The sequence below is a fragment of the Lolium perenne genome, chromosome 3 (assembly GCF_019359855.2).
Source record: "Lolium perenne isolate Kyuss_39 chromosome 3, Kyuss_2.0, whole genome shotgun sequence".
NCBI classification, from domain to species: domain Eukaryota; kingdom Viridiplantae; phylum Streptophyta; class Magnoliopsida; order Poales; family Poaceae; genus Lolium; species Lolium perenne.
In genome coordinates this window covers 335,572,776-335,643,663 of record NC_067246.2, presented here as the reverse complement: position 1 = coordinate 335,643,663, position 70,888 = coordinate 335,572,776, and the positions used below count along the sequence as shown (strand labels likewise).

The 70,888-nt window shown below is 44.1% G+C and overlaps 3 protein-coding genes, 1 long non-coding RNA gene and 2 other non-coding genes across 20 annotated transcripts; 4 read left to right on the top strand and 2 right to left on the bottom strand.

The window, feature by feature from the left end:
• Positions 1-23,555: 23,555 nt before the first annotated feature.
• Positions 23,556-29,848, top strand: LOC127345907 (uncharacterized). Of its 2 annotated transcripts, none has more exons than XM_051372426.2 (6): positions 23,556-23,853; positions 23,949-24,051; positions 24,860-24,933; positions 25,041-25,658; positions 29,280-29,407; positions 29,443-29,848. In XM_051372426.2, exons 1-6 carry the CDS (start codon positions 23,641-23,643, stop codon positions 29,453-29,455), a joined length of 1,149 nt encoding a protein of 382 aa, XP_051228386.1. In that variant the 5' UTR covers positions 23,556-23,640; the 3' UTR covers positions 29,456-29,848. The 2 variants fall into 2 exon arrangements, with proteins under 2 accessions (XP_051228386.1, XP_051228388.1); XM_051372428.2 differs by having other exon boundaries at positions 23,557-23,853; positions 29,280-29,372.
• On the top strand, positions 26,577-26,683 carry LOC127346313 (small nucleolar RNA snoR103). The gene has a single exon (XR_007879479.1). It is a non-coding gene; the product is annotated as a small nucleolar RNA snoR103 (small nucleolar RNA).
• On the top strand, positions 26,755-26,861 carry LOC127346312 (small nucleolar RNA snoR103). The gene has a single exon (XR_007879478.1). It is a non-coding gene; the product is annotated as a small nucleolar RNA snoR103 (small nucleolar RNA).
• Positions 29,849-31,823: 1,975 nt separating the features above from the next.
• On the bottom strand, positions 31,824-32,627 carry LOC127345906 (uncharacterized). Its single transcript, XM_051372425.1, has 2 exons — positions 32,181-32,627; positions 31,824-32,090 (listed from the first exon to the last, which is right to left on the bottom strand). The coding sequence occupies exons 1-2, from the start codon at positions 32,611-32,613 to the stop codon at positions 31,837-31,839; spliced, it is 687 nt and encodes a 228-aa protein (XP_051228385.1). The 5' UTR covers positions 32,614-32,627; the 3' UTR covers positions 31,824-31,836.
• Positions 32,628-43,174: 10,547 nt separating this feature from the next.
• Positions 43,175-56,873, bottom strand: LOC127340464 (uncharacterized). The gene is made up of 30 exons (XM_051366207.2): positions 56,282-56,873; positions 55,673-56,195; positions 54,869-55,114; positions 54,645-54,733; positions 53,696-53,906; positions 53,431-53,612; positions 53,086-53,325; positions 51,849-52,036; positions 50,921-51,014; positions 50,775-50,831; positions 50,563-50,697; positions 49,429-49,494; positions 49,106-49,219; positions 48,360-48,521; positions 48,146-48,274; positions 47,947-48,048; positions 47,373-47,449; positions 46,972-47,292; positions 46,193-46,447; positions 46,032-46,113; positions 45,868-45,958; positions 45,720-45,749; positions 45,484-45,596; positions 45,317-45,389; positions 45,102-45,222; positions 44,861-44,978; positions 44,275-44,414; positions 44,138-44,195; positions 43,922-43,992; positions 43,175-43,816 (listed from the first exon to the last, which is right to left on the bottom strand). Exons 1-30 carry the CDS (start codon positions 56,819-56,821, stop codon positions 43,303-43,305), a joined length of 5,142 nt encoding a protein of 1,713 aa, XP_051222167.1. The 5' UTR covers positions 56,822-56,873; the 3' UTR covers positions 43,175-43,302.
• Positions 56,874-59,076: 2,203 nt separating this feature from the next.
• Positions 59,077-65,087, top strand: LOC127345904 (uncharacterized). Of its 14 annotated transcripts, none has more exons than XR_007879117.2 (8): positions 59,081-59,414; positions 59,616-59,892; positions 61,282-61,516; positions 61,649-61,746; positions 61,926-62,006; positions 62,743-63,821; positions 64,646-64,707; positions 64,831-65,087. It is a non-coding gene; the product is annotated as an uncharacterized lncRNA (long non-coding RNA). The 14 variants fall into 14 exon arrangements; XR_007879114.2 differs by having other exon boundaries at positions 61,649-61,758; XR_007879115.2 differs by having other exon boundaries at positions 61,649-61,758; positions 61,904-62,006.
• The last annotated feature ends 5,801 nt before the right edge of the window (positions 65,088-70,888 follow it).

The following is a 70,888-nucleotide window of genomic DNA, read 5'->3' as shown; positions in this document are numbered from 1 at the left end:
CCATCAACTTTCTTTTCTTGGATTTTTTTTTCACCCCCTAATTACTAGCTACTTTCTTTTTCTTTTGATCTCAAGCCGCATTACAAACATTGAGACCGCCGTCGCAAAATGGGACCCAGATGTCATCCTCTATGTACAATAAATCTTGGATTATTTTTGGCTCCTGATATTTGGTCACTTGCCTTTTTCTTTCGATCTCATGCCACCTTTGAAACGTTGAGTAAGCTGCTGGCTCATGGGTCCCGCATGTCATCCTCTACGAACAATAAAAGTTTCCTTTCTTGGAGTTATTTTTGACCCCTAATTTCTGGCTATTTGCCTTTTTCTATTGATCCCTGCCCCCTTTGAAACGATGAGGACGTCATGTTGGCAGGTCGGTCCCACATGTCATCCTCTATGAACAATAAAAGTTTCCTTTGGTGGATTTATTTTTGACCCCTAATAAATTTACGGCTATTTCCTTTTTTTCTTTTGATCCCTAGCCTTGGAATTGTTGAGAATGCTGCTGCCTCATTTTTCTTTTGGTCCTGTTCCGCCTTGGAAACGTTGAGACCGTCGCTACAAAATGGGACCCGCATGTCATCCTCTATGTACAATAAAGTTTCTTTTCTTGGATTTTTGGCTCCTGATATTATGTCACTTGGCTTTTTCTTTCGATCTCATGCCGACTTTGAAACGTTGAGGATGCTGCTGCCTCATGGGTCCCGCATGTCATCCTCTCAGAACGATAAATGTTTTCTTTTCTTATATTTTTTTACCAACTGATTTTTGGCTTTTTTTATTTTCGGTCCCCTGCCGCCTTTGAAACGTTGACGACGCCGCTGGCTCATGGGTCCCCGATGTCGCCTCCCGTACAAGAAACATGTGATATTTTATTTTGCAGACAATAAACGTTGTATTTCGCTCTGAGCTATTGCAAACGGATAAATTAATTCTTTATATCTACATAAACAAACTTATATGTTGAATCTCCTTGTTTTTTGTTTTTGCGAAGCATAGGACTTTCCTGTTTTTTTGAGAAAAATCCGACCTTTCTGTTTTGGAGTGGGCTGAAATTGTACGAGTCAAAAGGCCCAGCAGATAGTTCGAAGGCCCGAGATGTCGAGATACAGCCCAATTGAAATCTTTCTTTTCTTGGATTTTTTCACACCCTGATTTACGGCTACTTCATTTTTCTTGCGGTCCTGTGCCGCCTTGGAAGCGTTGAGACCGCTGCTACAAAATGGGACCCGCATGTCATCCTCTATGTACAATAAAGTTTCTTTTCTTGGATTATTTTTGGCTCCTGATATTATGTCACTTGCTTTTTTCTTTCAATCTCATGCCGACTTTGAAACGTTGAGGAAGTCGTGGCTCATGGGTCCCGCATGTCATCCTCTATGAACAATAAAAGTTTCCTTCGTTGGATTTATTTTTCCCCCTAATTTCTGGCTATTTGCCTTTTTCTTTTGATCCCTGCCCCCTTTGAAACGATGACGACGCAGCTGGCAAGTCGGTCCCACATGTCATCCTCTATGAACAATAAAAGTTTCCTTTGATGGATTTATTTTTGACCCTAATTAATTTCTGGCTATTTCCTTTTTTCTTTTGATCCCCTGTCGCCTTGAAATAGTTGAGGATGCTGCTGCCTCATGGGTCCCGCATGTCATCCTCTCAGAAAGGTAAATGTTTCTTTTCTTGAATTTGTTTACCAACTGATTTTTGGCTTATTTTTTCTTTCGATCTCCTGCCACCTTTAAAACGTTGACGACGTCTTTGGCTCATGGGTCCCCAATGTCAGCCTCCCCATACCGCAAATCCTCTTTCTGCCAAAGGTTGTATTTCTAGATAGATAAGGTGGATTCGAATCTGCCATGGTTCGAGCAGCTCGGGTAAGCCTTCTTGCACTCGATTAATGGAAGTAGTGTATAGCAAGGTCAAGACATGTGGCTCGGTGTAATGAATCTATTTGAATCATGTTGTGGGTTCAATCGATAGTTCTCTAACAGGTCAGCCAAAATAGAAATTAAGTTTTTTTCTAAAACGGAAATGCAAATTAAGATGAACACAAACATTAGTTATCATAATAGCTGATCATACATACATACTTGCTAAGAGCAAAAGCTTGCCGAGTTTTACCACCCATACAATTAATTAGCGATTCAGATAAGATAACCTTATATAAGTATAACTACAAATGCATTTGCTAAGGGCTCATGGGGCAACAGAACTAGACAACCGCGAACTTTATGACCAGCATGTCACGGTGGCATCGAAAGATCTTGACCTTCAACTTTGATCCAATGTGAAGTTTGGCACCGTCAATGAACTTTTTCCACACAGAAGTAACGATAGCGGCCATCTGTGGGACGACGGAGTACCGTCCCTCCACGGTGAGACCTTCACTCTCCATGACGAGGGATATCTTGCCCCTTCGGCCAGCATTGAGATCCTTGGAGATACTTTTAGGCAATTTCGATTCAAAGCAAGAGATACCACCAAAAATTAGTCAATGGCACCAATGCACCGAACCATGTGAGACTTTGAGCAGAGAAGACATCAAGATAAGAGCAGTTATGCCGTCATATACTCACGAACATAGCCTTCGGATGCGTCTGGTCACCACACGGGTGGCCACAGCAATGAGCCGAGACCTCGGTGATCCGGCTGGGCGGTGCAGGAGCACAGGCTGGTACACGAGCTGGTGCGATGCAGGAGACTGTCGGGCAGGTGCGATGAAATGCCTCTAGAGGAACCGGTGCGATGCAGGAGGCTGTTGGGCGGGTGCGATGTGCGGTGCAGCTAGAGGAACCGGTCGATGCGGGAGCTCTTTGGGCAGGTGTAGTATATGGGGCCTCTACGGGAACCAATGCGATGTAGGGGACTTGGGTAGATGCGATAAACGGAGCTGAGTACGGGAACCGGTGCTTGATGCGGGGAGAGTGGGAAGCCGGTGCCGGTGCTGGTGTGGTTGCCCTTTGTGACATCCGCTCATGTTCCATCGGGGATCTGCAGCTTTGATCATGTTAAACCCAGCAAGCTAGAACAGAGGGAATGGTTTAGAACAACTGCTCGAAACGATTATCAAAAGATATGAGTAGAAAAAAGTTACATATTATATATTTGGAAGTGTCTCCAACTACGTAGCGATTTACGTATATCTGCCGTTTGAGTTTACGATCCTCAGCTCGTCGCCCTTCTTCGCACCGTAGTCAAAAGCAAACTTTCTCCAATCATGTCCATACAAATATGTGATGGCCTGCGTCTTGTAGACATACACCTCATAGACCGTGTAGGTGTTCATCAATTTGCCATTGCCATGCATAGTGAAAGACCCTTCATGCGGACACATCTGGTTAATCATTGGACGAAGTTCACAAGGTACAGTCTGCATGTGAAAATTGATACAAATGTAAGAAGCGGGAAGACTAAAAACAAGACTTTACTATATGCCAATTCATGCTAAACCACTGAGAATACATACCTGTAACTCGTGAAGGAGCTACTAGAAAGGTAGATAGAGCCATAGGAGGTGTTATATGCGGGGTATGTACATGGGCCCACCATATTCCCGCAAGCTCGGCATCGGGATGGTGAAGGAAACATGGGAGGTACTACCTGTGCGTAGCGCTGAATGTAAGTGGAAGAATTAGGTTGTGTAAAGTGCATAGTTCAGAGCAATGCAAATGTTGACAAGCGAGTGCATAACACTATGTTACAACCTGAACAGTGAAAAATTAGTGTATGATGAATAAAAGCATGCTAATTTGGTGTTTCCGAATTCCAAAAAGCATTAGACAGAGCCGGTGATAATATCAGACATAAATCATGGCATGTATATGTGGCTTAAGAAAATATACCCGAACCCTTGGATGGTTACGGCCGGCTGGTCCTTGGACTTGAGCTTATATAAGCATCCGAAGGTGGGGGGCATGATAACTTGGTGGCAGCCTCTGCAGATGCCTCATCGGCAGCGGTTGCAATCCTTTTGACCAATGAAGGGTTAGCAGTTTCGATCTGCATATGAAAATTGAAGAGCAACGAGACATCAGCAATGATATATAAAATGAATCTATGAGACAACGATGCATATAGTGCTGGATGTAAGTGTAAGAATAGGTGTGTGTGTTTCTGAACTATTGGTAAGCATTAGACAAAGCCGGCAATAAACAGACAAAAATCAAATCATGTATGAGGATTAAGAAAATATACACCTTCTTTGAAAAGGGTACCACCCAGTGGCCCGTGGCCTTGTGCTTGAGGAGGTTTTCGAGAAGATGGTGGCGGCACCATCGTCTTCACGGCAGCCTCATCGGGATCATTTTTTATCCATTTGAGTAGAGGCACGAAGTTTCATCCTGCATATGAATAGCAACAGTAACTCATCATTGATATTTAATAAATCTATGAGATAGACTGATGCAAATAGTGCGGGTGTAAGTGGAAGAATAGGGTTGTGCATAGAGAACGATCGACAACAATGCAAATGATTACAAAACAAGCCAATGGAAATCAACGGTTTATATCTTTGGATGAGACAGATGAAAAGTGAAAAATTAGTGTATGATGATTGTAAGCAAACGCAGTGTTTCGAACTTTTGGTAAGCATTAGACAAAGCCAACGGTAATTAAACGAGATAATAATGAAATCATGTATGTGGATTAAGAAAATATACCAGATTCATTAAAAGGTCACCACCCAGCTGGCCCATGGCCTCGTGCTTGTAGAGGGTTTCGGAAGATGGGGCCGGCAGCAACTTACTCACAGCCGCCTCATAAGCCTAATTTAGCATCCTCTTGAGTAAAGGCGCTGAAGTTTCAGACTGCATAAGAATGGGAACAGATCTCGGCGGTGATATTGAATGACTACGAGACAGTGATGCATATAGTGCCGGATGTAAGTGGAAGGGTATGGCCGTGTATGGACAACAGTTCACAACAATGCAAGGGTGTGTTCGGTTACGAAACAGCGTGGAATGGAATGGAATGGTTCCATTTCGGAGGAATGGAATGGTTAAATTTTTGTTCGGTTGGCATAAATGGAGAGCAGAAGAGATCGAGGTTAAACTAACCATTTGTCTCAAAATTGTAATTAACAATTGCAAATGACATTTTAATCTCAAAGTCGTAATTAACAGCGCCTAATGGTGCTCTTTTAATCTAAAAATCGTAATTAACACAATTTTTTGTTGGGTTAGGGGAACTGGAGTAGATGAACATTAATGTATGATGATTGTAAGCAAACGAATTTGGTGTTTCTAAACTTTTGGCTTCGAGATCTTATGGGTTTCAACTCTAGCCTACCTCAACTTGTTTGGGACTGAAAGGCTTGGTTGTTGTTGTTGTTGTTGTAAACTTTTGGCAAGCATAGAAAAAACCGACAATAAACAGAGAAAAATCAAGGCATGTTTTGTGGATTAAGAAAATATACCATATTCATTAAAAGATCACCACCCAGCTGGCGCGTGGCCTTGTGCTTGTAGAGGCATTTAGAAGATGGGGGCGGCATCAACATACTGGCAGCCTGATCAGCCGCAGTTTTGATCTTCCTTTTGAGTAAAGGCCCTAAAGTTTCGATGCATATGAATAGCAAAACAAAAGGCAGATCTCAAAGTGATATTGAATTACTGTATGAGATAGACTGATGCATATAGTGGATGCTCTTAGCCTTTTGCAGCGTGAACACTAGCTATGGACAGACAAAAAACTAGTTAACTCAGCTTTGTCTAGATATGAATGTACTACCACCATCCAAAAGCTTAAGCCTTATTTATTTTTGAGAAATCAAAACAAGCAAAGTTTGACCAAAATTTTAGAACATTCTATCAACAAATATAATACTGTGTAGATACCATAGGAAAATATATTTTATTATCTATTTAATGATATTAATTTTGTATTTTGCATGTTAATGATTTTTGGTAAAAGCTTAGTCAAACATGGTATAGTTTGACTTTCTAAAAATAATATAAGCCCAAAGCTTTGGGATGGAGGCAGTAGTATCTAGAGCTAAAACACATCTAGATACATCCGTATCTACAGATAGTTGAGTCAATTAATTTGGATCTGAGGGAGTATCAGATTCAGATTACATCATGGTAAGTTGGTTAAAAAAATTACCTGGGCGGTCCCCGCCCGGCTCGGCGATGGCATTTCGCTTCTTGTGCTGCAGATCGGGCCATGCTCCTGCAGCGAGGTGGGGCGCTATTCTCATTCCCCATAGCCTCGGCCACGGAACCCGGAGGTACCAACCTGATACAGAATATAGAGCATGGTGTCACGAGGCTTTACGCACAAACACACGAAGACATGTGCTACTTTAAGCATATTCCAACGAGGAACAGATTGAGGATGCAGAGAGACACTTAAAAGGTAAAGAGTGGATAAGCAAACGGAGTACCGCCGCGGGGCTGGGGACGCAGCTCGGGCTCAGCCAACTGCCCACATGCGTGGTGGCCTTACGCTCCATTGCCCCCACCGCCGAGGTCTTACCTTTCTGTACAAGCTGACAAAAGATACGGTGAGGATCAGCGAAACTACAAAGGTTGCAAATGTCGTCAAATAAAGGACGAACTCCCCAATCCAAGCAAAGGTAGCCCCGCCCCCCACCCCCATCAATCACTCCCAGCTCGAGGGTGACCGTAAAGACACCCCTTCGCCCGTAATAGGAAAGAGATGCGCAAGATATCGAGGAGAGGAAAAAGAACCGATCTCGAGAAAGGAAAGAACATTACTAGTCCTACCTAATCCGCTTGGTCTAGATGCAGCTTGCCCCTCCAAGCTGGATGCCCGGACGGTGGAGGCGAAAGGAGGATCGAGCTAGCGGCTTGCATCCGTCGGCAATCGGCACTCGATCGAGAGAGAAGGGTGCTACATAAAGGGGAGGGGGCACATAGTTTCTTACACCGGGCACTGACGGATGTGACGAGAGTCATTCCATGTCTCACTGAAACTAGGGCCCATAGCGTGGCACCCCAAATTCACTTGAAGCTGCCCGGCGGGACGCATTGGCGCGTCAAGAAACCCCCGAATTGTAGCGGGGAAATGAAACATTTCACAAAAATTCAAAATTCAAGCACACCGCCACGCGCCAAGCACGCGGTTGTTCCTTCCTCTTCCTCGGTTCCTCCTCCCCTATCCGAAAAAACCCCAAATCCCAAGCTCAAACCAAAAAAAAAAACCCTGGTCGCCATGCATGTCCTCGTTAACCCGCTGGAGATCGTTCCCGGACGATGCGGACCCCCCGCCCGAGATCCGGAATTCCGTCCACCTCGAGGCACCGCGTGCTGTCTCGCAGCAGCCGGCTTGAGGGCGCTGAAGAGGAAGTTCCGCCGGAAAGTGCTCATGGCAACCGTGCAAGCTCACCGGCGTGCTGCATCCCGAGAGGAACTGGTCAAAGCTTTGCTATTCGCCACACACAAAAAATTGCGGGCCAAGATCTGGTCAAAGCTTCGTCGATGGCTTGCCGCGAGAGGCTTGGAGTCCAGAGTCAATAAACTAGCTGCTCGAGGACTGGGCGGTTTACACGGATTCATATTAACTGACTCAAGTTTGTTAGTCTAGTTAACAAATGCATCTAGATACATCCATATCTAGACAGAATTGAGTCAATTAATATGAATCAGAGGGGAGTACCTGAAAGTGTTTCATGCTACCAACTAATGCGGCCGGGCAGGAATCGCCGTAGAAGTAATTGTGCTACTACTCATACGATGAACTCGATTGTGTGGGTGTCGAATTTTGCAACGCGATCATCCACTGAATGCTTAATCTAGCGCCAAAGGCGTACAAATCATAACATACTACAGCACCGTAACATAAGAGTACGAATCATAAAGTAGCTCAACATTTTGCATCAGGGCTGGGTGGTCCTGAGACTACCGGGACGCCCCTGATGATCTCCGAGTGTGCATCCTCTTCAACGCAAAGTTGTGTACTCGGTCCACGGCCTCCTTCTGTAGGCTGGATAATCTCAGGTGCAGGACCTTCGTCTATGAGAGGCTCGTCATCAGTACCATCCACACGTGCATCAGGGCTGGGTGGTCTTGAGACTACCCGGAAGCCCCTGATGATCTCCGGGCGTGCATCCACTTCAACGCAAAGCTGTGTACTCGGTCCACGGCCTCCTTCTGTAGGCTGGATAATCTTAGGTGCAGGACCTTCGTCCATGAAAGGCTCGTCATTAGTACCATCCACAGGTGCATCAAACTGAGATTCATCTTCAAATCTCCCATCAAACTGAGAGACCTCTTCAACTCTATGCTTCTGCAATTAGTACATCAACCGATTAGACAAACATCTAAGGGATGCAACCTGAACAAATGCCGTTTTACATATTTACCTTCTCATCCGGCACAGCACATGTCCCAGCTGAAACCCGTTTCTGAAGCAAGCGCTTTTTCTCTCCTTCCCGTCCATCCATCTGCAACAAGTTAAATTTGAGTACGTAACCTTGCACAAAGAATGCAAACTATTGATTGAAACAATGGCAGCATCAATATAAATAATTAACTACATATGCCAAGACACATACGGTGTGAGCAAGATCTCGCTTCTCCTGATAAAGGATCATTATATGGTTCACCATGCTAAACCCGCCTAACATATGTGCGGTCCATCCCAAAAATGTGTAAATGATCTGCCACTACAGGGTGAGGCCTCTTCTCACCATTCATACATGTGCAGCGCGGGCAATACACGTCCAGGTTGTGACCTTCATGAGCTCTAATAAACCCCATAAAGGGTTGAACACCATTTATATATGAAGGGGGACATAAGTGTCCATGCAGTATCCAAGTTCTGTCCATCTGTTTAATTATGAGATACAGTGGTTGGTGATTAATTTAAGGCGAAGTAGGAAATGTATATCCATCGAGTACAAAACTATACTACATGATTATGCATTTCAGCAATCATGTCGAGTACAAAACAAAAAATGCCCATCGACATTTTAGCAAACAGATCGTGTACAAAACTACGCCATGGCATTTCAGCAAATTAACGGATCGAGTGCGTAATCGACTCTATATGCCCACGCAAATGAACAAATTGATCGATGACAAATCGAGCGGAAAACTATAAAGTGCCAATTAGTTCGAGCATACGACGAATTTTTTAGCAGCATCAAGAAAATATAAATCGTTAGGCCGTCTTGCCCGATACATGATTGAGCTAGAGATAGCAGCCCTACCGTGGATCAACTTGACCGTCGGTGCGTCTCGAGAAGAACGACGGGGAGGGGAAGCTTCTTCTTCGCACGGACGGGACGGGGAGGGGAAGCTCTTCGCACGGACGGGGATAAGTTGTGTAGGGGTGGGTGGGGGGTCATGCGGCCGGGCCGCCGGGGTGATAATTAAGGTCGGTAGGTGGCGTTGTTTAATGGAGTTGCGTGTGTAATTTGCCGTGCACAAGGTTGAGGAATAGGCGGTTCCCTTTGCCGCGCGCACAATTCAAACTATCCCGCCCATGTAGTTTAAATTCGCCATATTTTCGTTAAATCGACATAAAGTCATGTGAGTGGGGGAAAATTAGCAAAGTTGCTTGAAAAATAGTAAAACTCTGGAATTATCCTTTAAATATGCTCTACTTCGTGTGGAAATCGGAGTGTGGAAGCATGTTGAGCTGTTTTATTTGTACTTTCTTCATTAAAACTCCCATTTTATGCACTTTGGATGGAAAGAAATCATTTGTACATAAATTTTGACAACGCCATTTGCAAACACTAATTGTTTTACATGCCAAGATGCACCCATCCACCAAATATATATGGGGCAAAAGTTTATCACAATCTAGCAGATATGCACAATTAGTGAGGGACCCCTTTTGATTTTGTGCAATTTCCACTAATTAGGTAGAGAGAAGGGGTTAATTAATTAGGCCATGTTAGGGGTTATGTGTTTTAGATTAGGTTGTGTGGATTCAAATACAACTTCTTTATTTGTGTGCTATGATTAATCAAAACTAGATTGATCGACTGCGCACACATTATTAGAGGCGCATGCCTTTGCGCACAAAGTGCATGTGTGTGTTGTTGGCCACCAATTAACGAGAGAGAGAGAGAGAGAGAGAGATAGAGAGAGAGAGGTAGAGAGAGATCTACATACGAGAGAGCGATTGAAATCCCCAAATTAAACACATATATATATGCATGGCACATTTAATTTAATTAGAGGACCGCGAGCTAAGGCACCCCTGGCCTGCTTGATGCACAATTAAGTGTCATTGGCCTATATATAAGGTTTAATTAGGGTTTAGGGTTTAGGGTTAGGAGGTTAGGGTTTAGGGTCTAGGGTCTAGGGTTTAATGTTTATGGTGTTTAGGGGTTTAGGGATTAGGGATTAGGGTTTATTGAATTAGGGTTTAAGGTTTATGGATCATCGATCGAGTGCGCACACACACATTATTAGAGGCACACGCGCCTTTGCGCATAAAGTGCATGTGTATATGTGTGTGTTTTTTTGGCCAACAACGATATATAGATGATCGAGAGAGAGAGAGATTGAAATCCCCAAGAATATGTTCGATCAAATATATATTAAAATATATGCACGAATGCATGCATGGTAGGCCATGCATGCACACTAATTATATATATATATTATGAGGAAACTTAATCAAATGTGTTTTCATTCGAGAGAACTTGTCAAAATTCAAGTTAATTAATTTATCATCGATAATTATATAATTAATTAATGAATCTCAGGGAGATGTTATACAACATATGATCGATATAGGCCATGTCGTATATATTAATTGGTGTTAATCTACCGTTTAATTTGCTAGCTAGCTGCTATATATAGATCGAGCATGTTTTTATTAGATCGGGTTATAGCTAGCTAGTATAGTTTAGGGTTATGTGTTTTAATGAACTAGGGTTTGATTAACTAGGGGTTAGTTATATATATGGTTTAGGGTTAATGCATGGCACATTTAATTTAACTAGAGGACCGCGAGCTAGGCACCCCTGGCCTGCTTGATGCACAATTAAGTGTCGTTGGCCTATATATAGGGTTTAATTAGGGTTTAGGGTTAGCTAGGGTTTAGGGTTTAGGGTTTAGTGTTTAGGGTGTTTAGCTAGGGTCTAGGGTTTAGTTTAGGGTGTTTAGGGTCTAGGGTTTAGGGTTTAATTAGTGTTTAGGGTGTTTAGGGTTTAGGGTTTAGGGTTTAGTGTTTACGGTGTTTAGGGTCTAGGGTTTAGGGTTTAGTGTTTAGGGTGTTTAGGGTCTAGGGTTTAGTGTTTAGGGTGTTTAGGGTTTAGGGGAGTTTTAGGGTTGTTTAAGGTTTAGGGATCATCGATCGAGTGCGCACACTAATTATATATATATATTATGAGGAAACTTAACCAAATGTGTTATCATTCGAGAGAACACTTGTCAAAATTCAAGTTAATTAATTTATCATCGATAATTATATAATTAATTAATGAATCTCAGGGAGATGTTATACAACATATGATCGATATAGGCCATGTCGTATATATTAATTGGTGTTAATCTACCGTTTAATTTGCTAGCTAGCTGCTAAATATAGATCGAGCATGTTTTTATTAGATCGGGTTATATATAGCAAGCTAGTACTGTTTTGGGTTATGTGTTTTAATTAAGTAGGGTTGATTAGCTAGGGTTAGTTATTACATATATATGGTTTAGTGTTAATGCATGGCACATTTAGTTTAATTAGAGGACCGTGAGGCACCCCCGGCTCGCTCGATGCACAATTAAGTGTCGTTGGCCTATACATAGGGTTTAATTAGGGTTTAGGGTTAGCTAGGGTTTAGGGTTAGGGTTAGGGTTAGGGTTAGGTTAGGGTTTAGGGTCTAGGGTGGTTTAGGGTCTAGGGTTTAGGGTTTAGGGTTAGCTAGGGTTTAGGGTTAGGGTTAGGGTTAGGGTTAGGGTTAGGGTTTAGGGTCTAGGGTTTAGGGTTTAGTGTTTAGGGTGTTTAGGGTTTAGGGATTAGGGATTATTAGGGATTAGGGATTTAAGGTTTTAGGGGTTGTTAAGTTTAAGGTTTAGGGATCATCGATCGAGTGCGCACACACATTATTAGAGGCACCCGCGCCTTTACGCATAAAGTGCATGCGTATATATGTGTGTTTTTTGGGCCACCAACGATATATATATAGATGATCGAGAGAGAGAGAGATCGAGACTGAAATCCCCAAGAATATATATGTTCAAATATACATTAAAATATATGCACGAATGCATTGTAGGCCATGCATGCACACTAATTATATATATATTATGAGGCAACTTAATCAAATGTGTTTTCATTCGAGAGAACTTGTCAAAATTCAAGTTAATTAATTTATCACGATAATTATATAATTAATTAATGAATCTCAGGGATATGTTATACAACATGATCGATATAGGCCATGTATATTTTAATTGGTGTTAACCTACGGTTTGCTAGCTAGCTGCTACATATAGAGCATGTTTTTATTAGATCGGGTTATAGCTAGCTAGTATAGTTTAGGGTTATGTGTTTTAATTAAGTAGGGTTGATTAGCTAGCTAGGGTTAGTTACATATATATGGTTTAGGGTTAATGCATGGCACATTTAATTTAATTAGAGGACCGCGAGGCACCCCCTGGCCTGCTCGATGCACGTACAATTAAGTGTCGTTGGCCTATACACATAGGGTTTAATTAGGGTTTTAGGGGTAAGCTAGGGTTTAGGGTTAATTAGCTAGGGTTAGGGTTTAGGGTCTAGGGTTTAGGGTCTAGGGTTTAGGGTTTAGGGTTAGCTAGCTAGGGTTTAGGTTTAGGGTTAGGGTTAGGGTTAGGGTTTAGGGTTTAGGGTTTAGTGTTTAGGGTGTTTAGGGTTTAGGGATTAGCTAGGGATTATTAGGGATTAGGGATTTAAGGTTTTAGGGGTTGTTTAAGGTTTAGGGATCATCGATCGAGTGCGCACACACATTATTAGAGGCACCCGCGCGCGCCTTTACGCATAAAGTGCATGCGTATATATGTGTGTTTTTTGGGCCACCAACGATATATAGATGATCGAGAGAGAGAGATCGAGATTGAAATCCCCAAGAATATATATGTTCAAATATACATTAAAATATATGCACGAATGCATTGTAGGCCATGCATGCACACTGATTATATATATATATATATTATGAGGCAACTTAATCAAATGTGTTTTCATTCGAGAGAACTTGTCAAAATTCAAGTTAATTAATTTATCACGATAATTATATAATTAATTAATGAATCTCAGGGATATGTTATACAACATGATCGATATAGGCCATGTATATTTTAATTGGCGTCAATCTACGGTTTGCTAGCTATTTGCTATATATAGAGCTAGCATGTTTTTATTAGATCGGGTTATATCTAGTATAGTTTAGGGTTATGTGTTTTAATTAAGTAGGGTTGATTAGCTAGGGTTATTTACATATATATGGTTTAGGGTTAATGCATGGCGCATTTAATTAATTTAATTAGAGGACCGCGAGGCACCCCGTGGCAGCACCGTGCACAATTAAGTGTCGTTGGCCTATACATAGGGTTTAATTAGGGTTTAGGGTTAGCTAGGGCAGATGGTTAGGGTTAGGGTTAGGGTTTAGGGTCTAGGGTCTAGGGTTTAGTGTTTAGGGTGTTTAGGGTTTAGGGATTAGGGATTAGGGATTTAGGGTTTTAGGGTTGTTTAAGGTTTAGGGATCATCTATCGAGTGCGCACACACATTATTAGATCGAGGCACCCGCGCCTTTACGCATAAAGTGCATGCGTATATATGTGTGTTTTTTGGGCCACCAACGATATATAGATGATCGAGAGAGAGATTGAAATCCCCAAGAATATGTTCAAATATACATTAAAATATATGCACGAATGCATTGTAGGCTATGCATGCACACTAATTATATATATATTATGAGGCAACTTAATCAAATGTGTTTTCATTCGAGAGAGCTTGTCAAAATTCAAGATAATTAATTTATCACGATAATTATATAATTAATTAATGAATCTCAGGGATATGTTATACAACATGATCGATATAGGCCATGTATATTTTAATTGGTGTTAATCTACGGTTTGCTAGCTAGCTGCTATATATAGAGCATGTTTTTATTAGATCAGGTTATAGCTAGCTAGTATAGTTTAGGGTTATGTGTTTTAATTAAGTAGGGTTGATTAGCTAGGGTTAGTTACATATATATGGTTTAGGGTTAATGCATGGCATATTTAATTTAATTAGAGGACCGCGAGGCACCCCGGCTTTGCTCGATGCACAATTAAAGTGTCGTTGGCCTATACATAGGGTTTAATTAGGGTTTAGGGTTAGCTAGGGTTTAGGGTTAGGGTTAGGGTTAGGGTTAGGGTTTAGGGTCTAGGGTTTAGGGTTTAGTGTTTAGGGTGTTTAGGTTTAGGGATTTGGGATTAGAGATTTAAGGTTTTAGGGTTGTTTAAGGTTTAGGGATCATCGATCGAGTGCGCACACACATTATTAGAGGCACCCGCGCCTTTACGCATAAATTGCATGCATATATATGTGTGTTTTTTGGCCACCAACGATATATAGATGATCGAGAGAGAGATTGAAATCCCCAAGAATATGTTCAAATATACATTAAAATATATGCACGAATGCATGGTAGGCCATGCATGCACACTAATTATATATATATTATGAGGCAACTTAATCAAATGTGTTTTCATTCGAGAGAACTTGTCAAAATTAGAGTTAATTAATTTATCACGATAATTATATAATTAATTAATGAATCTCGGGGATATGTTATACAACATGATCGATATAGGCCATGTATATATTAATTGGTGTTAATCTAAGGTTTGCTAGCTAGTTGCTATATATAGAGCATGTTTTTATTAGATCGGGTTATAGCTAGTATACTTTAGGGTTATGTGTTTTCATTAAGTAGGGTTGATTAGCTATGGTTAGTTACATATATATGGTTTAGGGTTAATGCATGGCACATTTAATTTAATTAGAGGACCGCGAGGCACCCCTGGCCTGCTTGATGCACAATTAAGTGTCGTTGGCCTATATATAGGGTTTAATTAGGGTTTAGGGTTAGGGTTAGGGTTTAGGGTATAGGGTTTAGTGTTTAGGGTGTTTAGGGTTTAGGGATTAGGGATTAGGGTTTCAGGGTTGTATAAGGTTTAGGGATCATCGATCGAGTGCGCACACACATTATTAGAGGCACCCGCGCCTATGCGCATAAAGTGCATGCGTATAGTTTAGGGTTATTTGTTTTAATTAAGTTGGGTTTGATCAGCTAGGGTTAGTTACATATATATGGTTTAGGGTTAATGCATGGCACATTACATATAGTTTAAATCTCAAGAATGTTTATACATGATAGGCCATATGTGCAAAGGATTTTTTTTTCCCTGTGAACTTGTCAAAATTCAAGTTTATCAGTGCCAATGGAAACTAGTCCAAAAAATTACATAGAGGACCAAAAGTACTAGACAATAACTAATAGAACCTGCAACTTTACAAAAAGGACCCCAAAACATATAGAAGAAAATCAATCGAGTCCTTCTCGACCGCACATCGATCTCTGCTCCGCATCCTTTCCGGCAACTCCGTCGCGGGGACGCACCACTTTCGACGGTGTCGCCGGTAGTCGCCAGGACGAAGGAGAAGAAGGGCCTCGGCAACGGCATATTGGCTCGAGAAGGGCCGCCGAAAGGCCAAGATGTGCACGGGCAAGACGGATGACGCCGTCGTATGCCCCGAGCTTGTGAACTTTAGCGACTTGACTTCCCCATTGACCGGATCCGAAGCACTGACCAAAGCAAGCCTCACCGTTAGCGCCATCACATTGATGGCACCAGATCGGGGTTTGGACGGCAAGATCCGCCGATTCACCATAGGCCAGATCCGAAGCCGATGACGAGATCCCCGACTCCATTGCGCCATTACGCTCATGGGAAACACCGGATCTAAGCTTACAACAACACTAACTCCCTCGGATCCAAATTAGCTGACTCAACTTTGCTTATCTAAATATGGATGTATCCACACATGTTTTTACTCTAGATACATACACGTCTAAGGAAAGTTGAATCAATTAATTTAGTTCGGAGGGTGTACAATATACGAGAGAGAAGTCGGCCTCATCTCCGGCGGCGAGGCCGCCGGAGAGAAGGGGGAGAGGAGCCGGGGAGTGGGAGAGACTCGAGAGAGAAAGAGAAGAGGAAGAAATGAGAGCTCCCCGGGGAAGAACATTATTTTTGTCGTTCGCTCGTAGCTTGAAACTGAAAATTTCGGCCGCGCGCCAAATCATCCCGCCGCATCCATTCGAAAATCCCGTGACCAGTTTTACCCTTTTAACCCTGGTCGGAAGCTACAACCCACCGACCATGGAGGGCTCATTCGGTAACAATGAAATATCTTGCCTAGATCCCGAACCCTCCCCACAGGCCCACACCCACCCACCAACCATTCGCCCCATTAGCTCAAAAATACTCTCACACGCCAAAGCTCTGACTCTCTACAGTACTAGATCTGCCGCCGCCGGCATACTCCTCCACGGCGTAGCCTTGATCGTGTTGGCTGTCCACCCACCCGATCCGCTCCCCGCCGCCCTCGTCACCGACGGATGCCTTCACCGCCGACCTCGCCACCGACGGATGCTGCTTCACCGCCGACCTCGCCACCGACGGATGCAGCTTCACCGCCGACCTCGCCACCGACTACCTCGGCGCAGCGGCTGTATCAACTTCACCGAATCCCTTGCCAGCCAACCGAGATATGTTTCACTAACGCCCGCTTCTCGAAACAGGGTCGATTCATCGTCTCCCGCGTTCGCCGCCGGAATGCAAGTTGCCGCCCGTCCACCCCGCCGCAGCTTGGTTAGTACGGTGGCCCGTTAGATCGCGGTGTTTCTTTAGCCATGTTTTGTGTAGTTATTTGCAGATCTCATATGCCGTTAACTTTCTTGATGTGTTGCTTCGCATGAAGTTTGTTTAAATATTGTACAGTACAAAAGCATTATCCGGTCGCTACCATCCTGTTCATTCTATCGACACTGTGTGCATCCACATATTTATAGCCTTATACCCATTCATTTGCTGCCTACTGTTTTTGTCTTGCATGCTATTGTCGCCTTGCTTTTATAGTCATGCTATGGGCATTTCCAATCTGCTTGTTCTTATACCACGTCATTAGCTCACCGCTAGCTGCTAGCTGTTTTCTCGTGTCTGCTATTCTCACACTTGCTTTTATAATCATGCTATGTGCATTTCCAATCTGCTTGCTCTTATACCTCGTCTTTAGCTTATATAGTTATTGCCGCGTGCATGTCTGGTCTTTGTATTATCGTAGACCGACTTGTCAATGTTATTTTTCCTAGGGATTGATCATGCGAACCACTTATTAGAACATCCAACATTAACAATGGGGACGCTAGGGAAGGTTGGAATCTGAGTTCTTGGTTGGTAATTTTGGCGGTTTATCATTATTATCTATAACCTATATGCATTGTTCCTTATGCAAGAGATTAACACTTGGAACCCTGCCATAGCAATGCCATTCATGCTTTACTATGTTTTTGCCTATTTGATATGCTTGTCTTGGAGAAAGCTGCGAAGGTGATTTGAACTCGACATTTGGTCATTCTTAATGCCAGTTTACTTTATGTGGAAAACCTTGGCATTACCCTACTCTAAATCTGAATGTCTCGAAATTCGTATCTCATGCAAAGCAACATCTAGTTGGTTTTAATCGATATCTGGTAAATATTGGCTTATTCATTTGGCAGCTCAAGTTTTTTGTTATTTGAAACCAGGTGACTTGGTCTTAAATGTGATATCTAAACACATTAAGGACAATGGAGCAGGAGGATTAGCATTTCACTTGATGGCTGAACCTAAAATGACAGGCATGTTGACCATGACTAGTGCACGCAAGAGAAGGACTGCAATGAGCCGAGATGTGCTTAGTACATGCATCTTATCTTATCTTGTGCTTATTTACGCTACATGTCTTGTTATCTGATCTCTACATTGCGTAATACATGTTTGAATAGTTAATTGTTGTAACTATGTTTGCAATGTTACCAATGCGCTTTAATGAAGCAGTCATCATTAGAAGATAGTCGCCAAAAAGGATCTGTAGCGACCACTGTGCAACATTATGATGTAAGTTTGTGCTTAGTACAAGTTCCATACATTGTCTTATTTATGCAACTTGTTATTATCTTATATCTACATTGCATAATAAATGTTTGCATAGTTCATCGTTTAACTCTTTTTGCATTATTATCGTAATGCGGTTGTGATGAAGCAATCTTCATTAGAAGTGAGGCCCACAAAAAGTTCGATATTTCTTCGATGCATCTTCTCATAGCCGTCAACCTAGACCATTGCTTTCATCAAACAAGTAAATATCTCAAGGTCAGTACTTTATAAAAGACATGGTATTGTCGCTTTAAGATCTGTAGCTGATATGTTGACAAAGAGTACACAAGATTCAATCAAGGCGATTGCCAAATGTCAACGTGTTATTGATGATGCTAATAGAAGTCCTCAATGATTCTATGTAATTTTTTTGTTTGGGCACATTAATTGCCTTGTAATTTTCCTACTGGTTTTATTTGTGTATGTAATTGTGTGTATCATTGATATCAGATTTTAGGCTCATGAAATGTAATGCAAGTTGACTAGTCAAACAAGTAGGGCACTACAACAGATTGGGCCGGCCCACTTATAGTAGTGTGGGACCCACTTTCATTTTGGGCCAGCCCACTTCTTTAGTAGGCCGGCCCGGTTACACGATAGTGGGATCCACATGCTTATTGGGCCGGCCCAATATCTTGTTGGGCCGACCTATTTGCTATATGGTGGTCCCACATGGTAAATGGGCCGGCCCTTTAACAGAAGGTGGGACCCACCTGTGTTTTTGGCCCGGCCCACTATCTTGTTGGGCCGGCCCACTTGCTATATGGTGGACCCCACATACTAAATGGGCCGGCCTTTTAACTGGAAAGTGGGACCCATCTGTGTTTTTGGCCCGGCCCACTATCTTGTTGGGCCGGCCCACTTGCTATATGGTGGACCCCACATACTAAATGGGCCGGCCTTTTAACAGGAAGGTGGGACCCACCTGTGCTTTTGGCCCGGCCCACTCTCTTGTTGGGCCGGCCCACTTGCTATATGGTGGACCCCACACACCAAATGGGCGGCCCTTTAACAGAAAGTGGGACCCACCTGTATTTTTGGCCGACCCACTATCTTGTTGGGCGGCCCACTTGCTATATGGTGGTCCCCTCATACTACATGGGCCGACCCTTTAACTAGAAAGTGGGACCCACTGTGTTTTTGGCCCTACCACTTGCTATATGGTGGACCCCACACACTAAATGGGCCGGCCCTTTGACCGGAAAGTGGGACCCACTGTGTTTTGGCCCGCCCACTTGCTTCTTGGGCGGCCCGATTCTTGTAAGGTGGTCCCCACATGTTAAATGGGCCGGCCCATTTAAGTTTTGACCGATCAACCTTAGAGGTTAGGCCGGCCCACGTAACTAATGGACCAGCCCTGACTATATAGTTGACCGGTCAAACTATGTCACTGCCCGGCCCGCTTAAGACGTGGCGAGGCCTCGTGTGGGCCTACCATCTACCACGGGGTTTCGTAGGTTAACGCCGTTAATCGCCGATTAACGGCGTCTGCCACGTGTCAGTTTGCATGACGTCAGCAGTCAACGGGCTCCCGGAAACACTTGGGCAACGGTCCGATTTTCCGTGGCGGAAGGGCGCCCAAGCGCGACGGACCGAAAAAATCGTCGTAGGACTTTGCCTGACGCAGTTTCCACAACAGAACCCATATCGTCGGGTTAGGCCCATAGGCGACGAAAAACACCCCTTAGCGGACGATTTTGAGACGTTGCCTATCAGAACTTTTCTTGTAGTGTCTCTCTCTCCTGCTACAGTATCTGAGGGAGCTCACGAGCTCGCCGGGCCAATCCGAGGCCAAACTCGCCGGCGAGGCCGGTCGAGGGAGGCGGAGGAGCGGCGCCGGAGTCCTTCTTGTATATAGTAGATGTAGGGTTCGGCCTTGTGCCAGTAGGTGGCGTTTTGCCGGATGGTTTCCATCGGTGTCTCTAGGCCATATCCGGCGGTGGTGGCTAATCTCCTCTGTTGCTGTCCACGGGACGGCGGCGGGGAGGACTTCTGCCAGCCATGCCTTCAATAAGGCCTTGCCCAGGTGCGACACCAGCAGATGGTTGCTCGCTTCTTCTTCGGCCTGCCGTGGCGGCGAGGGAAGAGGAGGCGGCAGCAATCGGTAACTTCAAGTTCGTCACCTGGAGGTTCCCTCCTCTCTGGCGTTCTCGCACGGCGGCAGGTGGTGGTCTGGCTTGCTCTCAGGTGAGCTCCTCTAGTGGGAGGTCGCTTCTGAGAGCATCCTAGACGGGGGAAGTCAATAAGTACGGCCTGGCTCTCCTCTTGAGCTCTGCATCGACAAAGGGGTGGCTCCTTTTGGCCGGTCGGGGTGGGGAGGAGAAGGAGATGACTTTGCTGCTGCTTCACAGATCAAGAAGAAGCCTTCCTTAGCATCGTACTGGTGGCTTTACGGTGTTCTTCCTCCTCTCGGCCTGCCATGGTGGCGAGGGAAAGGACGAGGAACACCTCAAGTTAGTGGTGCATCAACGCTGTTCTGGGGAGCGTTCGGAGCTTCTTCTCCCCTGGGCGGTTCTCAAGCGACGGCCACAGCTCGCCGCCATTATTGTAAGGGTACATTGCCCCTATGTGTTGTTTTGGTAATTAATGACAACCCCTATGGACTAATGTTTTCATTGAGTTTATATGAAGGAATATTCCATAGGTACTACTTGCTCTCCATGTGTTGGATTCAAGTATGGATGCCATGAAGATAAATGTATACCTTGTGTATTGGCATCAAGAACATAGTATGAGAAGATACACGGTTGAGTTGGACAAGTTCAAGATGAGTATCTTGAGTGGATCACATGCTTGAAGCTTGTCGTCCATTTGGTGATAATGGACATGTGAAGATGTGCATCAATGGGGCTTTCCCATCATAGTGTATGGGGGAGCATTTGTGAGTCTTCACGAAGCAACATTGGTCAAGTGTGGCATTCCGGCTTGAGTGAAGCTTGAAGAGTTATCATCAAGATCAAGCGGGATGCGCAAGGCAAAGGTATGGACTTGCTAGGTTTTCCTTTTACCGGTCTCAAGGTGGATGTTGGGAGACTGGATTATAGGATAGATAGCCGCACTATTAAGAGGGGCTTTCGGTTGAGTAACTTGATCACATCGTCTTAGGGAGCTCAATCCTTTGCATACTTTGCATATCCTTATTGCTTCTTGGTGTTTCTCTGTGTGAGGTTCTTGAGCTTGTTGCTAGCTTTACAACAAGCCCAAGTTCATCGAAAACGGAATCCGCATGCATCTTCTATTGCGTTTTCGAGTTTGGACGTCTTTACCGTTTCTTGACGGTGGGAGACTCCCTCTCTAAAATCATCTAAAAATGTTATGTGAGGAGTCTCCATATTTCCAGTTTTTGTTGGGGTTCTATTCGTCGTTATCTTTCCAACAAAATTGGTTTCATGCGAATCGGAGTTCGGGAGCATTAGTTATTAAAGAAAAAGAAGAAAAGAAGAAAAAGAGGAAAAAGAAGAGGGGCAGCCGGTTGGCGGCCGGTCCGCCGGCCCTCACGCCGGCCCACCCGGTCGACCGGGCGGCCACCGGCCCTCGCGCCGGCCTGGCCCGGCCACCTCCCCGGCCTGACCGGATCCCGCACCGGGCCGCCTCGGCCTGGCGCTCCCCCGCCGGCCTGTGACCGGCCTTGGGCCCGGTCCGGCTCCGGCCTGCCGGCGCCTCCTCGGCCCGGCCAGGCGCCACTGGGCCGCCTCCGCCCGCGTGGCCCACGCGCCCACGCGCCGCGCGCGCTCCTCGCCTATCCGTCGCCTGCTGCGCGGGCTGCTCCCGCCCGGCTGGTCCGGCTGGGCGGATCCCGGACCGGCGGTCCCGAACAGATCCGGTCAGCCGGCTGCCAGGCCGGCTGGGCCGACTTTTCTGCCCGTTTTTCTTGTCTCTTTCTCTGGTTTTTCCCCCAACAGTTATATTTGCTTCCTAGCTATAAATAGCCCCTTCTTCCACCTTGAGCATCAACTTCTTCCCCTTTCTCTCACCTCCATTGTTGCATTTGAAGAAGTTGCTCTCTCCCTTGATTCCTCCAACCGTTCTTGCTCATATTTGAGGATTTGAGAGAGGAGATCTAGATCTACACTTCCACCAAACCGTTTCTTCTCTAAGTGAGGGAATCTCTTGGGATCTAGATCTTGGAGTCTTTGGTTGACTTTCCCCCTTGTTCTTCCTCTCCAATCTCATCCTAGCATTCGTTGCTTTGGTGGGATTTGAGTGTGAAGGACTTGAACACCTCCGGTGTTCTTGCTTTGCATCATTGCATAGTGTTGAGCTCTCCACCATGATTTGTTCGAGTGAGAGACCGTGAGCTTGTTACTCTTGGAGGGTGACCTCCTAGTTGGCTTGGTGATTGGTGCTCCGGTGATCTCTTCAAGAAGATTGTGAAGAGGCCCGGGCTTCTCCTTCGTGGAGCTTGTGAAGTGGTTGTGGAGTTTGCCATCTCCAGAGCGGAGGAAAAACTAACCATAAGGAAAGGGCCATTATCCTTCGTGGGTGTGGTTCGGAGAATAGGGTGAGCCTTCGTGGCGCGGGGAATCCTTCGTGGGACCTCCACTCCTCCAAACGTGACGTACCTTGTTGCAAAGCAAGGGAACACGGGAATACATCCTCGTCTCCGCGTGCCTCGGTTATTTCTATACCCGAGCTCTCTTTCCTTGTGATAGCCATCGTGCTTGAAGTACATATATCTTGCTATCACTTGTGCTACATATATCTTGTGCCTATCTTGCTTAGCTCTAGTTGCTATTGTTACACTTAGTTGAGCTTAGCATATTGAGGGTTTGTGCTTGTAAACTAAACGATAGTTTAATTCCGCATTCTTACAAGACAAATCCGCAAGAGTTTGTAATTGCCTATTCACCCCCCCTCTAGGCGACATCTCGATCTTTCAGTTATCTTCGGTCAGGAGGCTGACCCCGCCTCGCTCGGCAGCCAAGCTTGCCAGAGTGTCTTCTTCCTCTGCGAGAGGAATATCTTCAGCCTTGCCGCGTCCGCTCAAGCCTCTGCTCGGCCAAGTGGTTTCGTCCGCGGCCTGGATAGAGGTGGTCGCTGCAGGCTGTTCGTCGCCGGCGGAGAGTTTGGACCTGATTGCGTTTCTGCAATCTTCTTTAGGGTGAAGGATGGATATGTCAAGGACCTTGTTGTAATTTCCTTTTCTTTTAGTGTCCTCCTTGTAAAACTTTGCCCACCGCCGTAATGGAAGCCCTTCGAGGCCTTATCTGATAAAAAAAACCCTAAAAAATATGGGTACCCACATCATTTAGCGTATGTCATTGAGCGTTTTGAGGCCAAAATAAATGAAAATCAGTTTTTGGTAGTGGACCCAGATTTGGCAACTCTCTCTCGCACCCCAAATCCAGTTGTCGTCTCCTCTCTGGCTCTCCCATCCCCAAACACCAAATTCGCTCGCCGTTCCCGCACACTAGACCGAACGAGCGAGAGGAAAAGACAGAAACGCCCCAACGGTCGTCTCCCCCACGCTCCCCGTCCTTTCTTGACTCCATGGCCGGCGGCGGCGGCTCGCCGGCGCGGGAGGGCGTAGGCGGCCGGGCGGAGTGGCTGCGAATCTACGACCGGATGGTGGCCATCCTCCGCAAGAACCACCGGCACGTGGAGGCGCTGCTCGCCGACCGCGCGCGCCTGGAGGCGCTCGTCAAGGTCCAGCACGAGTTCTGGGTCGCCCGCGACGGCCTCCTCCGGGCCCGCCTCAGCGAGGTGACGTGGTTCCCCCTTCTCTACAAGTTCTTCTTTCTCCTCGGCTTCGGCTCGGCCGGCGGCTGACGCCTTCTAGGGTTTCGCTGGCGGGGCAGACGCGGAGGGCGGAGGCGTGCGTGCGGAAGGGCCACGAGGCCAGGCTGGAGCTGCTCCTCGGGGACAAGGAGCGGGCCGTCCGGCGCTACCAGATCTACGCCAGTAAGAAGAGATCCTCCGTTCTTTCTCCTAGGCTCTAACCTCTCCTGTTCTTGTGCTCGATTTCGGTGGACAATTAAGTGTTCTTTTGGGGGATCTTGGTAGCCAGAGGTGCAAAGGTTGCATCTTTATGGGTCTTGTTTTAGCTAAGGGCTTTGTTTCTGGAGGTAAACATGCGGCTGCTGATTCCCTGTTCTGTTGGGTCGATGTTTTCGATTATCACGGCGAATCTTTTACTGCTAATTGTGCGATTTTTTTCATCGTATATGCTTGGATTGCTGTGACCTTCTTAATATTTCACTGCTTCATCTTTCCATTCACTATGAAACACCTGATGCCAAATCTGTCTGAGTTCTCTGTGCATTGATAAGCTTTGATAACTCCATATTGTTCAAAGCTACTCAAAAACTTTGTCAATGCCTATGTCACGTGCTGCAAAGAAATTTGGGAACTTGCTATGCTAAGTATAAATCTATATGTTAATTTGGGCTTCTAAAGTTGTTGTTAATCGCTTCGACACTTGCCACATTATTATTATTATTATTATTATTTCATTGTTGAACATTAAGCCAGTATCCCTACGATGCGATTTTCTGTTGTGTCCGCAGTTTGCCACTCCATTAACATTCAACGAAAACTTTGATTCCTGGTGATTGTTTACCCACCTAAAAATGCCAGCCCTTGTTTTGCTTTCCATTTTAGAATAACATTTTGCCAAGAGATGATAACATTAGAAAGGAGCACCCAAATTCGAAGAAACTATGTTGCTACTGTCTACTGATATTATCATTGCCTTTTGTTTCCAATGTAGAACATCAAGATGACGACCTGGAAGATTTCAAGACTTGTGCAGTAGCTTTGGCTGAAGAAAACACTAAACTGAAGGTACTTACCAAACCATAAGTTGCATACTCGCAAACATGCTCATAAAGGATAACTTGTCCATACTCACAAGCATGTTCTGTGTGTCTGCTTGTTTTTCTTAATTTTAGTTGAAACTGGAGGAAGCTGAAAATTCTGGCGAGCTTAGCGAGAAAACTACGGAACATGAGCACAGTGTAAGAAATTGGAGATCTGAGATTAGGGAGTTCAAGAAAGCCTATAAGAACCTGAGCTCAGAGAAGGATAAGGAAGTTTCTGCATTACTCGCAGAAAAGGATTTTGTGTGGAACCAGTACAAGACAATGGAAAAAGACTACGATTCGCTCCTTAAGAAGAAGAAAATAGAGGCAGCACAGGCTACTGAAGCAGCACAAATGCTGCAGCGGAAGGTGGAGGAGCTGCAAGTGGCGGCCCAAAAGAAGGATGATGACATTAGCAGATTACAAGCAGAGGCTAATGGTGCCAACAAGATGATACTACTTCTTGAGAATAAGCTACAAAAACTGCACTCCCTGCATAGTCAGGAAGACGACGAAACCCCAAAAGTCAAGGGTGGGCACCTGCAGGCTAGTCAAAAGCGAAAGCAGGATATCAGTGGGACACGTAGAAAATCTAGGTCTGAAGTTGTGTCTCTACGTGGGAAATCCAAAAATAATCCTCAGAGGCAAATGGTAGAAGATCAACCTGAGACCAGTCAGAAGCGTCAGTGTGCCTCTTCCTTATCAAATGTAAGTAGTCCATGCCCAAGTATATCATTCATGTACTGTGACATACTCCACTGATAACCTATAATGCAAGTTTCTATTGTTGAAATAGTAATGTTTACTTTTCCTATGACCCTGTAACAACATTTGATTGTAATGTCCTTGTTGGTAATCCACATAGGTGTTGTTTTGCTGTAAACTCAGACAAAGAGTAATCTTGATGCAATTTAAGTTAGTACTGATCGAGTCACAGGGGCTCATAAAGGACAAGTGCACATGCAGTCTTACAGAGAAGTCAAAAACTGGGCAAAACATGTTTCTGACCTACCAGGTTATCAGTTTCGGGCTAATGGGGTGACCTTGTAATGCTAGTTTAGTCATCTATATGCATAAGCAAACCGAACATGCAAAGAGAGATATACTATCATTTCTTCACTTTTCTCATCAGTTTCAGTGTCCTAATTCATATGCTGCATATGAGTTGCGATCAGCTTTGTTATAGTGAAATTTGTAATTTCCTTACAGCAGAATAACAACTTTTCAGTGTCCTAATTCATATGCTGCATGAGTTGCGATCAGCTTTGTTCCTATATAGTGAAATTTGTAATTTCCTTACAGCAGTATAATAACTTTTCATCAATAATTGTAATGTCTAATTCAAGCCACATGAGTTCGATCTTGCTATAGATATGGACAAATAATAACTGATGGATTTAAGGTGAGCATTATGTAGCGGTAGCTTCGTGAAGGCCCAGGACACATGCATTCAAGGAGACTTAGAAGTGGCCAAATATGTTCCTTGTCTACCATTTATAGCCTTGTACTGCTGGCTTGTTCATCTATATGCAAAAACAACACCTACCCTGCAAAGAGTGTACAATAAAACCATTACTCTTCTTATGACACTATCCTTTGCGCATCTATGTCCTAATTCTTGGTAGGCCGCATGAGTTGCATCCTGCTGTAAATATGGACAAAGAATGTGGTTGATGGAATTTAGGTGAGCATTATGTGAGTCGTATATGCCCATGAAGGACCATCACAGATACACTTGGGAGACTAATAGTAGGACATTTAACTGTAATACTTTCTGTTCATGTGTGTCCTAATTCTTGGTAGGCCGCATGAGTTGCGTCCTGCTGTAAATATGGACAAAGAGAAATGTTGATGGAATTTAGGTGAGCATCATGTGAGTCGTAGATGCTCATAAAGGACCATCACAGATACACTTGGGATGCCAGTAGTAGGATGGCAACATGTTGTTTTCATCACTTCAGGTGCTTAGTTATTGGTCTGCATGCATAGTCCAAAATTACACAACAATGACCAAATATATCTTCTCTGCTTGTGTTGCTTGGAACTTCCTACCTCGCATATTATGATGTCCTAATTCTTGGTGGGCTGCATGAGTTGCATCTTGCTGTAAATATGGACGTATAGTAAATTGATGGAAAGTTGGAAACTAGGCGAGTGTTCTGTAAGTTTTGAATGCGCGCTGTCAAATAGTTTTCTTGAGACTATTGATAAACCTTTGGTTTCCCAACATCTGACAATGACAATCAGAGCTTTAACTATATCATGGACAAGACAATGGCAATCAGAGCTCTAACTATATCATGGACAAGAGGGATCTTTCATATATAGTTCTGTCGAAATCCTTATGGTATGTTCTTGCCATTGAGGCGTTGCAGCTTTAGGTAAATTAAACCAACATGCTTTGTTTGAGTGCTAGAAACTTTCGTTTTCGATATTGTGAGTTGCAGCCTGCTATTAATGTTTTTAAGCCACGATCGTCGTATGGTATAGGAAAAAACAGCACTTCCTTCAAGTACTGAAGCACACGATCTTGATGATGTACTAGTAATCTAGAGTAAATTACATGAAACTACCACAATTGGAGCTAGGTTAGCAGATTGGTGTCGGTTTTGATTTTGATTTTTTTTCTTCAAAAAATTGCCTGTTCTGGGGCAGGATTTTACATATTGGGTTGTCAACTTGATCATGTCTTGACAGCCTTCCTGACTCGTGGGGCCTATTTGTCAAAGCTGAGTTGGCAACTAAGGATGCCACATAATTTTGTTTGACCAAAATCTATGTCCACCTGTCACCTGTGGGGCCACCGCAAGTAACACATATCTCTTATCGCGTGGCCGTGGTGCCCGTGCCGAGCCCACGGACCAGCACGGTGGTGCTGGTTGTGTTCGTGTCTACCTCTGCTCCCTCTTGCACGCGCCGCCACCGCCGTTTCAAATCTCAGACAGGAAATCCCTCACACGTCACCACCCAGCTATGTGCTGACCACTAGTACTGTTCCGCTGCGGAGAGGATAAGGACGCACAGAGAACCTCCTCTCTGCCTCTTGCGAGCTACCGAGTTCTTCTGAAGTCGCTGCTGCTCCGTCGTGCCAGCGTTTCCATTTTCCCTGAGCCCAGCCAAAGACCTGCATCAGCTTCGCCTTGTCATGCCGCCCCTCCCCTCCAAAAGAATCGCACCGGGAGGCTAGGACTTGATGTATCCGACCTCATCTTCCTCCGCTCCAGCTGCCGCTTGCCGCCGACCATGCCATCGCCTCTGCGCTTCTCTGACCCTGCCGAGCAACCATCTAGTTTGGTGGTGAGCCCTGCCTTGTTTCCTCTCTCTCTGCATACACTTCGTGGTTAGCCCTGTGATCTCTTTCGTGCTGCTGGACAGAGACAGAGAAATACAGAGGAAGAGGGGAAGAAGACCAAACCAACAGATTGGACCCACCTCCACATTAATGAATTTTCCATGTGTGAGCTGCCACATCATCACTGACAGATGGGCCCCGTAGGTCAGAAACTCTGTCAAAGCATCATTACACGACTATTGGTGGTATATGTAACATCCTGCCCCAGAACCGGTAGTTAAAAAAAAAATCAAAACCGGCACCAACCTCTTAACCTAGCCCTGATTGTGGTACTTTTATGTAATTTAGTCAGTGATCTAGCATAATACTAGTGTAAAACCCCTATTAATTTGTTTACATCCATTGGCTCTTCCTTCTGCAGTATTTGAACAACTATTTGATCCTCTGCTGTCCTTGGGTTTTGGAGTGTTTTCTGAGGTGTCCTCTTGCTCTATTGAGTTGAGTAGCTTAGCTTATTTCTTAAGTGGCTTTGTAGTTAACTGTTCTGAATGATATTTAGGGAACTGTCATTCTGTTGCTGTAATTGATGTCTCCTCAATTTCCATGTATCATATTGCTGTTTTGAAGGTAAAAGTTAAACCTATCCATTGCGTGTGCGTGGTAGTTATGTGATATCCTATCTATCGCTAGTGCCTTTCTTTGACACCTCTTGTTATTGTTAGGGATCACTCCTTAGTTCTTGCATATCCTTTGCTCTCTTAGATGAAACGTGACTAGTCTCCACTAGCAGACAGGTTTCAGGAAGCATTTTGCTCACACATAATGGTTAATGTGAATTGCAACGATCATATATGTACCAGAGCATTGAAGGCGCACCATTCTGCTTTTCTTTAACTACCGTAAATTTTAGTTGGGCCTTTTCTTGATTGTCTTTTATACCCTTGTTCACCCGAAGATCTTCACTTGGCTCTGAGTTTCTTTTAGTTGTATTTAATTGATGTTAACATGCGCTGACAGAATGCGATCGATGAATGCAGGGTGTGGGTCTTCGACGTTGCTCCTCGAGGATGCACCTGAAACCTGCGTCGTCACCTGCACCTCAGCAGGTACTCTTCCACTCCAGTTTCAAGGTTCCAAAGCTGAAGACCCCAGCTCCAGTTTCAAGGTTCCAAAGCTGAAGACCCCAGCTCCAGTTTCAAGGTTCCAAAGCTGAAGACCCCAGCTCCTCCCCCGCCCCTGTAGCCTGATCTGACAGTACCCTGACTGACGTGTGTGCAGCTGCTGTTAGACACCCGCCGTGATGACGGTGTAATGTAGGTGAAGCTAACCTTATCCTGTTCAGCGCGTCCCGCTCCCCATTGGAAGCGGCGATTGTGTTTGTAACTTATCTGTGCCCTTATTTTTTGGATGTCTTTTGTAACATATGTCATGGGCGCTGTGTAATATATTGTGATTAACCATGTAATGCCCTTGGGCCGGAATCTGTGCTAGTGTCAGCTTGGTTTGATTTGTGAAACAACTTTGGTCCCATAGCTTGTATAGGTATAAGTTTTATTTCAGCCCTGAAGAGTTGAGTCTCTTTTGGTTAATTTGTTTTATTTTTCTAGCTCTCTTATGCGTTCTAAGTTTTGTTCACTGTGGGAGGTGTTGCATTTGTTGCTCAATGAAAACCTGGCATATTCCTTGTTACTTTTCTATATTACGTTGTGTGAAGTCAGTATTTAGTTGTTGGTAGTTTATGTTGCCTAGTTTTCTGGCATGGTTAGTTTGCTTGTGAGAGCATGCTATATGCTGCTGGAAACTCAAGCCGGAAATGGGGTTTTGCTGTGAAGACTGTACGGTTTCGAAATGAACTTGCATTGAAGCGTGTATTTTTTTTGGTATTCTGTGGCATTATCTTTCTGTACTACAGTATGTCTAGGTAATAACTGGAACCATACTAAAGTAGTATGAGCGGTATTTTGAAATCAAATATTAGATGCTGAATAGTTGGTACATAAGCCCCTTGTCTCAAGATCAGATCGAGATGCAAAGATGACAGCTTAATGAAGGTCTCCCATATGATTGCCAGTTGGAGTAACTTAAGCTGCCTGCTTGTCTCGAGATCAGATCGAGATGCACCCGAAGGCTGGCAGCGCGATGGAGGAGTAGGAGGCGAGGGCTGGCCTCAGCGAGGTGGGAGGCAGATCGAGCTGGCCGGAGAGCTTCAACCTCTAGGATTTGCTGAAGATGAGGCATGGCGGTGGAGGATCCTCGCCTTGGTTTGGCCGGGTAAGCAGAGGTTTCTCCTCCCCTCTCAATGGATTTGTTCGTTCATGGGTGCGGTGTGTGGGTTGCCGTTAGTGTGCAACCGTGCAAGTGCGACTGCAAGCCGCTCTGGCTCCGCCCCTCACCTGTGCTCCATGGGCCGCACAATCAAGTTTGAGTTAATTAGGCCCTCTGACCTGATTTCCCCTTGGCAAGCCACCGGGCGTATTGAGGTCGGCCAGCACTTCATGTCATTCTCCAGCTCCTGACCCAGCGCGTGCGATAAGCTCAAGCTCCTATCCTTGCTGTGCCGTTCTTGTCACTCTGTTGCAAGCACCATTCTGCGCGACTGGCTTCTCAATGAATGACATGCAGCTGTCAAAGCTGTTTCTGAGTTAACTTAATTTCTGCACTCACATGGATTTTCACTGCATCTATACATGATACGTTCTTCTTCTCTAACAGTTTCAGCTGTGTTCTTCTTGCTGCAGATTTGGAGAATATCCGAAAGCAGGTCACTGCTATATTCACCAACCTGACGAATGAGTGGCTTTCGTGTATCTTTCTTTTGTGAGTGTGATCTGAACTGCATCCTGTTTATCCTTGAACTGTTGCTCAATTAAAATCCGGAGTGTTCCTTGTTACTTCTCTATATTAAGCCGTGTGTAATCAGTATTTCTGCCCGTAAGTTAATTGTACATTCTGTTGTGTAACTAGTTATTTTGCTCGTGATTCTCCATCTTGTCACTCGAGTGGCGAATCGCATCTAGCACCTGGATTCGTTGTGTTCAGCTTTGCTGTGTTCTTGAGATTCTTGGTACACAAAAGAATTATTGTTTCCATCAATAAGGAGAATTTCTTAACCTCCTTGGACATGTGAGCATTTTTTTTTAAACTCTCGCATCCATGTGCATTACTTTGTAGACCAAAGTGATTTTATTCCGAAGATGCATTATTTCTACAGCCATGGCAGCTCTGGGAAGGAGGAATATGGATTGAGCTTCTAGAAACATCAATCTCAAGGATATCCATACAACCGAGCTAGGAGTACATACAAGAAACATCACACTGACGTGGGAGGATCGACCCACACCATGTCAGAAGTCGCTGCAATGTAAAAACAACGAGACTGTTGTTCTTCCAGAGCCTAATCATCCAGCATACTTCTACCTAATGGCATATAAGGTATCAGTCTTTCCCATATTATAATGCTAAAACGCGCGCCTAGATAAATCGGCTAATGTTGTTGTTCCATGCAGTAACAACCATTACTGCGGAACCAAGATGGCAGATAGTTGATCACTTGCGAGGGACACGCACTCGCTGAAGCGATTGAGCTAATTAGCATTAGCATAAGGGAGCCATGTGCCATTGATCAAACCTTTCAGACCTTTGCCTGGCCTCATCTTGCTTTGCCATTCTCTGCAATACCTTGGCGAGCTCCACGTCCCTCTCCGAGTCGAAGTACAGAAAGTCGGTGTCTAGCGTGTCTTCCGTGTTATCGAGTCCGCCATCAGTAATGTCGATCGAGGAGAAGTAGTCGACAGAATGGTCTGGATACGCGAGCTTACGCGCCGACTCCCGGCCATAATAGCAACGACCTGTATATTGGCAGGCAGAACCAAATTGGCATGAACATAATCTGCATTTTAAGAAAAAAAATTATACTCCACTGTACTAGTTTAGCTTACCCGTATCATACGCCTGTGGCAGAGGGCAACAGATGGATGTCTTGGGGTAATCGTGATACGCCATGAATTGGGCAAAGAAGAGTGTGTTCCCGGATGCGGATTTGGTGGTCGCCATGAAATTGACATGGTAGAATTTGCCGTAGCGAGGGTGATCAGCTAAGGCCGAGCCACATATAAAATCCAGCTTGTATTTTGGTTCGGAAGGATGGCCACGGGCGTATTCCCGCAGCAGCTTTTCGATACTGCCACGGATCAAGCTTTGCTGTCGATCATAGGCCTGCCTTTTACTGGCGAGAATTCCCAGCGCCGTCTTGGAAAGGTTTCTTCTCTGAGAAAGTGGCCTCGTCGCCGGGGTTTCTTCTTTGAGGATGGTACGTATCTGCGTCAAGGAGTCGCGGGAGAGCGCGGTGTTGTTGGTGGTGGCACTCGTCATCAGCGACCGGAGCCTGTCCAGCTTCGCCGGTGCCAAGGATGCGAAAAATGCTGCCATGGAAGACGCTTGCGGGTGCTCGGCAGCGGTGGCGGCATCCACAAAAGGGTTGGGAGAGCTCCCATCCTGGTTTAAATGTGGCTGGAGCATGACGGAGATGTCGCACTGCGCGTAGGAGAGGTACTTGAGGATGTCGTGCAGCGGCAGCTTCTGACCGGAGGTGGCGTGGAGGAGGGCGACGAGGCCATGTAGGGATCGGGACACGGCTCGGAGGATGGCGAGTGTGTCGAGGATGTCGTGTGGCTGGGTGCGGCGGTCGGCGTCCGGGAGCGGGAAGTTGGCGTCGTACCAGATGGCGCTGAGAAGGATGTTGGACACCGGGTCCATGGGCCCGTAGCAGTGGCCGGCGAGGAGGACGCCGCGGACGTGTTTGCGTGCTTTGTGGCGAGGCAGCATGGCGAGCGCGCTGAGGTAGAAGCCGTGGATGGCGCCGTAGAGCGACATCTCCAATGACCGGACATATGGGCACGCCTCGGCGTCGGCGGCCTCGAGAGACCGGACGAACAAACAGGGGGAGCCCGGTGGAAGCTTCGCCATCGTACCCGGCGGTGCAGGGTGCGCGGGGTCCATGTCTTGAGGACGCCGCAGGGACGCGATGTGGTCGCCGGCTCTCTGGACAATGGTGGTGTAGGCGATCCGGCCATCTCCAAGGTCGGTGCAGCTCGTGGTGCCTTCTTCAAGGGTTGGCAACGGCGGCAATGTCTTCATGGCTGAGACGTCGTCTGGGTGGCGGAGCACTTGGAGGACGGTCTTGACGTCGTGGACGGTGAGGTCTTGGTGTCGCAGAACGGGGGCCAGCATCTGGAGACTCTCCGGGGGTAGCCATGCCGTGGCGAGCGAGACGAGTTTGCCCGGTAAAGGGTGCTTAACGTGCGTGGCAGCGAGGCGGAGGGAGCTCCATGTCCTCCCGGAGCGAGGGTCGGGCGGCGCGGGGCGGGCGGCGTAGAGGTCGTGCTCGACGAGCAGGACGGCCATTGCGAGGTCGGCGCGTGCCCAGACGAGGTACCGCCCGGCCTGCTCCTCGGTGAGCAGCCCGAAGTAGGCGCGCATGAACTCGAGGAGGCACCGGCTGGACCGCGACGCTACATCGTCCCATCTATCCCTTGTCCGCTCGCGGCGGCTGCGACCGGAGTTCGCCGGGGTGCTAGGGTTCGTCGTCTCGAAGCCGTCGGGGAGGAGGGAGACGGTGTTGAGGACGATGTTGGTGACGGGGTCGAGGAGGCCGAGGCAGAGGCCGCCGCGGTCGACTAGCTTGGCCGTCTTTACGCCGTCCGCCCGCATGCCCTCGACGGGCAGCCGCCGGAACGCCTCCTGGTAGAGGTCGACGAGGAGGCCTCGGAGGGTCTCGGCCGTGGCGGCTGAGATGCTGCCATCGGCGGCGAGGCCGTCGTCGGTGAAGCAGGAGATCAGCCCCCTGGTAGGGTCGTAGGGCTGCAGGAGTGGCGGCGGCATCGTCATCGTAATGAGTTTTTTTTCTTTCTGGCTAAATAGAAGGATAGATGATGAGACGATATATATGGGTTCGTTCTTGCTGGGCCGGGCCTGGGAGGTTATTTATTTATTTATTTATTTATGAGTTCTTGGGAAGAAAATATTTTCTTTTCAAACCGACTATGAAGGATTCTTTTCGTTTTCCACGTTGCTACTGGCCTAGCCTGTAGATGGAAAACCGTGCCTGTTCTTGCCGGCGGTTTCATCAATCCATCTTGTCTACGGTCTTGTTTGGCCACTAAAAGTTTTGTAGGGATTAGTGAAGATGATTCCACTAAACTGTAAATTCTTATTTACTGTTAAAAGCATGTTTAGTAGTACTCCCTTCGTCTCAGTTTACTAGTCTTGCCCGTATACCCAGGTTGCCAATTTGATCTATATAATTTAAATTATATAATGAAAAAATATATTATATTATTAGAAAATAGAATATCTAAACTTTCTAATGATATAATTTTTTATAATATATAACTAATACTAACTTGATCAAATTTGCGATCTAGGGGTACGCGTACGCCTAATAAACTATGAGAGAAGGAGTATTAAAGTACTGAGCGAATTTAATTTTCGTTTATCCTCACTTTTTTTTCCTAAATCTTGGTAGTATTATTTTCTAATCCTCAGTACTCTACTCTATCTTTTTTTCGATAATGGATGATTTATTACTTGATCAAGTAATTACATCCAACCTCTGCATAACCATAGAGGCGTGTCGAGGGTAAGGATGCACAGATTTTTTTTATCTGGCCCAGACCTCTTCGAATTTTATCTCCGCGCACTAAATTTTTGGTGCGCCGACAGTATCCATTTCAGTGGTTCTATTTCTTAGGAGTATGCATCTGAAAGCATTTACTCAATCAAATCTGATATGTGTAGCTTTGGTGTGTTCTTGAGATCCTTATAGGAGAAAAAAAAGGCTTATGGTTTCCATCAATATGGAAATTTTTGTAACCTCCTTGGACATGTGAGCATTTTTTGAACTCTTGCATACAAGTAGGGCTAGACATAAAGCTCGAAACTCGGTGAGCTAAACGAGCGCTGGTTTGATTGACTCTTTTGAGGTCGGCTTGTTTTCTTAATGCACAAAGTCAAAGATCATTTTTTGCTTGTTAACACTAATGAGCTAAACAATCAAGCTAACGAGTTTCATGAGCTACTCGTTAAGCTCGCTAGCAACCAAAAGTTCTCAATTATAGTGATATGTCTCAAGATATGTAGCTAATCAAGTTTGACCCAGTATCAAAAACAAGGAAGCCCGTCGTGTGAGTGCATTTCCTATAACAACAATTGGTCTTACTTGTATCTTAATTATATCGTCTTCTCATCTTCTCGAACCACTAGCGGCGTGCCTCTAGGTATCTGATGACTGCATCCCCATGTGCCCCTTGCTGGCCTCCCAAACTCCTGATGAAGTCGCCATATTTAATCAACCTACTACTAGCTTAGCACTTTTCCCGCATTTGCTCCTTAATTATTGTTAATGAGGGCTGGTGAGCGCTCGTTAGCGCATAATGAGTCGAGCCAAACTTTACTTTTACCGCGTTAAAATTAACGAGCTTAACGATCTGAACCTTAACGATCATGAGTCTTAATGAGCTGAGCCTTAACGAGCCGAGCAGCTCTGTAGTCCAGCCCTACATACAAGTAAATTATTTTGTAGACTTAAGTAACTTTGTCCTGAAGATGCATCATTTCTACATACATGGCAGCTCTGGGAAGGAGGAATATGAATTGAGCTTCTAGAAACATCAATCCCAAGGATATACATACAACAAAGGCTAGAAGGTACATTAACAGCGCAGTGATTTGAGTAGAGGAGAGTGAAGAGGATCAGAAGTCGCTGCAATGTTAAACAGCGAGAGTGTTGTTCTTCCGGAGCATGATCATCCAGCATACTTCCACCTAATGGTATAAGAGGTATCAGTCCATTCCATATTTTCGAAAACGTCTTATAATATGAAATAGATAGAGTGAATGAATGAATCGGCTAGTGTTGTTGTTTCGTGCAGTAAACAATGATGTAACCATTACAGCGGAACCCTGACGGCTGTTAGTCGAGGACTTCGTTTCAAACAGAGGCAGGCCTGAGAGGCACTCACTGAAGCGGTTGGCATAATTAGCACCTGCTGGGAGTGCTGGTCCATTGATTAATTATTTCAGTAGACGACCTTTTCCTGGTCTCGTCTTGCTTTGCCATTCTATGTAATACCTTGGGGAGCTCCGCATCCCTTTCCGAGTCGAAGTACAAAAAGTCGGTGTCTAGCGTGTTTTCCGTGTCATCGAGTCCGCCATGAGTAATGCCGCTCGAGAGGTAGTCGATGGAATGATCCGGATACACGATCTTACGTGCCGACTCCCGGCCATAATAGCAACAGCCTGTTGAACCAAATTAGCATGAACACAATCTACATTTTAAGATAGAAAAGTTATACAACACGCTTTAAGTAGCTTAGCTTACCCATATCGTACGGTTGTGGCAGAGGGCAACAGAAGGGTGTCTTCGCGATCGTGATATATGGCCCCCGGAATTCGGCAAAGAAGAGACTATTCCTGAATGTGGATTTGCTGGTCGCCATGAAATTGACATGATAGCGTTGTTCAGCTAAGGCCACGCCACATATAAAATCCAGCTCATATTTCGGTTCAAAAGGATGGCTACGGGCGTATTCCCGCAGCAGCTGTTCGATGGTGGGACAGAGGAAGCTTTGCTGGTGATGATAGGCTTCCCTCTTAGTCGCGACAATTCTCAACGCCGTATTGGACAGCTTTCTTCTCTGAGAAATTGGCCGTTGGATCATCATCGCCGGGGTTTCTTCTTTGAGGATGGTATGTATCTGCGTCAAGGACTCACGAGAGAGCGCGGTGTTGTTGGCGGTGGCACTCGTCATCAGGGACCGGAGCTTGTCCAGCTTCGTCGGTGCCAAGGATGCGAAAAATGCTGCCACGGAAGACGCTTGCGGGTGCTCCGCGGCGGTGGCGGCAGCTACAAAAGGGTTGGGAGAGCTCCCATCCTGGAGTAAATGGGGCTGGAGCATGACGGAGAGATCGCACTGAGCGTAGGAGAGGTACTTGAGGATCTCGTGCAGCGGCAGCTTCTGGCCGGAGGTGGCGTGGAGGAGGGCGATGAGGCCATGTAGGGATCGGGACACGGCTCGGAGGATGGCGAGTGTGTCGAGGATGTCGTACGGCTGGGTGCGGCGGTCGGCGTCCGGGAGCGGGAAGTTGACGTCGTACCAGATGGCGCTGAGAAGGATGTTGGAGACTGGGTCCATGGGCCCGTAGCAGTGGCCGGCGAGGAGGACGCCGCGGACGTGTTGGCGCGCGGCGTGGCTTGGCAGCATGGCGAGCGCCCTGAGGTAGAAGCCATGGATAGCACCGTAGAGCGACATCTCCAATGACCGGACATATGGACACACGTCGGCGTCGGCGGCCTCGAGAGACCGGACGAACAAACAGGGGGGGTCCCGCGGAAGGTTTGTCATCGTGCCCGGCGGTGCAGCGTCCGTGGAGTAGGAGGATAGCATGGAGTCCATGTCTTGAGGACGCCGCAGGGACGCGATGTGGTCGCCGGCTCTCTGGACAATGGTGATGTATGCGATCCGGCCATCGCCAAGGTCCGCGCAGCTCGTAGTGCCTTCTTCAAGCGTTGGCGATGGCGGCAAGGTCGTCATGGCGGAGATGTGTTCTTGGTGGCGGAGCACTTGGAGGACGGTCTTGACGTCGTGGACGGTGAGCTTATTCCCGCGGCCTTCCTGTCGTAGAATGGGGGCGAGTATCCAGAGGCGCTCCAGGGGTAGCCATGCCGTGGCGAGCGAGACGAGCTGGTCCGGGCAAGGGTGGTTAGCGTGCTTGGCAGCACGGCGGAGGGAGTTCCGTGTCCTCCCAGAGCGAGGGTCGGGTGGCGTGGGTCTGGCGGCGTAGAGCTCGTGCTCGACGAGCAGGACGGCCATGGCGAGGTCGGCGCGCGCCCAGACGAGATACCGGCAGGCCTGCTCCTCACTGAGCATCCCGAAGTATAAGCGCATGAACTCGAGGAGGCACCGGCTGGACCTCCCCGCTACAGCGTCCCATTCATCCCTTGTGCTCTCGCGGCGGTGCGACGACCACCTGTTGGGGCGGCTGCGACCAGAATTCGCCGGGGTGCTAGGGTTCGTCGTCTCGAAGCCTTCCGGGAGAAGGGAGATGGTATTGAGGACGATGTTGGTGACGGGGTCGAGGAGGCCGAGGCAGAGGCCGCCACGATCGACTAGCTTGGCCGTGTCGACGCCCTCCGGCATGTCCTCGACGGGCAGCCGCCGGAACGCCTCCTCGTAGATGTCGACAAGGAGGCCTCGGAGAGTCTCGGCCGTAGCGACTGAGATGTTGTCATCGGCGAGGCCGTCGTCGGTGAAACACGAGATCAGTCCCCTCGTGGGGTCGTAGGGTTGCAGGAGCGGCGGCGGCATCGATCGTCAGCGGTCGGCAATGTGTTTTTTCTTTTCTGGAGACGATATGGGTTCGTTCTTGCTGGGCCGGGCTTGGGAGGTTAGTTAATTTATTTATGAGTTCTTCAGAAGATTTGTTTTTTTTTTCAAACCGACTATGAAGCCGGTAGTCTTAGGTAGCCGGATCCTTTTCGTTTTCCACGTTGGTACTGGTACTCTGGTATCCTGTAGATGGAAAACCATGCCTGTTCTTGCCGGCGTTTCATCAATCCATCCTGTCTACGACCTTGTTTGGCACTAAAACTTTTGTATGGTAGTGAAGATGATCCCAATAACCTGTAAATTCTAGTAATTTATTTCTAAAAGCATGTTTGGTATTAGAGTATCGAGTGAATTTAATTCCCGTTTATCCTCATATTTTTTTTCTCTAAATCTTAGTATATGTTTCCATTCCTCAATACTCTACTCTATCTAGTGCACGGAGGATGGGGTTTTGTATGAATGGGACAATTCTTATATGGTTTCAAAGGCGCATGGAATTCCAGGGACCAACACATCTTGCTCCTTCTTAAATGGTTGTGGGATTCTTGTTCTCAGAAAAAGCATAAACTTTTATGTTGGTATTTGTTGCACAAAACACAAGGGCTATGTTGCAGAGAAAAATCTTCTATTTGCGGGACTACATTTGCATTATGTGAGGGGACTTAACTACAGAAACCAAGGAGCACCTATTCTTTCATTGCACCTTTGCTTTTTGGTGTTGGTCCCATCTATCGCCATATTGGGTTATCCCAGCTGCAGATATTCATTATGTTCTGCAATCCTTCAAGAATGCTTTCAAGCAAGCTGTTTTTATGGAGGTTTTCATTTTGGCTAACTAGGCAATCTAATTCACTACAATCATCATATTTTCAAAGGAATCAGAGAAAATCTATATAGATGCAAGAGTCTCGCCTTGCTTCAAAACTAGGAGTGTGCTACAGCTTTGACCTAACGGCCTCTGTGACTTCGCCAACGGCTTCTCCATTAGGTAGGTTTTACTCTGAGCTAAAAACAAAAGGCTTGTTGGTTTCAAGAGATGAGCAGGACAGCCATGAGGAGGTCGTGCTCGATGAGCATGACGGCCATCAGGAGGTCGGCGCACGCCCAGACAAGGTACCACCTGGCCTGCTCCTCCGTGAGCATCCCAAAGTAGGCGCGCATGAACTCAAGGAGGCACCGGCTGGACCTCCCCGTTACAACTTACAACGTCCCATTCGCCCCTTGTTCGCTAGCGGTGGCGCGACGACTGCAGGAGCGGCGGCATCATCATCGGCAATAAGTTTAGTGTTTTCCCGGCTGTGAACAATGGAGGTTGCATTAAAATAGAGAACTGAAAATCCTTCAAACAGAGAACCAAACATACAAACACAACTCATTGAAAAGAGGCCAAAAAATATACATGGAGAGAAAGAATCAATAAAATTATATCTTCTATTTTAGAATATGTATATTGTAGAATCTCCTCTCCTGGTCATTCAGTTTCTATCTCCATCTCATTTTGTTTCCAGACAGAGACACATATATCGGATTACTACCAAAAAAGAGTAAGGTCCAGCAATATGCAAAGTATATCTTGCCATGTTCTACACAGTAGCTTAACATAGACGAGTCTATCAGCTTAGTTTAGGGACAATATATAGAGCCATAAAAAATTAGATAAAAGAAAAAATAAACTTATCATAGTTCCATTTCACCTAGTTCATACCATAGATTTCATGTCCATCAGATGAAGATATGTAGACCAGATAACCATCCAGAAAATATAAACATGAATATAACATCATATATGTGAGAATATGTGTCAACAAACTACAAAGTTCATGCATGCATTTTACATGCATCACGGTGGCCCTATCACGGAGACGAGGTTGAAGATCTCGGCGGAGACGCATGTATACATCCAGTGGATGATGGTGAGGTTGTCATTTGCCCAACACGGATCAGTGGGGCAAGAAACGGAGTCAGAGGCGAACGTGATCGAGAAGATTGCAGCAACCAAAATGTACTTCGAAGAGGTGGCGCCAATGATAGTAGTTGTGGGAGGGGAGATCTAGAGTGATGGGAATAAAAGGGCTGACATCGGAGATTGTATCGGTGTAGAGGAGCCGCCATTGGGGCAGGTGGATTGGCTGAAATTAGAAAGGAGGATGTGTTTGTGGCGACGGTGACAGCAGCATCCTTTATGGTGAAGTAGTCGGGAGGAGGGAGGGGCGGCTGCGTGGTGGCGCAGCCATGACCAAGGATCTAGTATCTGATACCATGTAGAATTCAAATAAACTCATAATTCATTAATTGATTGCGGGATTACGAATTATATATACAGGGGCAGCCGACTAACCCTAACTTGCAAGACAAAAGAAAAGTGAACTGACTACTATACAACCTAACATCAGGGACCAACGAACCAACTTGACATGTTTTTTCACATGTTCTTCCCACGACCACCCGGAGGGATTTGCCTGGATTTTCCGCGAGATCGCTCCAGCGTTGACATATGACACCACCGATTGTTGTTTAATAATAAAGATAAGTTCGGGCCTATGTTTCCGGTCGAGTATGTAGAGCTTGAAATCAACGTCGACTAGGATAGCTGGTCTCCGTAAATACTGCAGGGAGACATGGGTACTCATGAACCTTATAATTTTCTTGCTCCAAAATCCGTATTTCTATCGCTTTAAAATAAATTGTGGGTAGAGGAGGCACGTATGTATGTGCGTGCCAATTTTCATACCCAAATTTAAAAGTATGTAGCTTAGGCAAAAAATGCATAAGTTCGAAATAAACAGTTTAAAGGAAACTAACCCCTTCCAAAATTTCTGCAACTTGGTGGTCGGATAGCTGGTAAATTTTCTTTTTACAACTGGATAGCTATGTAACTAAGTATTGAAGTAAGTCTAATCGAATTTAAGAGTACCCATGTTCCAAAAATTCGCTTTAACTGGACTCGCTTGCCAGACTAAAATGCAAAATCTAAACAGCAACTGTACTAAAGAAAATTATTATTTTACGGAACGGTCTGAAACTCTGAATCCAATAAACCAGCGTGCAGCATCAAGTCATCTCAGCTTTTGTGCTGCGCGGTATGCACTATGCACAGTTTCTAGTGTTACATCTCAAGTGAGCGTAGATATATATGAACTTGCAACAGCAGTGAAGTCTGTCAGCAGTGAAGCATTTGTTGAAGCCATTTTCCCCAAAAAAGAGGCGCGCGCAAGTGTTCATGGTAATTAAGCTGGACACGTTAAAAAATCAAAAAAAAATGTTGTTACCAGGCGTACATGTCATACGCTCCCAACGATTCTAATCAAGGCGAATCGGCATTCTGCTGGTTTCCGGTTTTGGGAGTTGCTACATTGTGCGTGTCGCACATGCACGACACAGGTCGTGTTGATGGATGGTGTGCACTCGTTTTAAGTCATCGGCGCACGTCACGTATTCGGCCCGGCTACCTTTTAACATGGGATGAGCGCGCTTACCTCCCCGGTGTGGGACTAAAAGGTGCCTATTCCCGTCGTTCGTTCGTTCGGGTTAGCACGGCCTTGTATGTTGGTTTGGCGACAGGCCTACTACATGATCATGGGCTTACTAAGAGTACCGCAACATCGGCCCAAACGTGATCAAACTTGTCCTGGGCGGTGCATACGTCTCTGTGTTCTCTAGAGATGAACATCTTTGTGAGTGAAAAAACTCGACTATTGCTGGTTCTGGATGGCCACAACTGGTGCTCCTAATGTATGCTCTATTGATATTCGAAAAGATTTAGTTTGTGGTGTATTATTATGTCAACATTTTTGCGTAGTACATTTATCATTTGTTCTTTGATCATGTGTCATACCTTGTATCATGTTTTCCATTCTCTGCACGAGGTCTTGCTGATTCTGGATGTCACAACTGGCTTAAATATGCTACCGCATAGTGATATAAACTGATAATGCTAGAATTTCTTGGATCCATGCAAGGTTGTCAGAATCACAGGATTCATTCGTCCTGACCAAGCTAGATGGCAACTGCGCAAGGTGGCCGCGTGGTATTCAGAATTTCCTGACCTGAATTCTCTGGCTTTATCTGTCTCAGGTTTGCAAGGCCTCCAGCCTTTTGATGCAGATGCCTTTGTTGAAGCCATTTCCCCATAAATTTTCATTTGGAGAAAAATCATTCCTCGCCACTACATCCTCAAAAATTCTTTTGCCATGTCATCAATATTTGTCATGTAACAAGATTTTGCTAGCATGCTAGAAGCTGCAAGCAGTCGTCTCACTTGAGGTTTCTTCAGTTCATCCTGATTGCAGAGTCCATGCAGATGCTGAACAGCAGCAGGCATTCATCCTAAACAGTATATGATTCCTATGCCTAAAGTACATATTTTTTGCTTAAACTACAGGTTGTGCCAGTTCAAATTACGGATAACCTGGTGCAAAGAATACTAACACAAAAGAGGAGCTGACTGCAAACATTCTAATGACTTTTCAAAGACCTCCATGCTACAAGAATATTTCATTAGTGCTGATATATTTCATACATTTATAAAAATATTACAGCTGAAGTCGTAAACAATATACTCCAGGAGCTACTAGTGCAGCAAATCCCAGAGAGTAGCACATGAATATAAAAGATTCTACAAATAAATATTCCAAACTCGGACGGGCGTTTCACCACCCCATGCCACTGGCATACACTATTGCCAGCTCCCATAACCCTGATTGCGAGAACCACCCTGAGGACAGTTCTGACCTCGGCCAGGACCAGACGCGCCATACGGCGGACCGCCTTGCGGGAAATTTGGCCCACCACCAACTCCATAGCCGCTGCCAGCCGCACCACGGCCACCTGCTGCAGGGAACGGAGGAGGTCCTCCTCGTCCTTGCTGAGCATACGGGCCGCTCCCATAGCCACTGCCCTGGCTTCCACGGTTCTGATTATTATAGCCCGAGCCACCCTGCGGGTACCTGTTAGGCCCCCCTGGTCCTCGGGGTTTTGCATAGTGATGGCTCGGGCCAGCTGCCACGGGAGGTGCATTGTGCTGGCTGGGCCTGATCTGGTGTGATTGGCCTGGATGCTGGATCGGAGGCAAGCGAGTGTGTGGAGGAGGATGCTGCAGTTTTTGGCGCTTTGCAGCTTCCTCTGCTTGCCTCTGCTGCTGACGTTTTTTCTTGGTCTGGAACTCGTGTGATGCTTCATATGATGGCAAACTGTATAATTTAACATTTAATGGTCATGATTTAACTTAGATCCAGAAGAAAGGTACTAGAAAGGAATTTCCTTCGCCCTATAACGAAAACAGCCATCAGAACTACCTTTTTGGATCACACGGTAATGGATCAGTCCAGAAATACTCTGCATCGAGTGCATCTTTCGCTGGCATCCTCTGCAAAATAAAATGAAGGAACGAAAATAAAATAATGTTAAATCTTTACAACGCATGGGCCTTGAGAAAGAGAAATAATCAATCATTTGAATAAAACAGCTATTATCAAAAAAAATCGGAACTGCTCAAATTTGGTATACATTACCTGTGATGGATCTAGAGTTAACATCTTCTCTAAAAGGTCCAGAGCATGCCGGTCAAAACTGCAAATGCATAAGTGTGAGCACCAGAGACATGACTACTAAAGCTACACGACAAAACAATGCCAAGCATAGGACTCACTGTTTAAAGGCTTCTTTAACTTTTCTCTTCAACTGCCGGGGAGGCTTGAAATTGTTGTACCATGGCATTTTAGTGACGCCAGGCCAGTTTGCCTCATCAGGCGTGCCACAAAGCTCAAAGATTTTAGTTAGCTGCTCCGGCTGCGGTAATGTCATAAAACGTTAAAACCACAAAGGGTTATAACTGTAACTTAACATAAACACGCACTACGAAAGGGTCTAAATCACAAACGCCATGCTATTTAACTAGACAAAACGGTAAGATCAAAACTGGAAGTATATGACTAGAATGGAAAACGGTTGCATGACTAGATGGAACCTTTCAAGCACCGAGAAACAGAGGAAGTTAAAATGCATTAGAAATAATAGAGGGAAGCTAAAAATTGTATTCTACCGCATAACTCATGTAATCAATGCAATGGAGATCATGGCGCAAATAAAACCAAAACTTATTGATGCCTAGTAGTTCATTCATACACAAATATGATGAAGTGAAGGTTCATTATAAAAGGTAAAAACGACAAGAGAGCGCAACAAATGCTTTGGCTGTAGACTTATGTCTGAAAGCCTCATAGGTACATATATACCTCATTCTTTCCTGGCAGTATTGGCTTTCCATTGAGAAGCTCAGCAAAAATACAACCCACAGACCACATGTCAACAGCTGGACCATACCTTGTGCTTCCGAGTAGCAACTCCGGGGGTCTGCATGCAAAATCCAACAACAATAAGATAATACCCGAAAAAAAATAGAAGGCAAAAAAATGAAGCATACATAACGAATACAATTGTGACAACGATCCTGCGGGTGGGCGGAGGAGGCTGTACCTATACCACAAGGTGATCACACGGTTAGTCAGGTTTCCATTGTGATCACTCGAGAACGATCTCGCCAGCCCAAAATCAGCGAGCTTCAGGTTACCCTCGTTGTCTATCAAAAGGTTAGAACCTGCAAGGGAAGTATCAAATACAACATATTAGCTCAGCAGCAGCCATCACAAGTCCACAAAAATTCGAGTGGAGGTGTCGAAGTATAATAATACCTTTGATATCTCGATGCAGCACCTGATTGACATGGCAATAGTGCAGGCCCGTAAGCAGCTGCTTCATGTAGCACTGGACCAGGACAAATCGGAGGATCAATACATACACCACGATAAATACCGTAACACCAAAAGGGAAACAGCGCGCGCGTGAAGGCAAGCCGCACCTTGATCTGCGGCACGGTGAAGCGCATCCCCGGCCTGTCGGCGAGCCCGGTGAGGTCGTGGTCCATGTACTCGAAGACCATGTAGATGCTCCCCTTGTACTTGTTGCCGTCGACTACGTTCAATTCAACAACACGACAACGCGTCAGACCTCAGAGAACCTACAAACAACTCCATCCTATGCCCCAAGCAAAACCGAGGGCACTAGAATTGCAAGAGTGTAATAATCGAGCCGTACTTGGCTTTCCTTGCTCATCTCGCTCCGGGCCTGCAGATTTTCCACCATACGAATTTCCGTCAGCCCGATGATGAAGCTCCATAATAAGCCTCGCATCTAAATTCAATTACAGTTTCAAGGGTGGTGTTTCATGGTGAGTTTGGAGCACCTGGGGAGGTGACGATCTCCTTGAGCTGGATAACGTTCTGGTGGTGGAGCTTCTTCAGGATCTTGATCTCCCGTATCGCCGTGATCGGGAACTGCGCCGAAACGGAAACATCAAACCAAGCACACAAACACAATCGCATCGCCGTTGGAGAAGAAGAAACTTACGCCTTCGCGCTCGTTGTCCATGCGGATCTTCTTGAGGGCGACGATCTCGTTCGTCTCCATCTCCCTCGCCATGTAAACTTGCCTGGCGGCGACGGTGACTTGGAATTAGATTCAAAACCACCGAGTAATCGCTGTTGAGAGGGAGGAAAGGAGGTACCAACCCGTAGGTGCCCTCGCCGATCTGCTCGAGCTTCTCGAAGCAGTCGACGCCGCGGGAGCCCCACGAGGGGAACTCGTCCAGGTTCAGCTGCCCCGGCCCCGCCACCGCCATGGCCGGCCGCCGCAATCGACAGAGACGACACGAGGTGGAGATGCGGCGGCTGCCGGCGGGCTGGGTCGGAATCTGACACCGCGGCTGGGAGAGACAAGACAAGAGAGGGCCGCCAGGTATATGGGCCGGAAGGGCCACATGAGCCCTTCATGTCCGAGTGGATAAAGTTATCCGTGACCAACAACCGTACATCTTTTCCTTTCCAAAAACCGCAATTCCGAATTTCAGATACAAAATGCTTGAGCAGTTCTTTCCCAAAAGTGTGGAAAAGGAATTTTGGGTGAAAATGCCAATCAGATTTCAAAATTCTAAAGCTCATAACATGCCATTACATAATTTTTTAAAAACTCGTTATATAAATTGTTGGAGCGGTTGCACTGATATGTTTGTGTGAATAGAAAAAACTGTTACACGAATCTAGCCACTGAGAAGCCAAAATTTTACTGCACAAAAAAAAGATGGATAAGTGACTGGCACTGTTAACCACCAGTCTGGTTCTACGGTTTGGCAGAACACTGGAAAAACTCAGCCCGTAGAGCTTGGCAAAATGGGCAGAATACATAGCTCAAGTCCTAAACTGGAACCATGCTCTTCAGGCCAGAACGCCGAAATCCATGGGTCTGCGTGACGATAGCTGGACAGTGCAAAGAAATCGACTTCCTTTCACCTCATGTTGCTGCAGTCCTAGCCTTCTTGAATCTAGGAGAGTGGGCGGACTGTCTCGTCCCACGGTTCGGTGTGCTGTTGAACGCACCATTTCTGGGCCTCGTGTCGCGGCCTTGCGATTTACCGCCTCTGTAATTTTGACTATTTCCTGACCGTGCATTGGATTTGGGTCTGAAATGAGTTCTATCACCTTTGCCGCCTGATGCTTTGTCAGTATGGTTTCTGGCACCCCCAAAGTGAGGTTTCCTATCCCCTTTGACGAAGAATTCCCTTTTCGGTGTTTCCTCTTGCCCAGGTTCAGCATTAGAGTCGCCCCATTTTCTTCTGTATATACCAAATGATATAAGTGATAAGTTGTAGTAAAGGATAAGGAAAAAAAAAAAAGGAGCTGACATTGGCTTCACCTCTTCGGAGTAGGATCCTCAGGATCATTTGCCTCAGGCTCTGCACCATCTGCTGGATTATGATTCCCCTTGCGGCCCTGCAAAAAAGTGCAATAAATAAACTTTCAGCTATGTTTTTCTTTCCATGCGAGTAAGCTTAGTTGAGTATGTGAGAAGGGAATGGTTTGGGGGATCTTCGTGGCCTCATAATTTGCTGTTTTTCCTTTTAAAAGTTTGTAGTTAAAGAGGTGCTCTTTTTTATTTGAGGAGAAAGAATAGTTCTTCTAACAAGAGCTCATAAACAAAAAAAATGCAGCATCTTTGCAGTGAATAGCTAGAAATCAAAACTCCATTCGACCTCACCACAGTGGAGTTATATTATGAACTTATGAGGACTATGAAGGAACTAACCCCCGCTTGCTAATTTAAATTTGATAAACTAACACATAATTGGTGGATATGGATGAATCACACACTATATGCAGCTTGGCCAAAATCATCAAAGGCTTAAATATACAACAAAAATCCAATGGGTGCAAATGTAGATCTGTCTTCCACAGCCAAGTCAGAAAATATTAGTGAATGGGAGTCTCACCTCTTCAACCTCTCTAACGAACTCCTTGTATTTTTCCGGTGTTACTAGGTTAACGGCATCAAATCCACATTTCCTAATCAATATTTCCAGTATTAGTACAACCTGCAACATCAGAACAGATCTTATTAAGTGCACCGTACAGAACATGGAAGAGATGGAAAATTGGAAACTAAACCATGGAACAATTGCAGTGACTAACCTTCCCTTTGAAATGGTGCTTTGTAAAAGATGACCATGGTAATATGCCAGTCATGATATCTGCTTGCAAACTCAATAGTTTTTCTGGATGCAAAGATGTTACCAACACCTTAACAAAGCCCAAAGATGCCTTGTATTGCATATGATAAATAAACGAATCAGACATTTATAACAGGAAAACGATTAATAAGGTATACAAAAGACACAGAACTCACCTTAATTATTTCAATAGCTTTATTTTGCAGCAGAACTAGAACTGATGGTATCAAATTTGGAACTTCCATGCAAAAATTAGCATCATTGTATATAAGCAATGATAGCGCAGCAATTGCTCCACTCACTATGTGAGGAGACGGACTAGAAAGATATCCCATTACCTGCCATGTGGAATTATATAGCTTAGATGATAAAGTAGCTACTAAATTCAAGAACACTTGCCACGTGGAATTATATAGCTTACATGATGAAGCAGATACTAAATTCAAGAAAATGCATAGGTATGATACATCTCTACTCTGAGATATGCAGGTTAGACATTTACACAACATCACTGTGGTGCTCAAACACCATTGTAGTGCTCTCAGAGCTTGAAGGTTGCTCTTCTAAAATATAGACTATATGGCTGCTTCCAGGCCTGGTTGCTGCAAAACTATAAACCTTAGTTCTACATTTTCCATGAGACTTTTTCTTTGCATAGATTTCATACACTAAGCATCAATAATTTATACAGATGAGAGGAGTTAATGGGCACATCAATTCATAATACTACATTCAGAACTAGAAATGAAGAGATCGTGTTGCGAGATTTCTTACATGAAAAGCGAAATAAGTACTTGAGGTGCAATGATTAGGAAGAGGAAACAAGAAACAATCGTCTCCTCAAACAACGTGGCACCCTACTTGTGTGCATCAAATAAACATAGGGAAAACATCTCAAGAGCAGAGAAGATTGTTAACTGACCATTGTGAATAGTCGTTGAAGATCTGAATCTCCGTTATTTGATTCGGAGCTCCTCAAGCTAGTACTGATAGCCAGGAGTACATCGTATGCTATTCTTCTATTTTCCTTCTTAGACTGCATTTAAAATAAGAAAACAAAAGGGAATGAAACAAAAAAGACAGATGGCAGAAGACGGAAAAAAAACCTTGCCATGTGGCTTTCTTCACGGCCTTGCTTTAAGTCGGTATAAATTAATAATTGTATAAATGATGATGCCATACGTATGACATGATGCTATCCCCGTAATACATGATTTATCAAAACATGAGTCTAGGGAAACACACCTTCAATGCAAGTATTAACTCATTTAGAATCAAGAATGCCTTCTTGCTGGTGCTCTCTTCATTAACCTTCAGAATGGTAGGTGGTAAGTAAAAAAACACATCCCATGATTCAACAAGCAGGACAAGCGAAGCATAGAACTAGACTAAAGTAACATATGAAAACATGTATGCAGTATTGCAGTCAAAGAACATCATGTCGATATCTTCATGCTCTCTTGGTAGGAGGTACATGTGTGTGTCCATAAAGGAAGGCATAGGATACAGATGAGCTAGTCTGCTAACTACTTTGACACTGCTAGTATTCCATCAGGATATGGCAAGTAGTGGTAGCAAGAGGGCGTACATGGACAAGTAAACATTGGAGATTACCCAAGGTCTTAGGTTTTATCTTTGGTGCATCTTGAGTTTGTAGTTAGATCCCTTCTGGATCAAGTTGGTCAACATATGCAAAGGGTGCAGCTCTCATTAACAAGTAGTTGTGCTCTTATGGTGCTCACAGCTCAGACACTTGTAGTTGTTTATTTTTATTTAAAATACAGCAGATCTATACATTTCATAAGTACAGACCAATCGATTTAGTTGAATGTCCTCTTTTAACACATTTAAGTTAAATGAGATATACATTCTTATTTCTTGTAAGTCTGGAATTGTACAGAATGTATGTTGTCAAGTTTCAACGTATTTAAGTTGCATTAGCCCCAGATTTAATGTAAGTAACTTATCTTGTTCAAATAACCAACTATCATTTTCTCCACAGTTAATGACATTGTCAACGTGGGTACTGTTCATGTGAATAGCAATTCCTGCATGACATGGCTCCTTTCTTGGTACTGCCCTGAGGCCTTGACCAAACGCCGATGAAAGTTGACTAAGGTGTGTAACAAAAAAAAACGAAATTACTTAGCACCTCCCACAATACAACTCTTATGCATGCAAGAATATCGACAGGAAGATAACACTATGGGCACAATGTGCAGTTGTGCAGACAGAACAGCATGTTCGAAAACTTACTGCAGCGGCACACACACATACATCAGCATAGCAAATTCGAAAATGAGATCATGCAAAGGGAAAGCTTTTGATACTTGCAGTATGTCACCTGTTATTGAAAGAGAATAACAACTATCAACCTACCTTAATCATATGAACCAACAGATACTTGTAGCATACTAATTGGCCTTCTAAAACTGCATTATTAGAATCTGGCTTTATTCCATGAAGAAGCATCATTATTTCATCCAACTGGGTTAAAGAATATCCATGATGTTCCTGAAAGTAAAGGGATGAGATGACAATTAATATCGGAAAAGGTACATGTCAAAATCAAAAGTTGCATATGTGCTGACCTTCAAAATTATGCTTAATGCGAAGAGAGCTCTGCTGTCACACGACTTGATGTTGTTCTGCGGAGAAAAGATAAGAGGTATGAACAATGAAATGTACTAATAGTTGGGTTTTGGGGCATAATAAGAGCAGAGATTAGCAAGGATACCAGTAAAGAAGACTTGATGAATCCAAAAAATAAATCAAGCGCATCTTCATCGGCAGCTTCAGCTAGCGTGGGAATGAGTTCCATCAGAAGTGACCTGCACAAACAAAACTATAATCATATTGTGCATAACAAGCTTCCGGATGGGACACATCATGTGTTCATATGACATAGCAACATGTGAATACATGATGATGCATAGTCATATAATAAGCGTAGTAGTCCCTACATATCTGGTAAAACTCCCAAGAAAAATCCTAGTTTGGGGGCATGGTTGTTTCCATGACATTATTTTTTAGATAATGGTTTCATGAATTTAACACCTAAGTTTTTCAACGAGAACTGTATTATTCAAAACCTTGTTATCTACAGTTTCCGAAACAGCATAACTGCATATTCATGCTAACTTCTTGAAATCAAGTTGGCTCCACTCAATCACCTAGGATGCATGAGTTAGGGGCCAGTAATATTAATATATACTAATAAAACAATTTAATAATAGCTAAATACCAATACACAACTGGGGGAAGATGAGTATACCAGTACAGATATTTATTCTTGCTTTCTTGGTACAACTAACCACAAGATCATTAATATTTATCTTACTAATTCTCTCATGCCCTAGAGCATTTGCCCTAAATGCACAGTGAAACTCAAGGCCGTGTGGATTGTATTGTCAAGAATGGAATGTAAACGCATGAAGTAATCAAGGTGACCATTAACTGGATGGTAAGATCGCTGCAAAAGGTTACCAGATTGAAAAAAAAAATGAAGACTTGTAGGTAATCGTTTACATGGTACGAATTTTTGAATTTTTGAAGCTGCTGAGAACCTACGATTTTGTTTTTTACTTGGTTTGTTTGTTTTTCTACAAGAATGTTTAACCTAGATTTAAAGAAATAACTTATGTGGGCAAAGATAAGTAGCAAACCTCTTATTATTTATCTCCGCTGTAGCATCACTGCTCTCTTCTTCTTTTCCATCTACCTCATTTGTTTGACATTCTAGATTCTCTGGCTCCAATGGAGTATCTTCCAAACCAAATCTTTTAACTAGTGAAAGAAAAAGGTTACAGATATTTGCGCTACCAGAAAGTTGAGCAAGGGATCTCAGAGCATCCTGCAAAACCACAAAGATGACAGAATAAATATCAGTGGCCAATAGATGCTTTGTCTTCAAACAAAGATATGGGCTTACGAGTAGCTAAAAATTTTACATCCGTAAGAACAGAGCAATTTTCAGTACACATGTCAAAATGCATACTGCAACACAACTCTGGGATAGATCGATATGAGAGCTGGAGGCATATTATTGTCATAAACATACAGATTTGAGGCTCTAACATGTGTGAAAACCATCTTACACAAGCCTGCATTTAGTCCTTCAATGGCAAGGCTTGGATCATGTACACAGCATACACAGGAAAAAAATACGGAGTAGCACAATCATTATGTACAGCAAAATACACAAGCAAGCCATATGCAGGAAGAAGACTCCATGCATGAGTTTTGCATTACATATTTTAAAGTAATTCATACTTCATAGTCATGCAATCGTTATTACAAAGTCATGTGGCCACTTAGTTAAATATCCTTAAGGATAGGCAAACAGGATTCCAAATGGTCATGCTTCTCCTTATTTGTAATGCACTTAGTCATGCATCTGGTGAAACAGTCATGACACCCTCACCAACTTAACAGGTCCTAAGGCTGAAGCATTCATGTAAAATTACATGGACTGGGTTACTGAGTCAGGTAGGTAAAGCTTAAGCTCCCTCCCAGCCTATGGTTTCAAATTCCAAACTTAACAGACATCCATGCATCTAACATCGTCTATTTCAATGAAAAACTGCCTCCCAAATATAACTTATTTAACAAGCATCCATGCACAACTTAATCAAAATCGTAAATGCTGGTCCATAAGTATGAGATGCTATTTCAAAATGTCCGTATGTAACCGAGTTAACTAATTGAGAAACAATCACAAGACAATCATCTATTTAACAAGCATCCATGCATCTAACATGCACAAGTTAATCAAAATCGTAAATGCTGGTCCACAAGTATGAGATGCTATTTCAAAATGTGCGTATGTAACCGAGTTAAGTAATTGGGAAACAATCACAAGACAATCATCTGATATAAGGAACAACTGAGTGTGTGATGCACCTTTAAGTGAGCACGCTTTTCTGAAGAGTCAAGGAAATCATCTGCAAAAGTGCAAAGAAGATCCACAGAATGTGATGCCAGGACTTTCATGCTTTTACGGGCATCTTTTTTCGAGCATCTTTGTAAGCTTACACAGCTTAAGTTATTAGCCTCCGATGACGTGAACAAGGCTGAAATTTCTGCAGGGATTTCTACGTCTTGATCGCTGCTAGTTAATCTTCTAGTTCCATCGATAAGTTGCTGGGGCACAATAGATAAATTATCTGAGAGAACGAATGAAGAAGCATTGTAGAAAACGAGTTCAAAAGATTAAATATAAGAAAATTGCAGTGTATAGAACTCAACCTGAAGGCCTTTACAAGCGGATTTGTAGAGACACCGATCACACTTCAGCATCTCTACAAGCAGTTTGGACAAGGAACCAAAATTCTGATATACATCAGACGGATAGCGGCAGAAGGCAGGAAGCAAGTTCCACAATTGATCACTCCAAGCTTGCAACTCTTTACATTTTCGTGGTTTTTTTGCTAAAGGAACAAAGGAAAACATTATGAAGTTGTATAACATACAAACATGAGTCTTTATGGCCTATTGAATTGATTGTCTTTACCCCTGCTTGAAGCATCCCGTAAAGATTTCGCTAGCGGTACAATGTACTCTATAAAGTGTTGCAGTGAGGCCCCATAAACATACTTGCTTAAAATGGGTACGAGCCAAGTATTTGAGCATGTAAACCAATCCTCATGAAAAGATATTGGGAGTAGTGAATGAATTTTATCTGGCCCCATGGCAACTATTGCTGCCCCAATGCACTCCTCAACCTGCAAATATGACAAAGTTAAGAGAAAAAAGTAGCTAAATGAAAGTTCAAAAATTAAGGTGTATGCAGTTTCTCTTTACCTGACACATACAAATAGGTGTGGCGCAAATACTGAATATAAACTAAACCATGATATTCTGTTATTTTCTTTCTGCACTAAGATTATGTGGGGCTCAAGGAGAACATATCCGGTGATACAATTTTAGGTGGATACCATGATACCAATGCCAAAATTTTACTAGGCCGTAATGGTCCTGAAGAAATCAGGAATAAAATGTACAACATCAACACAGTATTATCCTATCATGTAAATTTTACACATGGAAAACAAAAGAAGACAAAAGGAGGAAAAGGAAAAGACACTATTCACTAAATTCTGCCTTTTTTTTCTCTTATGTATATCGTTCTAATTCAATCTTCGCAAGATGCTTCATTACATCTAGCTCAAATTTTTTCAGAACTATTTAAACCACTATTTGTATATTGGTATCAATGGTATCGCCTGACAGGTGGTATGTTCTGCAACCCTCATCCTTACTTTATGCAGTAGATATGTAACACTTAAATAAGAAAATAGTAATAATCTCATGTGTGACCATTTCTGCAACAAATAAAAGCTAGTTGGCAAATTAAATATGTAAACATATAATGTTGAATGTCCACAAGTGGTGGTGGCATCTACAAAACAAGCTAAGATGGTCCTTTTCTGGATGTGATAGTAATCAAGAAATGAACTTACCTTCTTCAGGTGTGGTTCTTTGTGTATTTTCGTACCAAGTCGTGACAAAGTTAGTAGGATGTCTTTCATAAAAATGTAAGAACACTCCCCTGCAGATGAATTATCAAATACCAAAGTGTTTAGTGGGCGATGTGTAAAGCAGGGCAATGTGAATATCTGCATGCAGAAAGGCTACATGATGCACAAAATATTAGCAGGTTAAAAGGTGCTGGGAGAGTACATACCCAGTTTGAGAAACAAAGCCAGGACGATCTTTAACACATTATCAGGAAGAGGAGGAGCAGGACACTTTTTGAGTCTTTTATTGATAGACAAACAGATTGATTTGACAGCAGCGCCATCACTTGAATCCCCAGCATCAGGCTGTGATTCATTAGTCAACAAAATACTTTGGTCGACATGAGAATAGATGCACTCTATTAGCAGTTTTGCTATATCTTCAGAACATTTTCTGTCCAGAATTAGGTATCCTGCCAAGTTGAGAAGCAGAACAATAAGTTACATTAGTATTACTAAAGCATTACAACACAAATACAGCAGAAGATAATTCGCAAGTACATCTATCACCAACTCATACGTGTGGAAAAGGTTGACCAAAAGATGCATATCGACATGAATCCTACGTAATCCCCATAGATATATTCTCATTGGTCATACACATAAAAGAAGGATAGCGTCCAAACTTTCAGCAGATGCGCTCACAAAGGCAATCCGGGGGAAAATATGTTAACCCATGAATAAGTTTCATAGCTGAGCGTCCAAACTTTCATAATTGAGCGAAGAGAATAAGTTTTTCCCTAAATGAACCCATGAAATAGAATTGGACGAAGCATGGTTGGGGACTACTGTGTCAGCACGCACAATAATGATAACCAGAAGAACTCACTATTCTCAAAGAAGCGTCATTGCATTAACTAGGTAAGTCAACTAGAAATGCATACGATTTCTATTGAACTGGGCATATGGATATTTTGTAAGAAGCATCATTGCATGAAGTCCTGGCACATGAAAAGCGTGAAGATGCAAACCTGAAACTGCCTCAAATGCAGATGGAAGAGCCTTTGTCCACAATTTTGAGTGACCAGCCAATTTCGCTAAACAACTTCTCAGCAGCTGTAATGCTGCGATGATGGTATCGTCAGGCTTCTTCTCATCATAAGGCAGATAGGCCAACAGCAAGGAGATGAAATTCTCCAACTCCGACTCAACATTCTCAACCTTAAGATGCTCCAGCAAGGCCTCCATTAGCCTGAGGACATGCCTCGTGAGCGGGCTAAAACGGGCGGTCAACAGCCGACGAGCACCCGAGAACACCGTACTCCTTGCCTTCTTAGATAGATGCGGAACTAAAACTGCCATCGCGCCTAGCATGTGCACCGCCTCCGTCTCCTTAGCCTCGGAGGCGTCTGCATCCAATTTGGCAAGACCTCTCACGGATGAAATGTGTTTTTCAAACAAGCCAACTGCAGCACTGCTAGCTTTCTTCCCGCAACGGGAACGCTCCAGGTAAGCGAAGAGCTTCTCCACACTCTCCTGTGCGCATCTTCGGACCTGTCAAAACGAGAAATGGCATGCACATGACATGAGCGTGGTTTCTACACCAAGCAATTTTGAAAATCCGCTACTAGTTTCCTCACCTTGGCGCGCTGATCCACGGACGCGGCGAGGAGAGCCTCCAGAGGCGCGCCCCAATCGGCTGCAGGTTCGAGAAGGAGCGCCAGGTGGCCGAGCGACTTGACCACCGAGCGCACGGTGCCGGTGGGGAGCTTGGAGGCGTCAGGGGAGGCGAGGAAGTCGGCGAGCGAGGAGGCGGACTCGGAGGCGGAGGCCGGCGGCAGGGAGGAGATGTGGGGGATGAGGATGACGAGGAGGGAGGCGAGCGCGGAAGCGGCGGCCGGGTCAGAGGGGCCGGCGGCTCGGAGCGCGGAGACGACGGCGGGGAGGTAGGACTCGGCTGTGAGGGAGCGCCCGTCGTCCGCGAGGATGGAGCCGATGGCGGCGGCGGTGGCGAGCAGGTGGCGGTGCTGCGCGGAGGCGGAGCGGCCGTAGCGCGCGGTGAGGGCGGCGCAGACGTCGCCCGAATAGTCGTCGAGGGGGAGCAGGGCCTGGGACGGCTCGTCGGCGTCGACTTCGGTGGCGGCGGCGGCGGCCGCCGAGGTTCTCTGCTTCCGCTTCATGACGACGGGCCGAGGGAGAAAAGGGTTTTGGGGGATTTGGGTCCGAGAGAGATTTTCCTACTCCTCTAGGGTTTAAAGTTTGCGAGTATATTAGTACCAAAGCCTCTTTCAATTTTGAAGGCGGCTATGTCATATTCAGCAAGTAAATTTGAGAATCTCTACTATTAAGAGCAAACTGGTGAATGCCTGGTGTCACATTTTTAGGATGGACAATAATACCCCCACGTCTCTGATTTATCTCAACGCAATCTCGTTCTCAACAACCACCCACGATTTTGCGGTAAAACAGTGTCAGACGCTAATCAAATCCCGTGGAATAGCTACCCCGTAGCACCTTTTTGGATTTATTCCCCAACCGTCGCCATCGCGCCGCCGTCCTTCACCCCGCACCTTCCCCTGTACGGTCGTCGCCACCGGAGCCTGAAGCCCCGCCATGGGATCCTTCACTTGCGCTGCCACGGGATCCCTGCACTTCCGCCGCCACGGGAGCCTGCAAATCGTGGGAACACCCCCGCCAGATACGCAGCCGAACCCGTCGATTCAAGGTGGGATCCGTCGCCGCCCACCGTCCTCGCTAGCCGGCGGCGCTAACGGAGTCCACGAGCACTCATCGCCCTCGCGACACCGCTCCAAGAACCCCAGTAATCTTCATGTCCATCCTATCCATCCCACTACTGCAATTTGTCAAGGCACCTTAATGGTTGTCCTTTTAATTTCTGGATCGCCTTCTCCATTGTAGCTCACATGCCGTCCCTATGCTATACTGGAATGATCCTGAAGAAGAATGAAGAACATAGGACGAGGATACTCTGTGTTCTTTGCGTTATATTCACTCATGATTGCCAAGATCTTGGTCAATGCTACTGTGATTTCTCCTTTCTCCTGATGTTCCTTTCTCCTGATGTGCTGTATTTTCGCAGGAATTTAAGATTATAACCAGGTTGGCCTAGATAATTGTAGATTCTATACCAGTCACAAGGAAGTACCTTATGTGGTTCTTGATATGAAAGGTATTGACCATGGCTTCTGTTTGTTTCCATCTAGGATGATCAATTCTATTCATCATGGTGCAACACAATCAATCTATGATGAAACATCTGTATTGTTTCTCTAATATTGATTGGACAACATTCTACCTATCAAGAGATCTCTTAATTTTTATAGGCATTTTGTATTTTTTAATTATCTCTGGTATAAGAGAAATGAAAGAGGACTAGCAATTGTGGCCTTTAAGTGACGAGCTACTTCAAGTTCTCACTATCTATTTCTCTTGTCATGTCCGTGGAGACCACGCCGCCAACTGTCGCCGCACCCGCAAAGACGACGACGCCAACTGTCGCCGCGCCCGCAAAGACGATGCCGCCACCTGCTGCCTCCAGCAAAGACAGCGAGTCACCTGTCGCTGCACCCGCGAAGACTATTGGCATGCTGCCACTGAAATTTGATCACACATGGTTCAGCGCCTTCAAGGTGTTTGATGTTTTGGCTTTGTATAATAATTCTGGCTAATTGCAGGTATCGCACCTCCCTTTGCCAGCATTAGACACCCTTCGTATTTGTATATTGGCAGCTAAATTTCTGGTTACTTGTGTGGTCCATTGCTCCAGTATAGAACTTGGAAGCTGAAGCATATATTTTTCAAATCCAGCAAAGTAATTAGCTCTTGGATTTGTTGTTTGAGGAACATTATTTAATTATTTTTAGTTGAGCATGTACTCATTAGCACATTCATCTTGTGCAGGCAGGAGGGAATATATGCTCTTCATTATTCTCGTATGTCGCTTCAAAATGTTCTAAACAAGCAAAATCCATTAGGTATTTTTCTCTTGAAACGTAAGTAGCATTTGAAGCTGGGCTGTAATATTGCTTGACCACTATTGAATTGGATTTCCACTCTAAACAATGGTTTTTTACTCTGCTGGACCGAGGCATGACAATACAAAGGCACGGAAGGATTTCCATCCCAATCTCACAGGCATATGGTACCCAGTGATGGTCTGCATGTTGCATAGCATGATTGATATTTAGCTAATTATTTGCAGTCATCAGGTAACCATCTTTGTTCCATGTGTTATATATGTTGTCTGATTGCTTTAATTAGTAATTATATGAAGGACAATCATATTTGTTCTTATTACTTCAGTCAATTGTATGAAATTTCAGAAGTTGCATGACTTCTACATCTACACTACTTAAAAAGGAGGAACATGTTCCTTATTCTGCCAACTCTCAATACGTCAAATCCTTTGGTCGTCGTGGTCGTACTCCCGTTCCGCACCGTGGACAACTCCGTTTCGCCGGTCCCTAAATCACGCGCCCACCTCGCTCTAATCCCGCCCCATCCCAAACATCTCCCTGGCGCACGCCCCTCCCCTTCCGTGCCTACAGATCCACAGGCGACGGAATCGCCGGCGGCCCGGCGCGGAGGAAGCCCGAGGTCGGCGAGGAGGCGCCGACCGTCCCGTCGTCTTTCTGCAGCAGCTGCCGGTCTCGGCTCCGTCTCGCCCCCAACCAGGAGTCACCGTCCCCTCCCCTTTTCCTCTCCATCTCTCCATTCATGGTGCAGCGGCGTCAGATGCAACTGCCTACTCAGGTACATTCTCGCTCCTCTGTCTCTCTCTACATGCCCATCTCTCTACCCATCCTCAATCCCTTGCAACGGTGCGTGTCGGAGGGTTCTGCGGTGTTTGCGGACCCGAGGATGAACGGGGATGGCGGCGGCTTCATGAAAGGAGCTGAACATGCGGCGGCCTGAACTCTTCCAAGGGGCTAACCTCCATCTCGTCAATTGCAGGAGCATGACCGGGAGAACCATTTTGGCATCAGTCAGATTGGAGGCGGGAGGTCAAGATGAACGCGAAGACGCTGGGAGAGGAGAGCAGTGCGGAGGAAGGAGGGCAGAGGCCAAGACCCGGCCAGCAGGACAGCCACCACGCCGCCTTCTTCTCACCTCCGTGACGCCATCCTCCTCTGTGTATTTGCGCCCAGATGTCGAGTCCTCATCCACTCAGCTGCTACTGACTAAGCATCCAGCTGAAACTATACCTCTGTAGTTGGCGGACGAAACATAGGTAATGCCCACTTGTTCTACTGCCTAAAACTAATATTATCTGTTGTTTCTTCTTGCGTCTTAACTAATTCATTTGAAAGACACATGGTTGGAAGCATGGAAAACGCTGTCATCTTTTGGTCTCACACATATATACCTTTATATCTGAAACAATCACCTGATTTTGGGTGAAAATTAGCACACTTAATCTGTGTTTCACAAGTATATGTGATAAGACTTGTATATGTGATAAGATGGTGATGATAAGGTCAATTTTGAGCTATTGGGCTGCACTCAGTAAGCTCCTTGATTAGTATGTTAAACACGCTAGAGTTTTCTTGTGCCTCATTCTGTTCTGATATGGTAGTTTCTGCCTGGGGATTTCAAACATCTTATGTACTATTACTATATAAATTGAGAGCTTCAATACAGTAGAGCATTAGGTGCTTGGTAGCACCCCAGACCAAGTGGTACACTACTCTCCTCCACTCCATTATCTATGACATTTTTTTAAATGGTAAGAAGAATGGTAAGGGTGAATACATGTCTAGCTCTTTCTGAAAGGTATTTCATTTTTCCAAGACAAATTTAGCAGGTTTCAGATTTTGTGTCTACTAAACACTCCCTTTTTGTGCTTGAATTATTATACAGACACCACATAATGTCTTGATGTTCGAAGACAACTAATGAAATAAATGTGTGGACTAAACTGTATTTTGTTGGGACCATCCACTGGGATTTTAGACCAGACCACACAGTTAATTGCATGTCAATGCAGTAATATTGGGTGAAAGACGGTGCTTGAAAACAAATTAAAAAAACCTGGACTCACAGAAAGAAGTACATGTGTTTTGGAATCCTTAACATGTAATTGCAATCTGCCAATCTATACGTAAATTTATGTGTCTATTTAAAATTTAGTATTAGCTCATAATCACATGATTTAAGAATGGGAAGTGAAATTTCAGCAAAAGGTAAGGCCCTGTTCTGCTTATCATGGCCACAAATAACCTAATTTTGAGAATGATATCGCCCACCCTATGTACAGTCTGTAGTGTTTCGCCCAATTTTGAGAATCAGATCACCCCTCTTATGGCTATCCGTGTAGAGGAACTAAGAAAGGTGAGGCAGAAATGACATCATTTGTTTTTCTCAAAAGCTGAATATGTGTTATGCGTAGTATCTATTTTATTTTGTTACTTTGCCGGTTCTCCATCAGTGCTGATAATGTTGTTGGCTGGTTATATGCTCCATTGTTTTTTACATGCTTCCTTCTTTGATTTCTAGGTGATGGAATTTTCCAACCTCTACTAATTAATGGGTGTTTGTACCTCACTGATCCAATATAACTATATTACTTAGTCGGCAAACACCAAAACTTGGTAATGAGTTTACCTCTTTCATGCACCAGATGGAATCTTATCCATTGGTGGAGGAGCTCGAGAGCTCAGTACAGATCCGCCCAACGTCCCGCACCTCTCAGCCATCAGGCCCAATACATGTTCCAGTTCAGCTTCATCGCGTCCCAGATGTACGAGACACACAGTAAATTTTGGATAAGATAAGATGGTTTTGTTTGATCTCAAGAGTATAGAGTATGGACCTGGAATCATTTTGCTCGGACGGGTAGAAGCCTTATACATATGGTTAGTGAAGTTTGATGTTAAGTGCAGTTTAGCGACTTCATTGCTTTTTAGTATTTAGTACTACATGATTACTGAATTTGATGATGGTTCATTCCAAAATTATTCTTAGTTTAAGTTGCCTTTTGTGTGCAGGTTATAGCACGAAATTAGCTGAAGTGGACCAAGGTGCACTTTTTGTGTGAGTTGTTCCGCAGGGAAAGCAGTGTTCTCCTCGACGACAGCATCAACAGGTGGTTTTTACAGTTGAGTGTTTGATTGAAGTTTTTCACTTATTTTGATTTAGCTGGGCGGGTCATCGTCCGGAGAACACATGATCCGGCACTAAATTTGATTGTATTTTATTTGTGCTCTCTAAATTAATTGTCTTTTTGCTCTGTGATTTGATAGCCATCAGGATGTGATTTGATAGCCATCAGGATCAGTAAGGAGCATCCGGAATTAAAGAACAGATATGGTTACAAGCAAACTCCCTTTCAATCTGAGAACAAAGGTGAATAGCAAAATCTTTGGATGTGATTCTGTTTCTTAGTCGGCAAGTTGGTAGTAGTAGATTAAGTAGTCAAAATGGTCTACTATATTGCTATATATTGGTTGATGCATGGATCTTTTGATGATAAGAAAAGAAGACATGCCAAAGAAGATCATTTTATTCAAATAGTACAGGAAGTGCTTATTGATGATGAAAATATTTTGATATTTCTCGCTTTCATGGACAACAGATGAGCCTAAGGGTTGTCACTTTGTATCACCTAATTTTGTTGAACAAATCCCTTTGTTAGCATTTAGTTCAATACATTGAAAGGGAGATAAATTTGTTCTTCGACTAAAAATGCATGTTTTGGTTGTTAATATTGCAAGAGGATAGCATTCTTCTCAAGATATATTTGTTCTGATATAATTGAATATTCTTGTTTGTGCATGTTCCTTGAAAATAAGTGAACATAAAATTTTCAAACCTATTATCTGAAGTACTTGCTCACCATAGACCAGCCGTAATTTGATCATGCCCATTATTTAGTTTCATGCTCCATGATGCATTTCGTACTAGAAAGCCTATTGCAATTTGGTTGTAGCTTGCTTCACATACTTGATGTAAGAGGGACTTATTCTTTAGAATTATTGATGCGTTAAAGTCTGTATCTTTGCTCAGTTGTCGTGTTGGTCACTGCATTAATGCAACATTTAGTTAATATGTTAATATTTTTTTCTCAATGGATCATCTTCAGTTCGCTTCTCAAGCGAAACCACTATACAAAGGCCTAGAGGAAATAACTGATTCATCCTGAGGAAGGTGAGCTCGAAAGTTCAGATTCCTCATGGTTGACGCATCAGATGTGAAAACCCATTCACACTGAACTAATTCAGCTCGAAAGTTCAAATTCCGCTTGGTTGATGCATCAAAACCTATCCACGCTCAATACGTGAACTAATTCCATGCCTTCTTATGTTGATAACTCATTGGTAGTTCCACAAGGAATCCGGGGCATCTTAGGAAGCGAATACGGCTAACGTTGCTGCAGTAGCAGAGGTTCCTCATGTCAGGCTCAGTGATGACATACGTGTGTCTGATGGAGGAAATCTGAGTGCACACTGCATTTCTTGTGGCTGTAATATAGTGTAGTCATGATCAAATATATCATTAACGTGAGATGAGATAGTGTCGCACAAATATGTATTTCTTGAGTCTTGTTAATACATTATTCTTCATGCAGATAAACATGGTCCAGTCTTTCAGAAGTATAGCAGACTATGACAGTAATGAAAACATTGTTGTTGATTCAGTATTTTGGAACCACATCATCCGTTTCAGCACATTTAGTAGAATAAGCATGGACGCATGTTGACAGAAACTCTAAATAGCAGATGATTACTCATTCTGTACAGTTATCATGCTTCCTTTGTACCATCACATAGATACGCAGATAACCAATGATTTCTAGAGACCATGAGGTATGTGTTTGAGCATTTCATAGTTGTCTCTTTCATCGGTAGCGAGTAAGTGGTCTGCAGCTTCTCAATTTTTCTTTTCTCAAATGTTCTTTGGTGGTTGCTAGATCCATGCTAGATCAGTATGTGGTTTTTGAAGCCTTAGCTAGCTAATTTGATTTGAAGCAAACATTTCTTTATCCTTCCAAATAGTGCAATTTAGATCTCCAGTTCTCTCTCCTTCTATTATTTAGAGTACAAATGTTCCGAACAAAAGTGTTGGTTGTGATCTAAATTTTTTTTTGTTGTCTCGCTGTCAGGAGCAGACCGTCGCAACCGCTTGCTTCGCCATGAATTTTCCTCTAGATCTAATCCAAAGGTATACATGCAGCCTCAATTCTTTCCCTGCCAGTTGTTCGTTCTTCATTATACACATGATTTGATTGGGGCGAAACGGCCTAGGTGCTCCCGAACATTGGTGACAGCTTATTTTACTTAAGTGGTCTATTATGCAGCAGCACTTAACTTTTCTTGCGGATATCATACTGGTCCAGCATTTTTTTCTTTTCTTTATTGCTACTATATTATTTGGCTGTGACACAAGTACACCGCCAGTTTATCTTTCGAACGTAAATTAAAGGGCATGGATTCTGCTCAAACCATGTTTGAAGCTTTCACATTAGTAGACACTCATGAAATTACACCCAAATGGCCTTTTAATGGTGCGCTACATCTAGGTTGTTATTGTGCTGAACATTTGTCTTCTATGTCTATCAGGATGGTGACACTTCTCTATTCAGCCGTGTGATCATTTTATTTTGTCTTATGTTTTATTTTATAGAAAAGCTTATTGTGCCGTGCCCGGTGTTAGTGTTATTGCTACGGTTAGCCATGCTAGAGAATTCTCAACCAACAAACTGAACTTTTCCAGCTTTTGTCACTATCCAAACTAAAATGAAACATACTCCCTCCGGTTGAATTTAATTGATGCAGAGGGAGAACTGCGCGTGCGTGTGCTTAGGCAGGTGGGAGCGTCGATTTTTTTAGGACCGGAGGTAGTAGATATGTTTACTTCCAGTTGGATGCTTGTGTTAAATCCAGTTCATTTCAGTAGGATTCTTTGTAGACAAATTTTTCAAAATTCAGTCATGTTTTCTCCCACTCGTGTTTTGGGATGTTGATTAATGTGTTGTTTTTAAATAGGGGAAGTGATGGAGCATGATGTTGAAGAGAAGGAATGTGAGAAAGATGGGGATAGCACACAGGTGACAGATTAATCCATTACATGGTTTGGGACGCTGTATTTGCAATGAATATTATTTGCATTGAATTGCCATTTTATCATTCTTATTCTATTTTCCATTAGATTGAGAATAAATATTATACAGGGAATAGGTAAGCATCTGAGTTGCTGATAGGAAGGAGAGAGATAAAAAAAAATTGAGCTCAGTTGTACACTTGTATTGATGGGGATAGCCGGCCGACACCAGCGATGGTTGTGGAGGTCGCTGGCCAAGAACTCGTGCTCATGCTCATGGTGGCCGGCACCGTTAAAGTTATTATTATTTTGTTACCTTGATGAAATATGTAACCGTTATTTGAGATAATGAAGTTATCTTCAATAAAACGAATCTAAGTTTGTATTTGGATATATATATATATAGACGGTTATGATATAAGAAATAAAATAGCATAATAAATAATGTTATATTATTATTTTATGAGTTAGTTTAATTAGAACTGAATTAGAATGTTCCATATGAGCTGAACCATTGGTTTTTGCGCTACAATTAGAAAATACAAGAGGAAAATAGAGTATCCTTTGTGGGTTTTGAACCTTGAAAATTATTTTTGAAAATTGCTTGGTATTCAGACCCGTGAGGCGTGAATGGAAATGTCACAATGATTATTGTTGTCGAAAGTGGGGTGATGATTGCTACAATCCCTCTGAAGCCATTGGCAACAGTTTACTAGAGTTGGAGAAAACATCAGAGCACAGCCGGTGAGTGGCACATTGGCAGCATGTGTGACTATAAATTACAATTTGGATATTGTAGGAGTGAGAAAAATAAGATGCACATTATTGACATAGTTTTAAAAAAAGGTGAAATTGAGGATCTCGTGGAAATGAAAAGAGTGAAAGATGCATCTTTGTTATGTTTTTGAAATGTTCTGCTCTATGAGAAAGAAGAAGCGGAAGGGAGGGATATAGTTTGAGTAACCCAAACTGCCAACCCTTGTGAAAATTTTCGCAGTTAATTTATTTATTAGAAATATATGCTAAAAATGTGGCTTTGTTTGCATATTCTCCACATTGGGATTATTCACGCGCATCATATTTACATGTAGGATAAGTAATAAATTTGAGGTGCCGTGGCAACGCACGGGCATTTGTACTAGTCAAGGAAAAAAGATCCTCCATTATGAGTTGTGCTATATATGTTTAGTTATGCAATCGTGAATTTTTAGATATGGTCGGAGGTGAATTTGTGCCTTTGGGCAATTGTGAATTTACACCGATACCCGCACTAAAAATGCACGATGCGGCCGCCGCCTGCACATTCCCTGCATGCCGGAACGCTGACACCCGCGTCGTCTTGCATGTTTGTGGCCATGGCCTGCAGGACCCTGCATGCTGCGGCCATGGCCTCCAGGTCCCTGCACAATGCAGCCGAAGCCTGCATTTCCCCTGCAGTTCGACCACAGGTTGCCGCATTTTCTTCAAGTTTGATGTCTTCCTCTGCCTATTGACATGTATTTGAACAGATACATGTTGCAGCCTTAATCTATAATAATGGATTGAGTTCAAGAAGTTATTTAAATCAATCATTAATCAGAAGCAGGCTTTTGAATGACAAGGGCCTTCAGAAATCAGGCCCCTTACTTTGGAGATAGCCAATGACCTGCATTTAAGAACAAATTTGTCCAACAAACGAAGGAATTTATTGTATCTCTTTGCATTACAGGTTAGCATCTTGTGCTATGCTTTATGTTTCCTTCATTAGCTATATAGATCTACATGTTCGACTTTGTGCTTATAAATTCACATGTCAGAGTCTTCACACATAGAATTGCCAAATTGATAAGTTGTTGCACTGATTAGGTGGTTTCCCTTGTATTTTAGAATTTTACCAGTCCTAAATGATAAGCATCTATTTCAAGACTCAAATCTATTTTTCTATGGTGATATCTGCAACATGATTGACTGCATTTATCTTGAGGTTGTCGCTCATTTTTTTATCTGAAGAAAAAATCAAGGTTGATAACCACTCAATGATATTCTTAATCTTCAGATAGAAGGAGCAAAGCTATGATTCGTATCAAAGATGGATATCTCATGTATGTGAGTTCAAAAGTGCACATAATCTCATGCATTATATTTTCATCATAGATATGATTAGTTTTGCATTTATAACCTGACAATTGGTTGCTAGAGATCAGCAATGGCTGAACTGTCCAGCTTTTTTGGAACTACTTAGGTAATTATAAAAATTGCATATTAATGTTCACTAGAGTACAAGCAGCTGTTTAAGCTACTTGGTCATGTGAATAGTATATCCTGCATGCAGTTAACATGGGGAAGATGAGGGCATGTTCATCCAGCTCACTATACCAAATAAGAGGAAAAGGGTATTGCAATGCGTTGATCTTTCCAGTTCACTCTTCGAAATAAGAGGAAACGGGTGTTCTTTGTCATAAAGAAACTGTGTCAAAAAAAGAGGAAAAGAGTGTTGCAATGGGTTGATCTTTTCTTTGTATAGTTTTGCAAGGCAATTTATTATCTACTTTTCATGCCTCTATTCTCTCTCTCAGATCGCTGATATCATAGCCATGTAACTCATACTACTACAATATAATGAGTGGAGATTGTTGAATTCCTTTGTGGTTGGTTTCGTTGTTTATCCGCTTGTAAATATGATGATCGAAACACTTATTCGTCTGATTTAATGACCATGCAATCTTTGTTGAACTAAAGTTCTTCAACTTCATGTCCCCTCTCCCTGAAAAACTGAATTAAGCTTGTCCTTCTAATTAGGTGTGCAACTAGAAAACGAGCAACAATGTCAACAAGAAATAGCGGACATTAAGCATGGATTTGAATCTGGAAGTATTACATATGAGCCAGCAAAACTTCAATTTACTGATGAAGCATTCAAGGAGCAGAAACATTGTTTTCAAATTGCCGATGAGAAAGTGGTTTTAGGCACACAAACCTATCACCTGGTAAAATTCACTGAGTTGCATTCACCGTTGGCTTATCATGTATGTTCTCTATTTTGGTGGGGGTAGGAGAATATATAGAGAATAGATCTTGTCCAGCCTTTCTGTATAATACTCCCTCTGGTTCAACATACATCTATTTTTAGACAATTATTTTGAACTGGAGGGAGTAGTAAAGTAACATAAGGACATTTCCAATGGGGCGACGCAAAAGGACGTGCGCGGACAAAAAACGCGCTCCAGCGGCTAGACGCAAAACGTCCGCAGCCCGTCCTGACGCAAACATGGACCAAATATGCGCCAGGAATGCGTCTGTGCAGACGCGTTCGCGCGTCCGTTTGCGTCCGTTTGGTCTGCATGCAGCCCCCTCTCTCCTACCCGCTGGAGAAGGAGCAGACGCATGCGGACATGCGGACGTTTTTTGTGTCCGTGCCCGATGCAAACGGACATAAATATGCGTCGCCCCGTTGGAGATGCCCTAAGATCCATAACTCCAAACGAGGTGGGACCTTATGAGTTTTTCGAATATTTTGTGGCTTAATGGTACATACAAGTGTACTTTTACAATTATTATACTAACTCCATTTTAATGAATAAGCCTTATATTATTCTTTAAAAGTCAAACTTGTAAACTTTGACCAAGATTTTTACAAAATATAATTAACATGTACGACACAAAATCAATGTCATTAGATACATCATGAAATATATTTCTATATTATATATATATAATTATAGTGGTTGGTACATTTTCTTAAAAGTTCGGACCAGGTTTACTAAGCTTAAATTTTCAGAAAACAAACCCTTATTCAGAATGGAGATATGGGCCGTGGCGAAGCACGGGCATTCAACTAGTATTTTATAGAGAACTTCTAGGTGATTAAACTTTCAGAATCTTGTTTTAAGAAACTTTCAGAAAAGTAAACTTCTAGAAAGATACAAGCAACTTTCCAAAAATTAAACGTTCAGGAAAAAGTGAAAAGAAACTTTGGGAAAACTAATCTTTGAGGAATTAAGGCTTCCACATATTTTGAGAGTATAGAGCTTTCAACAATTTTTCAGAAAAATAGAGCACCATGTCATGATGAAGGACCGCTAAAGCACCCCAAAATAGAGCACAATTTTTTCGGAGGAGGAATGTTGAGCCATTGGAAGAGGACGAGGCGGGGCTAAACGCACTGCATTGTCGGAGAAACGTGTAGGCATGTTATTGACGTACATCCTCAATCCTCTTTTTGCCCTATCTGCGCTCATCGCGCTGCTTCACCAGCTTTGCTTCGCGACAGCTCTCCACCTTGGTCAACACAATTGCCTCCACAAACGAAGACATGGGAGGGGAAATGAAGAAGGTGCTTGAGAGAGAAAACGATGGAAGGGGATTAGATAGAGATGGAGTTATATCTCATGGGAAATGGGGAAGGTTTGAGGAAAGGCAACTAGATAGTGGGCCCTAGAGCCACTAGTATAGAACAGAGTCCTAACGCCACCATTCATTAGATACGGATCTCAATTGGGATTAAGCCATTTGGGTATGTCCACTCTATTTGTGCGACATGATCTGCATGTGAGTAGTTTGACGGGTAACTATGTTAAGTGAAAAACTCCCACCAACGAATCTGAAACAAAACCCCCATGCTCGCCTTCATCGGCGAACTCGATAGGGTAACGCTACTCCGACATACCCAAACTCACAAATATGATGCAAAAGACCTCGCATTGAATGGGATGATCCAAATCACCAGCAATTTCGTAACAACTGACCGTGATGCACGCGGCCCTCTGATGGCCACCACACTCCCCACCTAGAACAAGAAAAACCATAATCGCAAGAATTGATTCTGAGTTACAAACAAAATTCGCTAAAACTGGATCTTTGATGAGAGGGCTTCAGGTGCAGAATACACAATAAAGCTGACATGACTTGATGCTACACTCCTATCAAAAAAAAGACTTGATGCTACACAGAGATGGTAACAACAAACCACCACGCACAAAAGACATGCAGTTGAGTGCAAAGCCATGAAACCCAGTTTGCCCCAAATGTGTATGATATGGTTGCTATGATTTTACCTAATTCAAATCTTTTGTGTGACATTTTTAGAATTAATCATGTTTATATTAGATAAAGAAAACAATGTTTACACCAAGATAATAGGATAATTGAACCCTTAGACATAGAAAAACTTTGAAAAAGTGAAAAATACAACTATGATCATAAGATTCAAACTTCTCGTCACAGCCGTAGCGATGGATAGCTTCGAAAACTCACCCACTAAAGTACATGTAAAGACCTGTAAAGGACAATTTGAATAGCCGCAACAATAGAATGCCTCGTACGATAGAGATTGGAAATAGCGGTAAGCATATAAAAGGGTCGCTGCCCAGATCTAGGCAAGAAGTCGCGCTAGCATCGCCATACCAGCATGAAGATCTTGCTCGTGAAGGATCAAAAGAAGGGGTTGTCAAAGACGCCGCCGTTGAAGGTACTATCACACCAACAGATAACAACAACAAGAATAAACCCATCATACATGAAGACCGGCGGTGATCTCGGAACATGATACTAGTTGTCTTGTGAAATATAGCCCAACATTGCACAATTGCAGTAAAAGAGTCATATTTATTGGATTCAGTTCAAACTTCAGGCCCTTGCAAGAAATCGTTCAAAATGAATTGAGACGTATTCACGACCAGCCGCTGCACATTGAACCGTACATATAAACAGCATCACTCGGAACGGATGCAAGAGTATGACTGGTTGAAGAGTCAAAGACATACTCCCTACGATTCATAATAAATGTTGAGGCTTTAGTTCAAACTTGATTAAATTTAAATTAAAGATGCGACAATTATTATGGATATGAGTACTAAAATACACATAACTGTTCCAGCATGAAAAACACTACTACTTGAACTCCTACTTCTCACACGTTGGTTAAAATCTTAGAAGTAGTCAGGTAGTCAGGTGACAGGAAGCAAGACTAGCACCAATATCACTGGTAGAAAAATGATCTTCCGTCCAGCCCCATTAGTCGCCAAAATATAGGAACCGCGACTAATGGGGTCTTTAGTCGCGGTTCGCCGAACCGCGACTAAAGACATGGGCCCAGCGCGCTCGCTGGCCAGCTGGTGGACGGGAGGGGCTTTAGTCGCGGTTGGCATTTCCTCAGACCTGGCCCGAAGGCCTTTAGTCGCGGTTGGCCAGGCCAACCGGGACTAAAGGCT

What these genes read in the sequence shown, in the direction of transcription:
- LOC127345907 (XM_051372426.2), top strand. Translation starts at nt 23,641, where the DNA reads ATGGCCGGCGGCGGCGGCTCGCCGGCGCGGGAGGGCGTAGGCGGCCGG. An exon ending in AAGAAAACACTAAACTGAAG is followed by an intron (nt 24,934 to 25,040) that starts GTACTTACCAAA and finishes TCTTAATTTTAG; the next exon opens with TTGAAACTGGAGGAAGCTGA. An exon ending in GTGCCTCTTCCTTATCAAAT is followed by an intron (nt 25,659 to 29,279) that starts GTAAGTAGTCCA and finishes CGATGAATGCAG; the next exon opens with GGTGTGGGTCTTCGACGTTG.
- LOC127345906 (XM_051372425.1), bottom strand. Translation starts at nt 32,613, where the DNA reads ATGACGAGTGCCACCACCAACAACACCGCGCTCTCCCGCGACTCCTTG. An exon ending in GCCACAGGCGTATGATACGG is followed by an intron (nt 32,091 to 32,180) that starts GTAAGCTAAACT and finishes GCCAATATACAG; the next exon opens with GTCGTTGCTATTATGGCCGG.
- LOC127340464 (XM_051366207.2), bottom strand. Translation starts at nt 56,821, where the DNA reads ATGAAGCGGAAGCAGAGAACCTCGGCGGCCGCCGCCGCCGCCACCGAA. An exon ending in GCTGCATCGAGATATCAAAG is followed by an intron (nt 45,223 to 45,316) that starts GTATTATTATAC and finishes CTTCCCTTGCAG; the next exon opens with GTTCTAACCTTTTGATAGAC. An exon ending in TTACCGTGTGATCCAAAAAG is followed by an intron (nt 43,817 to 43,921) that starts GTAGTTCTGATG and finishes TAAATTATACAG; the next exon opens with TTTGCCATCATATGAAGCAT.